The sequence below is a fragment of the Mesocricetus auratus genome, unplaced genomic scaffold, assembly GCF_017639785.1.
Source record: "Mesocricetus auratus isolate SY011 unplaced genomic scaffold, BCM_Maur_2.0 Super-Scaffold_100020, whole genome shotgun sequence".
Classification (NCBI taxonomy): domain Eukaryota; kingdom Metazoa; phylum Chordata; class Mammalia; order Rodentia; family Cricetidae; genus Mesocricetus; species Mesocricetus auratus.
In genome coordinates, this window is record NW_024429201.1 from 25944525 (window position 1) to 26008020 (window position 63496).

Genomic DNA, 63496 nt, shown 5'->3' on the forward strand with positions numbered 1-63496 from the left:
ACCTCTTTAGGACATTTAAGTCACAAGACAGTAAGCCATGTGCTTCTGTGCACCAATGATAAAGGACTACCCTTCTATGCTGCCCATGTCTCTACCCAAAGCATGCTTTAAACCCTTCCTCATTGTGGCCGGATTGGGAGGTGAAGGATTAGGATATGTGATGGTTAGCTTCCTGTTAGTGTCACAAAGTACTGGTAACATTTCCATACCCAGGTATTGTGCTCTCTGTCAACGCAATAAATCAGATCAGGCCGAATTAATAATCTAGGTTTAATGAACAAAGCATTCCCGGGTGGTCCCAGGAGAAGAGGAGAAAGCATGAGGGAGAGCCACTTGGCAGATGGGGGACCACGTCTTAAATAGGCTGTAGGACTGGTCTTGCGCTTCTCAGGGGAAGCAGCCTCCAATGGCGGCCTTTCTCGGGGACGGGGTCTGGAATGGGAGGAGTGGGGCTGGGTGGGGCTTCCCAACAAATACATTACATACTAGGGATACAAGGGGAAAAGGTTTGCTTTGGCACGGTTTTGGAGACTTCAGTTGGCCCTATTAGTTTGAGGCCTGTACTGAATCGGCGCATTATAACAGGACGCAGGGGTGGGGGGAGGGAAGGGAGTCTGTCCACCTCGGTCAGAGGAAGGAGGGATAAGGCCTGCATATCCCACTCAAAGGCACACCTCGTGTTAGCTACTTCCTTAACATGTAAGGAAGTATAACCAAGGCACCTGCGGGGGGAGGGGCGTTCCCAGCAGGTGTCAGGGCAGGCAGGAAAACAAACCTGGAGGAGAAGAGAATGAAAACTCAGCTCAGCCTGACCTAGTCAGACTGGATCAAACTTCCAGAGTCTGATGCCAGGTGTCTTATTGCCAACTTATTTAAACACACTACAATTTGTGAAAAAGTTTCCAGGCAACCATCATTCATTCCCATTCCAGGTTTCCAGGCAACAATCTTTCCAGTTCCAGGTGCACAATAAAGTTTAAGGCATGCCTACATTAAAAACTCCTTTGCGAAGTACACGTGACCATGAAGACAGGCTGCATAGCTAAAGAGTTAGGATCTGGTGTGGTCTGACAGAGAACACAGGGGCCAGCAGGCGGTAAGATAGATTCCACACCTCCCCTAGGCACGGGTTCTAACTGAGAGCCAAAGATAAAGGTCTAAGGAGGGAGAGTCTGGGATAAACTTTAGCACAGGTCCCCAGGTCATGAACAACATCCACTCCGGGCCTTCTAGGTAGAAAGTGGGTATTTCGTCCTTTGAAGAGATACCATGTGTGATTAACACTCTTGGTTTCTCTAGTGGTCTGTGGCCTTGAGGACCTTTGTTCCCCAACAGGCAATGTGTACGGGAGTTTATTTGACTCCATGGTTCCAGAGCAGTAATCTATACCGGCGTTGGCAGGGGGTGGGGTGTGAGGTGGGGGTTGAGTAGGTGGGGGAGTGGGGAGGATGGGGTTGGATGGGGTGGGGTTGGGTGTGGAGGGTGTGGTGTGGTGGGTGGGGTAGGGTGAAGTGGGTGTGGTGGGATAGGGTGGAGTAGGTGGGGGAGTGGGGAGGATGGGGTGTGTAGGGTGGGGTAGGTGGTGTGGGGATGGGATGGGGTGGAGTGTGTGGGATGGGATGGGATGGGGAGAGTGGTGTGGTGGGTGTGGTGTGTAGGGTGGGTGTGGTAGGGTGTGGTGGGTGTAGTGGGGTGGGGTGGGAAGAGGTGGGTAGGGTGGAGTGGGATGGGGTATGGTGGGTGGGGTGGGATGGAGGATGGGATGGGGTGGAACGGGTTGGGATGGGTGGGGTGGGTAGGGTAGCAGGAAGGGTTCTAGAGCAGGAAACTGAGAGATCAGATCATCAGTCATAAACACAAAGCTCAGAGTGAACTGGAAGCAGGAAGAGGTTATAAACTCTCAAATCCCAGAAAAGAATGACTTCCCCCAGCAAGCCCTGCCTCCTAAAGGTTCCACAACACCCCCCTCCACAGTGCCACCACTTAGGACAAGTGTCCACAAGCCTGTAGAGGACATTGCACTTTCAGCTGCCACACCACCCAATGACCTGACCTCCTGTCATTGGCCTCACTCCTAAAATGTCCCAGCTCCCCTCCTCTTTTCCCTCTGCCTTCAGTCCCCTCCCTCCCCCTTACTGCTCCGTCCCTTCCCACCCCCACGGACCTATGTCAAAAACAACAGGATCGTGGGGGCAAAGTTCTTATACATGAGATTAGTGCCCTTGTAAAGGGGACCCTAAGAGATTTCTTTGCTTTTCATGTGGTGACATAATAAGACAATGACATCGGCCACCTAAAACCAGGAAGCAGGTGGCACTTTTTTTTCAGTACTGGGAATTGGCCTAGGGCCTCGCACATGTTTGGCAGGCTGTTGGGTCCTCTGTTTATTTTGAGACAGTCTCCTAAGTTAATTAGGCTGCCCTTCCACACCTTCTGGAGCACAGGCCAGTCTTGAGCTTGTAACCCTTTTGCCTCAGCCTGGGTCACCAGGCCCAGTTCTGATCTTGGATCCAAATGTCAATCTTGAACTGCCCAGCTTGCAAAAGAGATAAATTTCTATTGTTCAGAGGTTTTCTGTTACAGTAGCTGGACTGGCAAGATCACCAAGGGACCCCAGCTCCCAGAGGCTCCCTCAGCAAGTTCTTAGAATCTGAGGAACAGTCTGCTAATTCTCCTGACCCTAAGGTCCTGGAGTCCAGGCAAGGAAAACTGACGACTCAAAGAGGTGGGACCGTTGCTGCATTCAGATACAGAGCCTGGAGTTCACTTTTCTATGAGCAGAACACGTTTAAAACGGTGGGCTTGCTGCAGCTGGAACCCCATCAGGAGCAGTAGGGTACTTTAGCCTGAATGCAGCATCTAACCATTACACCATTGCTTCTGTCTGAAGTATAATGGAGAATTCAAATAAATAATTGGGCGTGAATTTTAGAGTATCGTCTGATTGGAAATGAGAGGCAGAAGTGTATTCCTTTTGGTTTCCCTGTTCTGTTAGAATCAATGTACAGTGTTATTCTCATCCCCAGTCTCCAAAGCACGAGTTTCATGGGCACCATATCCATAAGGGGCTTAAAGCTCTTTCTGAAAGTGTATGCTTCTGCCTCTTTGGGCCAGCTGCCTAGATAATGGAAAGGTCCCATCAGGTAGTTAAGGCCCTGTGTTTCAGTACAGAACCTACCATGTTAGCATCTCCCGTTCTATGAGTTAAATCTCTTATTTAATTATTCATTTATGGTTTTTGGGTCATATACGATGCCAGGATCTTTCCATAGCTCTCTTTTCTGGTCAAAAATCAGTAAGAACAGCCCCACTGCTGTTCTAGGATGTCTTTATTTTTATGGCTTTCCACCGAGAGCATTGCTTCCCTTAGTTGGCCTGTGAGCTGAGGACACAGATTTGGCTATTATATCCACAAATATCCTGATGACAGACAGCAGGAGAGACAGGAGCCAGTTTCAAAGTTCCAGAGTTTACAGTTCCCACTGGGATTTTGGTTTGATGGACCCATCTCACCTTAATAAATTATCGAAGCATCTCTTTCCCTTGAACTTTTCCTTGTGTCTTTGTTCCAAAAAAGTCTAAAGAGTCAGTTCTAAAAATTGGCCATCTCCCAATTTGGCAGGTAGAAGGCTGCAGGGTGTCACTGTGAAAGGAGACCTCTCTATTAGATGTTCCTGTGGGTTCCAAGCCCACTAAGAGCTGTGCCTCCGCCCGGCAAAGGAACTCACCGTTTGAAAAGTTATTTGTAGCCCAGTGCAGCTGTTCACAGCTCAAGTTCAGCGAAGGCCATCACTTCTGAAGACTCAGTTCCAGCATTCCAGTGTGCCCAGGGACATCATGGTGACCCAAGTGTAAGCCTTTGATGAGTAAACAGAGTGACCACTTGCCCCAGGTCTTATAGAAGTCACGCATTGGGCATTTGATCATACACTCTCTTCTCATCTGCTATAGTGAAGGCTCCAAACTCCAGGTTCCTGCACTGGAGTTTCCCTGGAGAAATCAGATTATTATAATCATCTCAGCAAGAAAAAACTCTCCTTTGATGCACACAATACTTTCAAAAACTACTATACTCATTTAGAGATGAAAGGAGGGGGTTTCTGATGGGGAATGTTCTTCTGTGTATATGTTTTTCTTATTGGTTGATGACTAAAGCACTGTTGGCCAACAGGGAAGCAAGATAGGTGGGACTAGGAGTCGAGGAGGATTCTGGAAAATGTAGTAAAGAGAAGTTGCCATATGATCCAGGCAGGAAGTGACACAGCAGGGCAGAATCAGTATATAAACAGGTCAAACAGGAAATAGCTCTCCTCCTCTCCCCTCCTCTCCTCTCCTCTTCTCTTTTCTCTTCTCTGCAGAGACGTGGAACAGATGTGATGTAGACCCCAATGGAGTAAGAATTCTGGACTTTTTCTCTGGTAAGATGAGGCCATGTAGAAATACATGGATTATTAGAAAATGGGTGAATAATTAAGACTGAGCTAGCAAATAAGAAACCTCAGCTAAAAGGTCAACAGCTTTATACTAATATAGCGTCTGTGTGTTATTTGGAGGTTCTGAAGCAGCAACAGGACCCAGGTGGGAATCCCCTAACATGTTTCTATGAACTTTATGACTAGGAAATAGCAGAACTAGGTTTTAAACTGAGGTCCACCTGGACCCAAGGCTCCCCTTATTCTAATATGGTATATGGACTAAAATATGATATGTCTGGATGTGCTGCAATGATGGAATGTGGAGATGATATTCCTAACTGCCTGGCTCCTTCTGCCTATTGTTCTTCAAGAGCTTGTCATTAATTCTCCTAAAATAGCAGTCCCCTTGCCCAGCCCATGTCCTTCCTGTATGACAGCAGGCCTTCTTCATGGCCTTCTTTGTGTCCCCGTGGACATGCAGGCAGGGGACGGGATCGCAACACACACAGGCTACTGCCTGCACTTCTCTTGTCTCTCCTTGCTGTCCTTGGACAGACATGTGATGCAGTCCCTAGCTTCTAAAGGACAGTCAAAGCTTCAGTACAACAATACACTGTCTGTGACTTCTGATAGACCTTAGGTCATCCCCCCTCCCTTCTGCAGAGCTTCTCCATAGCCTTCACTGCCCCTGTTAACCTGAGGACAGCAAGAACTCTACCTCTGTGCCCTATTTCATTTTTCTGTGTGGTAGGGGTGGGTTGAGAAGATGCAGATCTCTTCATCCCTGGGAGGCGCGTCATTGGTCCTGTGTCCCCACCAACATAGATAATAGACTCAGGAGGGTGACAACAGAAAAGTTTGCTCAGAGCCCCACGGCACTCAGCGCCTGACTCTTTAGGTTCTTTGCTGAGTCAGTGTGCCAAGGGCTTCTTTCTCAGCTACGGGGCATGCTTTTCCCTCAGGGTTCCCGCATTTCCATATAATTTGGTACCATGTTTGCCTTGGAACCCTTGGGTCCCTAGGCTCACAGAAATCAGGAAACGTGGGTAAAGGTGGGCACTGGGGAAATCTGGGGAGGAATGGGGTGGGTATGTGCCCTGCTGGTCCAAAAGCATGTCCTTTGTCATTTTCTCCACCCTACCCCTCACTGTTTTTCCTCTCCTCCACCCCTCCTTCACATCAAGCAGGTGGTAGCTGACTGAACTGCTGTCTTCCCAGGAACTGTGTAGATAAGACACAAAGCTAAACCTTTCCCTCCCACCTTCAGAAGCAAAACCCTACATCCTAAGAGGGTTCTTTTGTTATTTCTAAGTGTTCAAAGAAGCAATTTCCCAAACTCCAGAGAGATCCTGTTTGTCTGGCAGGAGGTAAGGGGAAGGTGACAGGGAGATGGATTTGTGGGTTCTAGGAGCCCAGAGCCAGCCCTGCTTCCGAGGAAAGTGATTTCAGCACACAATACCTCAGGGTGCTTGGCAGACAGACTTGGGGGTGGCTGGGCCTGCGGGGTCGGGCCAGGCAAGACTGCCACAGAGATAAATGGAAACCAGCGCCAGGTGGGCATCCTGTGGAGGCCGTGGCTGGACGCTGGCATCAACAACCTCTGTGAGGCCAGGGACAGTGAGGTGACACATTTTTCATTTTCTGTGTTTCTTCTGCCAGCAAGAATAAATAAAAGCTTGGCAGTAGGAATTAAGTTGTTATAGGAAAGTGAAGAGAGTCTTAAACCTGTGTTTGCGGACTAGAATTTGCTGTCTCCCTCCCCTTCCTCTGCATCCCCTGTATTCATCCTGTGAGGAGAGAAGGGCGGAGTTCACACTTTACATCTGGACCTGAGAATAGGCAGCCAACTGTGAACAAAGATGCCTTCATGTGCGTGGGGGCTTTGCTTTGTTTTGCTTTTTGTTTTTTCATTAACCATCCAAAAAAATGTTCTAAGTGGACAGCATTTTGGGAAACACTGCTTGGTTTGTTCAGGGGGATGCAGCATGCACAGCATCTGTGGAGAGTTTACGGCAATCAAGGGAGTCAGAGCCCTTAGAACAGCTTCAGTTAGCATGTGGACCACTCTGTTGCCTGCCGGTGTGTTCTGATGAATGGATGTTCTGCCTTAGTTTTTAAACAACACCTAATTTTGGAAATACCTCTGTTGAGGAGCCTCGTATTTTTTCCAGAATATGTCTGCTGTGTATATTAAACTGACTAAACACTCAGATGGAGGAGCAGAAACCAGGCCCCGGAGAGGCTTTTACAGAGAAGCGAAGAGGGGCAGAAACGGGGCCAGTCCTGAAAATACACTCAGATTCTGATTGAAGCACCAGATCCAGTCCCACAGAGGCTTCTTAGGAACACTCAAACTGTTGAAAATAAAGTGGAAAAAAAAGGCGCGATTACACACTGGCTCCCATGCGTAGTTGTTTAATGAACAAGATGTGGCCTGTTTCTTCTTCTCGGCATATGGCTACTGATGAAGGAAAATTCTATTTTGATTGCAGAGTGGCCTTCAGCAGCTGGACACTCTGAGAGATGACAAACAGGCCACATCATTTTCTTCTTGCTCACCAGTCACTTTCTGGCAGTTCTTGACAGGCCGGTCATAAACACACACAAAATGCTTCGTTACTGGGCTGCTAGTCGTCGACTCCAAGTCGAGAAGACACTTCTTTCAAAATAAATTTTCCTCATGTCTACTTTTTTTCCACATTTTCAACTCTGACATTCAAGTGCACTTCACAGATCGCCTCGTAACAACATTTGAAACCCAAATTCGGAACGCCCGGTGAAGCCATTCCTCAGGAATCTGCAGTGAGGTGCCAGGCTAAGTGCCCTAGTGTTCCTGAAACAAGCATGCTGAAGGTGAGATTGTTAGAAATGGTCAGTACTACTTCCTACATCACCAGAAATTAATTGCTTTGCAGTGGTCCTTGCTTGGGTCTTTTGGATAGACTGTTGTCATTCTTTGGAACCTTCCAGAAAAGGTCTCACTCGTTGGTGTCTATGACATTACTCATTCTCGAGTTTCCAACTGCATCCTGAACACTTGTCATCCAATTCTTTTGTAGGCTCCTCTTCCTCACCCGGATGCTTCTATGGTGCAGTCACTCAGGGTTCCATCCATGCAGCAATTGTTTTCCTCTTGGGTTCTGTGAGGTGTGAGTTAACCCCATGCAGACACCACTCACATCCACAGCTCCCTCCCAGCTCTTGGAGTTCCCTTGTGTGTACACTATCGCCTGGGCCCTTTCTCTCCACCACCACTCTAAGCCGTGGCATTGTCCTTAGCACCTCTTCGTTCTGAAATTGATGTCCGTCACCTCTTATCCCTCCCACTGCCACTGCCTTATCCCCGTCATCATCGCATCTTGTTCAGACTTCCACAGCCATCTCCCCAGTGGCACAGCTTTCCCCACCAAGACCGTGAGGATCTTTCTAGAGCACCGACGGGAATACATCACTCTTTGGCTAAAGCTTTGTCAAGAACGCTCACAGTCTTTAGAAGAAATCTCAAATTTGGGTCAGGCTCACAAGGCCTTCATGATGGGGACCTCACTCCCCTTCCAGAATTATCTCTCGCTTCTGGTGCCCAGACTGGATAGACTGCTTGCAGTTCCTATCACAGGCTGTTCTCTGCCTCACCTCTGCTCCTTTCTGGATTGATTAAGCTTTCTCCCGTCTGTGATGCCCCCTCTCCTGCACAGCCTTCCCTGGCCTCCCTCTGTGTGAGAGGCCCCCATGGGGCGTTCCTTTCTTCCCACATCACGGTACTTCACGGGCTGCATTGCAGTAGCAGCTTTACTTAAAGGCATTCTCTCAAGAACCACAAAATGCCTCAAAGGAGAGTGTCTCCTGTGACTACTTCATTATGGATGCTCAAAAATATTTGAAGGACAGATGAGTGAGCACATCCTACAAGCCTGCTTTTGTTTGTTTCTCTGTTTCCCGATTCTAAACTCTCAACAGGGAGAGACCAATTTGCCCTGCCGGAGTCAATTCCCATCCTTGGTCTGCTGTGCTGGGCAGAGTATAGAATCAGGATGGAGTTTCTTAGAAAGATCGGGGCACACTTACCAGTGTCTTTCACTGAAATGATGGAAGTAAGTTTTACCTTTCAAAAGCTTGATTGTGTAATGCTCACTAATTCATAGAACACCAGGTCCTAAAGAGACAAAACTTCACTTAGCATTCAACGTAAAAGTTAGACAGTCATTTCTCACTTATGATTCACTGACCCATCAGTTCATCCCCCAGTGTTATGGACTTTCTGCTGTGTACACAGCTCCCTGCCCAGTGCCAGGCAGACAGGAGGAGATGATCAAGAACTCTGCCTTCATAATGCTTACTTAAAAAGAACACAAATGCAACTTTTTCAGTTATAAAATGTAACTGGAAGGAAAGAGTAATACAATGAGAGAAAAACTAGAGTGGGATATAATTCAGATGGGGTGTGTGTCCAGGAAGGAATGCAGCCTAGAAAAGAACTACAATAAAGCCAAGGCCTCGCTCTTCTGGGAAGAAAGACCTGGGGGAGAATTAGGGAGGTAGAACTCAGTAGCGTGGGGACCTGCATGGAATTACTATGACAGTCAGTAGGTTTGGGACATTTTCAGAGACGGAATTGATTATTCATCTAATAGGTTGTATATAACAGTGAGTCAAAAGATTTGGCAAGATGAATGAGTTCAGGTTAAGTCCATGAATGTTCAAATCAAATGGCCCGAGTTTCTGTCTTAGGGTTCTACTGCTGTGAAGAGACACCATGACCACAGCAACTCTTACAAAGGAAAACATTTAACTGAAGTGTAGGCTTACCATTTCAGAGGCTTAGTCCATTATCATTATGATGGGGAGCATGGTGTCATGCAGGCAGACATGGTCCTGACAAAGTCGCTGCTACATATTGATAGACAGGCAACAGGAAGTGGTCTGAGTGTCACACTGAGTGAAGCTTCAACAAAGGAGACCTCAAAGCCCCCACAGTGACACACTTCCCCCAGCAAGGTCACACCTTCTAATAGCACCATTCCCTTTGGGGGCCATTTTCCTCCAAACCACCACAATTTTCATTCCAGTTCCATTGTTAAGCTGTGTAACTTTGGATGTGTTACTCAACCTCGGTGTACCTTGGTTTCCACTTCTACAAAATGAGTGATAATTATAGCAGTCACCGCAAAGATTTATTGTGAAGATTAAAGGACTTACTGTCATGAAACATTTTGACCATTATGAGTACATAGGTTTTGTTTTTTAATTGCTTAGGTACAGAGTGGTTGAGAGGGAGTCTTTTGTAGCCCATGCTGGCCTCAAACTTACTATGTAGCTGAGGATGACCTTGGACTCCTATCTTCCTGCCTCCACACTACCGTGCTCACATCACAAGTAGATTCTCTTACAAACTGGAATAGAGGAGAAGCCTTCCAGATCTCTAGGGCTAGTAATGCAGTATGAGAAACTAAGCTTGGATTTCCATCTTATGCAGCAGCCTGCATGGTATTCCCAGCACTAGGAAGGCAGACACAGAAGGATTTCTGGGGCTTGCTGGTCAGCCATTCTAACCAGCTCTGAAAGAGCCACACTAACCAAGAGATTGACATTTATTGAGAAACGAAAGAAAAGCATTTGGGTGGTGAAGATGAGAGCTCAGCTTAGCAACCAGCCTGGGATTGTTACAGACCTCCGGAGTATCTATCTTTGGCTGTGATTCAGATCTCAAAAGAGATGTTTGGGCAGGAAATGTCAATCTTCAAAAGACCTCAACATAGACTTTATGCTTAAATCTGAGGGTACAGGAAAAGCCAGGGAAAAAGTATAAAAAAAATAAGGTAGGAGCTTGGTAGTGGTGGCACACTCCTTTAATCCCAACACTCAGGAGGCAGAGGCAGGGGGATCTCTGAGTTCAAGGTCAGCCTGGTCCACATGGTGAGTTCTAGAATAGTCAGGGATACACAGAGAAACCCTGTGCCTTCTGTGTGAGTGCTGATATATACACATGTTAGACAAGAGGAGATAAGAACATCTGGTATAATATGAACATAAGAAATAATGGAACCAAATGGGACCTTCTGTTTCTGGTTTAATGGAGCTAAATAATGAAATGGTATGCTTCATCTTCTTAAACTGATTTTGTGGCTTCTCCTATCAATCACTGGAGTCACCTCATCCAAAGACTTCAAGGAAGACCTGGAGTGTTTGGAGATTAAAGGGGTTTTGTGGCTGGTAAACCTGAATGGTGGGAGCATCATTAGACTAGACCAACAGAATCAAATGTCTCTAGGGGTGTGATGAGCAGCCACTAAGGGCACCAGACAAGGATGAGGGATGATCACTTTGCAGTTGACTTGGGAAAATGGAATTCCCTGCAGAAGCTGGGAGACTAATGGTATGTCTACTTCAGGGACCCAGGGTACCAAAGGCAAGCCAGGGTCAGAAAGAGGACGACACCAAGACTCTGGTCTGTTTCTGATGTTTCTTTGACGTTCAAAAATTTCATTTTCCCCAGCATATCCTCACTCCTCACAGAATTCTCTCAACACTTTCTGTGGGGATGATTCTCAAATGTGGCTTCTCTGCCTCTTTGTGACAATACACATGTCCCTGTAGAGTTCTTTCCAGACCTGTTCAGGTGCTCCTGGTGATGATTCCCCAAGTTCATTCTCAATCCCCCTCCTCCTGTCGGTTCTTAAACCTGTTCCCACTATCCTTGTCATCAAGGCCACTGCTGACTTACATTTTGCCGAACTGCATAGCCAAGCCTCTGGTCTCATCTTCTGAGCCCCACTGGGTGCATCCAATGAGGCCAGTCACACCCTCTTTCCTGGCAGAGTCTTCACTGGCATCAGACCACAGGTACCCTCAGCTGTCTCTGAGTGACTGGAACACTCCAGGGCTCACTTCTTGGGCTTCTTTTTTGCTGTAATTCAACGCCTTGAAAAATCCCCTGCAGTCTCATGGTTTTGAATGACACCTTTGCCCTGATAGCTCTCCAGTTCGTTCCCTCCAGGACTGTGCTCACTCAGCACCTGCTGTTGGGTGTTAAACAGACACCTCAGACACAACATGTCAAAAAGAATCCCAGTCCCTCTTCCACAGCTGTGATACTCATACTCCTCCTCCCCATCCCTCCCCCCATCTTAGTTAAAGGCAACTTGACTCATCCAGTGTCATGCCAAGAAATCTTGAAGTCGTCTTTCTTCTCTTTCTCTTACAATGCACACCCAAACCTCCATGCTGCTGGCAAAATATAATCAATATGCAATCTCCTCTTGCCACCGCTACTTCTTCTTCATCCACTGACTCTTGGCTCTACGCTATGGCAGTACACTCCCAACATCCATCCCTACACACTCCCATCCTCAGCACCAGCAAACCTTTTTAAAAAGCAACCAGACAGTGGGAGGGAGTTCAGTCAGAAGAGTGTATACCTCGAAAGGACTTAAGAACCCCAGCACACATCGAAGAGCCAGGCATAACAGCATGAATCTGTGATCACAATATTAGAGTAGAAGAGACAAGACGATCCCTGTGGCTTGCCAGCCAGCCAATCCAGCTGAACTGGGAACCTCTAGGTTTACTTAGAGACCCTTTCTCAAGAGCTGAGGTGGATTGAGAAAGACACCTAATGCTGAGCTCCACATGAATGTAAACGTGCACACATGTTAATGTGCCACCCTGCATATGTGTGTGGTGATATATTATCTATGATTTAATAAAGCTTGCCTGGGGTTACAGAAAGCAAAGCCAGCCATAAGCCATAGAGTCAGGCAGTGGTGATACACACCTTTAATCCCAGCAGCCATACTAGCTAGCCATAGAGCCAGGTGGTGGTAGCACACACCTTTAATCCCAGGACTCAAGAGTCAAGCAGATGGATCTCTGTTAGTTCAAGGCCACACTAAGATACATGAAATTGACCCAGTCCTAAAGAGAAGAGAAACAGCTCACACAAAGGTGATCTCAGCACTTGGGATCACACGCCTTTAATCCCAGGATTTAAGAGATATAAAAAGAAGAGGTAGCAGAACTACAGTCTGAGACTTGGTGGAAACAGGATTACAGTCTGAGGTTTGATGGAGAGATTTATTCTCCAGCCACACTGAGGAGAGGGCCGCCCTTTCAGCCTGAGTTAGAGGTAAGAGCTAGTGGCTGGTTGCTTTGTTTATCTGACCATCAGCTTGAACCCCAATATCTGTCACTGGGTCTTTTATTTTTCATGTTACATAGGTGTCACACACACACACACACACACACACACGGGTGTGGGAAGTGAAAGCTATACAAAGTTCTCATACTCAAGCCTAGTCTGCTCTCACTCCTTGCCTCAGTGGCATTATATCCTTTACTCCTTTACGTACTCTGTTCCAAAGACCCTGGACTACTCACTGTTTCTCCAATATGCTACACAAGCTCAATTTTCACTCTCTTGAATGACATTGTTTATCATCAGCTATGAAGAAGGCCAACCCCATACTTTAATCTCAAGTCTCTACAAATGCCTTCTTCAAAATGATGACATCTGTCATGTTTACTGTCATAACTTGTCCCATCCCAGCCTCCCCAATTCTTTATTTTGCTTCGTTTCTTTTCCCTAGCACAGCTCACGTTTGCCATCCTATGCACTATGCTTACTTATTATGCTCATTATTAATTGTCTCCCTCTGCTGGAATATCTTTCCCACAAGGCCAGCAAGACTTTCCGTGTTCACAGCAGTACCCTGACTTAGGACTCTGGAGACACTAAGGAAACACTTGTTAGACGAATGAATGAGTTCTTTAAGTTTTCAGCCACAATAAGCTTCTTTATACACAAGGGCTGAGTCAGTATCCTTGCTGGGATGTGAAATGGACAGATACATAGGTGTTCAAAGAAAAACATTACCAAGAACAAATGACACAGACTTCTGGTTGGTGCTCTGTTATATCTCACAAGATAGAACAAGTGTCTGCTTTCCAGCTCCTCCCTTTCATGTGCCCTTCATTTCCATGCTCTGCTCTCCTCAGGATGGGGAAAGATGCAGGCAATAGTGTCTGCTTAGGGTGTGTCCTTCCTCAATTCCATCTTCTTCCTTCTTACCTCCAAGCAGTCCTCACTATGAATCAATATTTCAAGTGCCCATAATGGAAAAGGGGGGGGCAAAAAATGTGGAGATTCACAAATTAGTCAATATCACCAGCAATTTTGATTTGGTTCATTGACATCTAGAAGAAGCACAGACACCCAGTATGCCTTTGTAGGAAGAGGGATGATAAGGGACACTAGGAAGGCCGAGCAAATGACCAGGATGGGAACTGTCCTTAGGGGTTAACATGAAGGCGCTTGAAAATGGGAAGAGGGATGCCACCAGAACAGATCACTTCCGTAGAGCCATTGTGACACATATGCCTTACTTTTGGTTAAGCCGACTCCCAGGCCAGGATGCTGCTGGTACTTGGAGTAGCTGGGAAGCTGCTCCAGCATTCCTGGAAGTGTGACTGGAAGAGGAAACGACCCAGTGAGTGACCTTTACTACTTAACCTTTCTTTTCCTTTTTTAAGATTCCTGTCACCTCCATAACTCCCTATACTGATGATGACCTTCTGCAACACTAGAACAGCTAGAGTGGAGGCTGGCCTTCTATTTCACTAAGTCATGAGCTCCTATGAATAATCAATCCTCAAAAAACCAGTTATTTGTTTTACACTCATAGATTGATTAACCTTGGACAAGAACACAACTAGCAAAGCACCAGACCAACAGTGGGGATTTAACAAACCGAGTTCCCTCTGCCCAGTGTGTGCTCTTGTCTTGCTGGGAGCCCCTCCATTCTCCTTCGAGGTGACTGTTTTCCATGTTTCTCTCTTCTGAGGCATCTCTGTGTTTCTTCTTTTTTGGCCCCAGATGTCAGATTGGCTTGCATTACTCCAGGCTGAATCATTTGATTTCCTGTCCATGTTCCTAACCTTTCCAGAGCCTCTTGTATCATTTCTCAGTCATTCCTGCTGTTTACAATACCTCTCAACTTAAAGCCATCTGCAAACCTCATTAGCAAAGTGCTGACTCCATCTCCCCCGCGATTACAGGATGTACTGAGTACAAGGCCAGACACCATCGTCCTTCTCCATCTGAGGCACTACCTCTTTGGACTGTTTTCAGTTATTACCACTTTTATACAATTACATTCTGTTTTATTTTTGTTTTTGCTTTTTGGTTTTTTTTCAGAAGCTAAGAGAATATTTTTTCTTCCTTTTTTTAAAAATTTAAGTTAGAAACAAGCTTGCTTCACATGTCAATCCCAGCTCCCTCTCCCTCCCCTCCTCCTCCACTTCCCCTACCAGGCCTCCCAGCTCCCTACCCAATCCACACTCCGATCCCCAAGGAGGGTGAGGCCCTCCGTGGAGGATCTCCAGAGTCTGTCATTTCATCCAGGGCAGGGCCTAGGCCCTCCCCCAAGAGTCCAGGCTGAGAGAGCATCCCTCATTGTGGGATGGGCAGCCAAAGTCCATTTGTGTGCTAGGGATAAATACTACTCCAAGGCCCCATAGATTACCTCACTGACATCCACATTCAGGGGTTCTGGATCAGTCCCATGCTGTCCACCCAGTCATCAGTCTGGGGTCCAAGAGCTCCCCCTTGTTCAGATCAACTGTTTTTGTGGGCTAAACCAACCCAGTTCTTAACCCCTTTGCTTATCAGTTCTCCCTTTCTGTCACTGGATTCCAGGAGTTCAGCTCAGTGTTTAGCTGTGGGTGTCTGCCTCTGCTTCCATCAGTCACTGGATAAAGGTTCTCTTCCCCGGACTCTCTGGTCATGGGGCTGTAGGCTGGCACTCCCCTGATTCATGTGTAAAATCCATGTATGAGTGAGTACATATCATGTTTCTCCTTTTGTGACTGGGTTACCTCACTCAGGATGGTTTCTTCTAGTGCCGTCCATTTGCCTGCAAATTTCAAGAATCCGATTGGTTTTTTTCCCCACTGAATAGTACTCCATTGTGTAAATGTACCACATTTTCTCTATCCACTCTTCAGTTGCTTCCAGGATCTGGCTATTACAAATAATGCTGTTAAGAACACAGTGGAACAGACGTCCTTGTATGAATGTGCATCTTTTGGGTATATGATTAAGAGTGGAATTACTGGGTCTTGTGGTAGACTGATTCCCATTTTCCTGAGGAATCTTCATACTGATTTCCAAAGTGGCTGTATGAGTCGGCACTCCCACCAGCAGTGGAGGAGTGTTCCCCTTTCTCCACATCCTATCCAGCATAAACAGTCATTGGTGTTTTGATTTTAGCCATTCTGCAGGAGTAAGATGATATCTCAGAGTTGCTTTGATCTGTATAACCCAGATGGTTAGGGATGTTGAGCACTTTCTTAAGTGCTTCTCGGCCATTTTAGACTCTTCTACTGTACCTTACTTTTAATTGGATCCTTTGATGTTTTGGAGATTTGCTTCTTGAGTTGTTTGTAAATTTTGGAGATCAAGCCTCTGTCAGATGTGGGATTAGTGAATATCTTTTCCCAATCAGTGGGTTGCTTTTTGGCTTGCTGACTGTGTCCTTTGCCTTACAGAAGCTTCTCAGTTTCAAGAGGTCCCATTTATTAATTGTAGATCTCAGTGTCTGAGCTACTGGAGTTATGTTCAGGAAGTTGTCTCTTGTACCAATTCATTCAAGGGTACCTCCCACTTTCTCTTCTAAGAGGTTCAGTGTGGCTGGATTTATGTTGAGGTCTTTGATCCATTTGGATTTAAGTTTTGTGCATGGTGATAGACATGGATCTATCTGCAGTCTTCTACATGTCAGCCTCCAGTTATGCCAGCACCATTTGTTGAAGATGCTTCCTTTTTTCCATTGTATAATTTTAGCTTCTTTGTTAAAGATCAGGTGCTCATACATGTATGGGTTAATGTCGGAGTGTTCAATTGATTCCATTGGCCTATCTGTATATTTTTGTGCCAGTACCAAGCTGTTTTCAGGACTATAGCTCTGTAATACAGGTTGAAGTCAGGGATGGTGATGTCTCTGGACGTTGCCTTATTGAACAGGGTTGTTTTGGCTATCCTGGGTCTTTATTTCTCCATATAAACCTGAGAATTGTTCTTTCAAGATCTGTGAAGAATTGTGCTGGAATTTTGATGGGAATTGCATTGAATCTGTAGATTGCTTTTGGCAAGATTGCCATTTTTACTATGTTGATCCTTCCTATCCAAGAGCATGGGAGATCTTTCCATCTTCTGGTATCTTCTTTAATTTCTTTTTTTAAAGACTCAAAAGTTCTTGCAATACAGGTCTTTCACTTGTTTGGTTAGCATTACCCCAAGGTATTTTATGTTGTTTGTGGCTATTGTAAAGGGCGATGTTTCTCTGATTTCTTTCTCAGCCCTTTTGTCATCTGATTTTCTTGAGTTGATCTTGTATCCTGACACTTTGCTGAAGGTATTTATCAGCTGTAGGAATTCCCTGGTAGAGTTTTTTTGGGTCACTTATGTAAGCAATCATATCGTCTACAAATAGTGAAAGTTTGACCTCTTCCTTTTCAATTTGTATCCCCTTGATCTCCTTTTGTTGTTATATTTCTCTAGCCAGAACTTCAAGTACAATATTGAAGAGGTATGGAGTGGACAGCCTCGTCTTGTTCCGGATTTTGAGATTCTGTCCATTTAGTTTGATGTTGGCTGTTGGTTTGCTGTACATAGTTTTTATTATGTTTAGGTAAGTTCCTGTTATCCCAGATTTCTCCAAGACATTTATCATGAAAGGGTGTTGGATTTTGTCAAAGGCTTTTTTTTTAGCATCTAGTGAGATGATCATGTGATTTTTGTTTCTCAGCTTTTTTTATATGGTGAATTACATTGATGGATTTTCGTATGTTGAACCATCGCTGCATCCCTGGAATGAAAACTACTTGTTCATGAAGGATAAGTTTTCTGATGGGTTCTTGGATCTACTCCTCCAGGGTGAGTTTGCTTCTTTGTGTTCTAAGGCTTTCATTTGTGCTGTTAATTCTTTAGTGTGACTATTCTCCAGTTTCTCCATGTGGGCACTTAGTGCTATGAACTTTCCTCTTAGCACTGCTTTCAAAGTGTCCCATAAGTTTGGGTATGTTTTGTCTTCATTCTCATTGAATTCTAGGAAGTCTTTAATTTCTTTTTTATTTCGTCTTTGACCAGGAATGGTGCAATTGCTCATTATTCAATGAGTTTGTAGGGTTTCTGCAATTTGTGTTGTTGTTGAATTCTAACTTTAGCATATGGTGGTCTGATAAGTTACACAGAGCTATTCCAATTTTTTTGTACCTGTTGAGGTTTGATATCTTGCCGAGTATGTGGTCGATTTTTGAGAAGGTTCCATGTGGCAGTGAGAAGAAGGTATATTCTTTTGTGTTTGGATGGAATGTTCTATAGATGTCTCTTAAACCCAGTTGGGTCATAACTTCTATTAGTTCCTTTGCTTCCTTGTTAAGTTTCTGTTTGGTGGTCCTGTCTAGTGGTGAGAGTGGAGCGTAGAAGTCTCTCCCTATAAGTATGCAAGGTTTTATGTATGATTTGAGTTTTGGTAATGTTTCTTTTACGAACGTGGATGCCTTTATACTTGGGGCATAGATGTTCAGAATTGATACTTCATCTTGGTCGATTTCTCCTATGATGAGTATGAAATGACCTCCTTCATCTCTTTTGATTGATTTTAGCTTAAAGTCTAATTTCTTAGATATTAGGATTGTTATTCCTGCTTATTTCTTGGGTCCATTTGATTGGAAAATCTTTTCCTAACCCTTAACTCTGACATAATGTCTGTCTTTGAAGTTGAGTTGTGTTTCTTGTATGCAGCAGAAGGATGGATTCTGTCTTCAAATCCATTCTGTTAGCCTGTGTCTTTTTATGGGTGAATTAAGACCATTAATATTGAGAGATATTAATGACCATTGATTGCTTATTTTTGTTTGTTTTGGAGTTGGTGGTGGTGGTGGAATTGTGTGTGGATTTTCACCCTTTTTTCTTTTGGCTGTTGGTAGAATGGGATGATAAATTGCCTATGTTTTTCTGGTTGTAGTTAACTTCCTTGGGTTGGAGTTTTTCTTCCAGAACTTTCTGTAGGACTGGATTAGTGGATACATATTATTTAAATCTGGCTTTGTCATGGAGAATCTTGTTTTCTCCATCTATAGTGATTGAAAGCTTTGCTGGGTATAGCAATCTGGGCTGGCATCCATGGTTTCTTAGTGTTGGTAGAATATCTATCCAGGACCTTCTAGCTTTTAGAGTTTCCATGAAGAAGTCAGATGTAATTCTGATAGGTTTGCCTTTGTATGTTATTTGACTTTTTTCCTTAGTTGCTCTTAATATTCTTTCCTTATTCTGTATGTTTGGGGTCTTGATTATTATGTGGTGAGGAGATTTTTTTTGTGGTCCACTCTATTTGGTGTTCTGTAAGCTTCTTGTACCTTCATTGGCATGTCTTTCTTTAGGTTGGGAAAGTTTTCTTCTATGATTTTGTTGAATATGTTTTCTGCCCCTTTGAGGTGGCTTTCTTCAACTTCTTCTATACCTATTATTCTTAAGTTTGGTCTTTTCATGGTGTCCCATATTTCCTGGATATTTTGTGTTAGGGATTTGTTGGACTTAAGATTTCTTTTGGTTGATGAAGCTATTTCCCCTAGTGCATCTTTAACACCTGAGACTCTCTCTTCCATCACTTGTATTCTGTTGGTTATGCTTGCATCTGTAGTACCTGACCGTTTGCCCAGCTTTTCTATTTCCAACATTCCTTCAGACTGTGTTTTTTATTGTCTCTATTTCAGCTTTCAACCCTTGCAGTGTTTGAATTGTTTCTTGCAATTTTCGCTGTCTTCCCTTTCTTGCATTTGTTGGATTTTTTGGGTTTTTTTTCTTCCATTTCTTGCATTTTTTTGGTTTGTTTGTTCTATTTCTTTAAGGGATTTTCTCATATCTTATTTGAGGGCCTCTATCATTTTCATGAAGTTGTTTTTAAGGTCTTTCTCATCAGGTCTTGTGGGTGTAGAGTCTCTAGACTCTGGTGGTGTCATATTGGTTTTTCTGTTGCTGGGTATGTTTTTTTATTGTCTCCTTCCCATCATTTCTTCCAGTGAGTGCAGAAGGAGTCTCTTCCTCTCCTGGTGGGTGTGTGACCACGGTCCAGTGGGTGCAAGCAGGTCCAATACTCTGGTGGCTTTCCTCTTGCATGGATGGAGGCAGTCCTAGTACCAGGGCCTTGCAACATTTGGGCTGGCTAGACCCTGTCAGGATGGGATCCGCAGTGTGCAGTCCCCAGGTCTCCTGTAGTTCTGCTCAGAGCACTGGAGGGCAGGCTGAAAACAGTCCCATGCTTACCTCACCTGTCTCTGGGCAGGTTTTTTGTTTTTGTTTGTTTTGTTTTGGTTTTTGGTTTTGCAAGACAGGGTTTCTCTGTCTTGTAACAGCTCTGGCTGTTCTGGAACTTGACTGGCCTCGAACTCACAGAAATCCACCTGCCTCTAGCTCCCAAGTGCTAGGATTAAAGGTGTGTGCCACCATCCCATGACTATATGATTATATTCTTATTACACATATATGCTTATGCTCTCTGGACAAATATAAATATGTGAAATCCAGGTCCCTTCTCAGCTGTCCTCAACTCCCATGTCCTTCCTGTTACATGCAGAAAAGCAAGGACAGTCAAATGCCTTAACTTTTTTCTTTGAGATTATAATTTAATTATGTTTCTCCCTTTCTTTTCCTCTTTCCAAACCCTACCATACTCCTTCAAATGCATGGTCTCTTGTTTGTTATTGCATAAATATATGTATATACACATTTTAAAGCATAGCCTGTTCAGTTCATATGTTACTTGTGTGTATGTTCCCAGGGATGAACTTTTGGCACTGAATAACCAATTGGTGTGCTCTTCCCTTGGGAAAATCATCTCTCCTGGTCTCAGCTTTCCTCAGTTGCCTGTAGTTCTCTGAATAGTGTTGAGGCCTTGCTCTGTCCAGTTTAGGCATGTTCATCATTTAAGTTCTCAATTAGTCCTTGATTCCTTTGAAACTTCCCAATTGTCAGTACATGGATGCCCCACATTCCCATGGCTATAAACCTCCACTTCAGGGCTTGTATGATTGGACATAAAAGCTACATGTACGGTATCCTTTGCCTTTGACCATTGGGGAGGATCTGTAATTGTGTCTGTGGGGCAGAAGGAAAAGCTATGTGGATGACAAGTCATTGCTACTTACTACGGTTTTAATGCTTCCTTCAAAGACCACGAGTTAGGATTTTAATCCCTAAACCATAGTATTGAGAGTTGGAAGCTTCAAGGAGGTGATTAGGCAATGGGGGCTCTGCCCCATCAGTGACTAATGCTAGCATTACAGGAATAGGTTGGTGGTTTGTGGGGGTTTCTAGTAACAGTGTGAATTTAGACTCCTTCCTCTCTTTCCTTCCTGCTCTCCTGGCCTCCCACCTTCCAACATGAGATAACACAGCATAAAGCCATGACAGAGTCAGCCCATTAATCTTGGATGCCCTAGTCTCAATAATGGTAAGAATTTTTTTATTTAGAAATTACCTAGGCTATAGCAGCATGAGGTAAACCAGCCTAAGTCAGACGGCGACAACCCTGCACTAAAATGATATTCACCCATCTCATACTGTGAGTCCCTTGAAAGCAATCCCTCACAGCCTCTTACATACACCCAAAAATGTGCCGGAAACCACCCACACTCAGCACCACCACAGCAGCCTTCCCCTTGAAAGATTAAGGAAGCAGGAGAGAAATGGGATTTAAATGGTATGGGTATTTCTGGCTTCTACATGGCACCGACGAGGACATGGGCATCAAGCTTGGCATGAAAGTGAGTTGAACAGCTTCAAAACTACAGAGGCAAATTAAGTTTGCAGGAGACCACACCCAGCCACATACTTCAATGATTGCATCTTCTAAACATTTTTGTAACCAATTCATGATTATATGCATGTGCAATCCTTCTTTTTCTTCTTAACTTCCACACCTACTATATGCCCCCCACACACGTACACTTTTTAAAAAGCCATGTTAACAAGGGTCAAGATGTTATATATGATTCAAAATGCAAATGGTTTATCAGGTTTAAAGGCAGTTTTCCCTCTCTTAGAAGAAGGTTGGATACTGAGTATCAAAACTGGAATAGTATGACAAGTCTTCAGGTAAGTCAATTTGCTTTCTGCATTTAAAACAAACCTAGTCTATTTGGTCCTGATTGAGATATTTCAGAAATACCAATGCATTCTTCTATACCAAAAGATTTAACTTTTCCAAAGTGTTAACTCTTGAGATCTTAGGAACCAATCCTTAATTGTAGTTATAAATGTGAAAGTGTGTCTGTTCTTTCCATTCTCTTATTCAAAAGGACAAATGTGATTGCTTCTCCTCCACTTGGAAATGTGCAACTTTTGGAGCCTCAATAGAATGTGCTAGAAATTAGAAATATCTTTGATGATGCACAGCTGTCATTTCTTAATCACAGATACTGAAAACACTCCAGGAGGCTGACTCCTGTATGGAGAAACGAATCATGGTTTGTCCTCCGAAGCTCCAGTGTGATCACGAAGAGGCTGAGCCACTTAATCTCTTAAGGAATGTACTCATAGAGCAGCAAATCCTGACTTCTCCCCATGACCTCTTCCACTTGTTTCAAACCCAGATGCAGTTCCCAGTTCTTTCTCTAAATCGGGTTTATTTTCATGTGTGTGTCTTGCCTGCACGTTATTTTAGCACGTGCATGCAATGCCTGAGGGGGGAAGCCAGAAGCAGCGTTGGATCCTCTGGGGCTAGTCGCAGAAGGTTGTGAGCATGTGGGTCCTGAGACTAGATCCAGTGTCCTCTAGCCACTGAGCTATCTCTCCAGTCACCCCTCAGCAATTCCCCATCTCCATCCTGCAGGGGCAATTCACTTACGGCCTCCACATGACACGCCAAACTTCACTTTTCCTACTCATAGCTGCTATTTGTGGCAAAGGAATAGCAAAGTTCTGTTTGTGCTGTAGCCTACCATCCATTGGATATTCAGGAACTGAGAGTGCCCCAAATACTACCAGTCAAGCCCGGTCTTCTGGGGGAACAATTAAGAATAGGAATTTCTTGATTTCTTTGTTGAATGGTTCTCAGCCATGACTCCCAGTTAGCTCTCTTTCCTCAAAGGGATTCCATACCCCCACCCCGTGACAGGAAACAGGTGGCCCATGTCTCACCACCTCACCTGCTTCAAGTTCTTTGTGAACACAAATATCAGCAAAGATGTAGCAGTTTCTGTAGTGAGAGAAATGCTTACCTGAACAGTTCTGGAAGAGCTCCACATTTTAGTACATGGTAATTACACTTCAATGAAAACAAACTTGGTAGACTCCAACAGGTGTTCTATCAGGGAATCTGCCATAAAACACCTATAAGTAAACAAGGCTCTCTACATCCCACTAAAAAGGGGTGGAGGAGATGGTTGGTCTGTCAAATACCTGCCTATGAGGACCTGAGTCTGAGCCTAAGGGACCAGCACTGAGAGGGCTGCATGCCGCAACCAAGAATTAACACACACACAGGTGATTTGAAATTTTATTGAGAAAATAGCTATTTTGAGGTTATATCCAGTTTCTCATTTATCAGAATAAGTTCTTAACAACAATGGTTATCATTTCCACTTCTGGGTATTTACACATCAGCTCTAGGTAAAATACATTCACAGTAGGCAAGGCCAGACATTGCTGATTTTTAGTTTACTTTATAGGAGACTATAATATTTGCACATTAGACAGATGTTTAAAAATATTTACTATTCAAAGATCAGCTGGGGGAGATGGAGCCACTGTGCACACATATGTGGTTCTGATGGAGTCACTGTGTACACATATGTGGTTCTGGAGTCACTATTCACACATATGTGGTTCTGATGGAGTCACTGTGCACACATAAGCAGTTCTTGTCTTTTTCACTGTTGGCTTTCCAGAAGCTAAACTTAAGCTACAAACACTTCAGTTCCACTTAAAGACAACTTCTATTTTACAAAATAAATAAATCCTAAGAGACACCCAGCTCATCTTTATGCACTTAACTTAAAGGCTGCATATACCCCTCCTCCAACAGATGAAGATGCCAGCAGCCAGCACGGCCCTCCCCATCTCAAACGGCTCTCTGAGGGCTGATGCAAGCTCTGGCAGGTAGTCATTCCCTGTGATTTCCAAGGAACTGAGATATGTAAACTACATGATTAAAAGGCATTGCTCTAATTTATGAGAGGAAAACTGAAGCATCAGAACTAAGATCCAAGAGCTTCTCATGTGGCTAGATGATTACCATTACACCAGCACTAAGAACCCAAAGGTCAGTTGTGCTTCAACTGCACATCCAAACCCTGGAACACCACGCCTGCATCTACGTACATTGCAGAGGCTGACAAAATGCCACACACCTCATTGGTGAGCTGGTTCATACTCAGAAATGAAATAAAGCTTGTCTTGTTACCCTCACCATCACCAAAAGCAGAAACCTTGCAATGAGCATATAGAACAAAACACTAAATGTTCTCCTAAGTAAATTTCTCAGAACACAAATCCCATAAAACACCTACTTAAAAAGATGTCAGTGAAATAAGTTAGGGAAGCAGCGTGTTAAATGGAGGTGCTCAGTGGAGATGATGAGCCCCCAGGGAGATGAGCATGTACGTATATACAAGCAGCCTGCTCAGGCTGGGACCATATCCTCTACATCTGCCCTCATGTACGTATACACATGCAGCCTGCTCAGGCTGGGACCGTATCCTCTACATCTGCCCTCATGTACGTATACACATGCAGCCTGCTCAGGCTGGGACCGTATCCTCTACATCTGCCCTCATGTACGTATACACATGCAGCCTGCTCAGGCTGGGACTGTATCCTCTACATCTGCCCTCATGCAGCCTGGTTCAGACTACAGTCTAGGCTATAAAATAGCCCTGATGCTGGAAACCAAGCCACACATTTACACATCAAAGGTTCTGAAAAGCCTACAGCAACTCAGCTTTACTTAATCCAGAATTTTCCAAACTTATTAGAACAATATATTCTGCCAAATACCCTTTTAGAAACTACTCTTGCATAAACTAAATGTTTTTACCTTATAATTTCAAATTAATAATAATCAGGGCACAAAAATAACTAGCCTTTTTTTTCCTTTTAAAGAAACTATTTTATTCTGTTTGAGTAAGATTGTATCACAAGATGCCCCTCACTAGTCACAAGCAATCAACTCAAGTTTCCCTTTTATTATATCATTGTTCAAGGATGCTAATTCTTTTAAGTAATCCATGGAATACTTTTCTGGGGAAAACAAAACAAAACATTTTTTAAGACTTTTAATTCCCAAAGTCCCCATTTGCTTCTGTCATGACAGTCCTGACTGGAAGTCAAGTAGCCTAGGCTCTTGGAGGCTACAACACTCAACAGCAACTTCTGCACTAAACTACCTTACAAACACTTAAAAACTAAAACCAAAGCTCTCCCCAGCTCAATTCATTATAAAAGTCAGCATTCTAAAACCCAACGAAGCTTCAATAAAACCTTTCGGGGTGAAACCACTGAGCTATGATTTCACTCAACCATAGATTTCTTTAAAATTTGTTTAAGAAATATGTAAGCACTAAGAAATAAATGTAAACTTTGCACAACTGAACAACAGCAAAAGCAGGGGTGGGGAAATAAACGTAACTCTTTTTTTGCCACCAAGAACATACACAAAGGACAGCCATCACATCCCAAATGATGCTGTGGCTGTGCTCAGGATTTCAACTCTAAAATTAGCACAAGACAAAATCATTTACAAACTCCCTTGACCTCAAAGCAGAAGTGCACAGCTACGTCATACCTTCCATGACAGAAGGTGGTGTCAGTGAGCACGGCACCACACTGTGAACACAGAGAGAAAAATACAAGGAAAAAGGAATGACCACACAAAGAAAAAGGCCTCAAATATTCTGTCCTCAAATAGGAACCCAGCTGCCATAGGGGAAAACACACAAACTAGAAATATAAATCACAAGCACTTTGATATTTTATGGAAAAGAAGTTTTTGGTGTAAGATTGTTAGAAAAATTTTCTTGATAAGGTAGAGGGGAGCTTCAGAGAACAATTTGTTAAAAACCCCAGCTGCCTTTTCTCTTCCTTCCTTCCTTTCTCCCTCCCCTCCCCCTCTCCCTCTCCCTCCCTCCCTCCCTCCCTTCCTTTTTGGTTTTCTGAGACAGGATTTCTGTGTAGCTTTGTAGACCAGGCTGACCTCAAACTCTCAGAGATCTGCCTGCCTCTGCCTCCTGAGTGCTGGGATTAAAAGTGTGCACCACCACCACCCAAGCTGCTTTTTCTTTAAACTCAAGAATGAAATAAAAATTTTATTTAGATGTAATGCAGTTCTCATTTGGAACTAAATGCTAAGTCTGCAGTGTTAAAAATTATGTTATATAGATAGTGATAAACTTATTCTATTAAGTTTGCTTTTTTAAAAATCGTTTTATTTTGAAATAATTACAGACTCTTAAGGCATTGCAAGAATAGAAGTGAGATAACCCATGGCCCTATCATTAAGCTTCCTACACATATTTAAATTTATTTTACTGTTAATTATGTGTATATGGGGACAGAGTACATGCACATTGTGAGTACAGGTGTTCATGGATTCCAGAAAGGGGCACCAGATCCCCTGGAGCTAGAGTTATAGGAGGTTGAAACCACCTGACATAAGTCCTAGGAACTGAACTCAGGTCCTCAGCAAGAGTAGTAAGTTCTCTTAACTACTGAGCCATCTTTTCAGCCCCCACCCATACCATTTATATTCTGTCTTTGAATGGCTACGGTTGTGGCTGTCAAAAAATTATCCCACCCAATCAAGAATATTAACAAGCTTGTTAGGTGCATATGTATGTGTGTATGTATGCATGTATGTATGTTTGAAAGAAGCTCCAAAGAAACACTATCCAATTCAAATCCCACTTTAATCACATGAAGCTACCTGAACAAAGCACTTTTCTTAAAATATTCCATTACCAGTTTCTGCATCTGTTGATGTTAGTTCCCCCATTTTTAGAATTTGAAAATTTTAAATTTAGCTCCCACATAAATGCCTTTGTTCCTTACTGTTACTATACATCAATCAATAGTAAATTGTTAGGGAGTACAAGTAGAAATAAAAATGGTTGCTTTCAAAACAAAAGTTGATCCTCTAATATCCGAAAACAATTCAAGCACACTTAAACTGAAATTTGTTAGTTAATGTGGAACTTTAGTGAGGCTGAAGTTCTGAGAAACTCACATCTTCCTTATCTGCAATGTCTTTAGTGTTATGTCATCACTGTGACAGTGTTCACTCAGGATCTTTACCTTGTGGGAATTAGCAAACCAATTTTTCTAGCTCTGTAGTATTAACAAAATGAAAATGAGCAGAGTCCCTGTTATCATACTATCATCCACCGCCACCTCCAAAAGACAATGGCTCACAGTATTTGGTCAAGGCCATGGACCCCTTTTCCCAAGCTTCAAGCACAAACATGGTGAGAGAGTGGCCATGGAACCTTTGTCCGGCTAGGAAACTATTTCCTTCTAAGAGGCTGTCTGTGTGCCTGGTCCCTAAAGCACTGTGCTCAGTGTTTCCTATCATCTTACTTGCTCAGACAACAAAGCTGAACGGAGTCGCCCAGCATCTAAGTTCTTACTTACCCAACTCTAGTCTGCATCTCAGAAATGTGCTCTTCAAGCACTTGGGCTACAAGACGTAAGGCGAGAGGGTTCCAAGCAGGGTGGCCATAAAGCAAACAAGTCACTCTACAGTCACCCTCTCCACTAAAAAGGGCAAATGCTTGTCATTCTACAATTAACTCTTTTGGTTAAGAGTTCAGTACACAAAATATTACAGTACACTTCTTGGTTCAAGTCTAGCATCTTCTGAGAATGATCTGTTGCATTCTTCTACACTAGTGGATCTCAACCTTCCTAATGTTGTGTCCCCTTAACACAGTTCCTCATGTTGTGGTGACCCCAACCATAAAATTACTTTTGTTGCTACTTCATAACTAATTTTGTTACTATTATGAATCAAAAATATTGATATTCAGGATATCTGGTATCTCTGTGAAAGGGTTGTTTGAGCCACAGGTTGAGAACTGCTGTTCTACACATTTAGTCTAGACACCAGCAGTTTTATTAGAAGAACTTAACTCAGTATTATCTTCTAACTTTACCCACAGAGTTAGATTTCACACTTGATTTTACAATCTAGCAGTGATGATATAGTTCCTTCTCTTAGAAATTGTAATTTTTCAAAAATAACTGTCCTATTTTTGCATGTGTTTTACAATCGTAAACTACTTCAAATACTTTTTGGAAAGTTTATTATTAAATCATAATTGAAAATGACTAGCCCTGATTAAAGTATAAACAGATGTCTGATTAATGTACTCACTATCCGTCTCCAATATAGATCAGTCTTAGAGACAGTGGAGCCTCTTGATCTTGACTTTCAAAACAAAACACTCAGATTTCAGGTTGCTGTAACTGGCCTAAGATAGGCAACATACACACCACACACACTCCCACTCCCACACTCATCACATACACATACCATACACACCCTGCATACACTCTCACAAGCACACCCTCTGTTACACAAGTACTTGAAACTCACTGCGTTCCTGACCTAAATGCACCCAAAGAGAAGAACAAGACTATGAAGACTACCTTGTGTCTCCTTTAAAGCTTTCAAGAAAAAGTATTTACAATGACCTAAGCCTTGTATCTACCAGGACACAGAGCAAATCGGTGATGCAGCCAAAGGCCACTGAGCTTCGCTCTGCTCCCAGAAGCCCCATCTCTAGACAATGCAGCAGCTTGGTTTCTGCAGGACCTGGTAAGCTTCGCTGAGCACCATGGTAATCTTGTAAGACACAAATCCCAGAAGTAGTTTTACGGCAGAAGCACCTCCACCACTAAGAGAAGCATGCCTCCATTATATGTAAAATTACCACACAGCAAATCTTGAGAAATTCATTCAGCAACCAATAAATATAAATCATCTTAGAAATCTACTATTTTTGACTTATCCCTTTGGATCCTGCAACAGTAGTTAAAAATACACAGAAAATAATAGTTTTCATCAGAAAGTGTGTGGCTACATGACACACTTATTATGAAACAAACTGCTCTGAGTTAAGTGTGGAGCACTCAGACCAGACAAGTGGGAGGCGTCTCCAGGACCCTCACGGCAGCTCATCCCAAGGACGCTTAACAGTTAGCTGAGCACATTTCAATAAGGGTTTCTGCTGAACACAGTCAGTTCTGGCACTGATACAGGAATGAGACAAGTAGGCAATGGCGTCCTAAAATAAATAGGTCGAAAGCTGCCACGTTTGCCTTTGCGAGCCTAGAGCAAACATATCTGAAGTAATTATTCACACTGATGTGTTACGGGTGCGTGTCATAAAACTGCATATGTGGCACTGAACCGGCGATGGTGCAGACTTACAAGAGAGTAATTAAGAAGCACATTCCTCATTGCTTTTTAAAGTTAAATTCAGGCTTTTCTATTAAAATAATTTCTACTTTTCCTAGTTTCTGAAATAGGTATCAGACTTCTAAAAAGAAGAATAAGATCTCAGCCAAAAAGCCACATAGTAAGTATTAAGACAGGAACAAGAAAAATAAGTTAATAAGTTAACTTAAATAAATTAAAAATTCATTGAGAACAGAATTGCAGCTTTTAGACAGCAACTCCTGAACCAAAGGCAAAGATCTGCCATGATTAAGGCAGGATTTCTATATACAGTACCATGTGTTTGCCCCACCCACCCACCCACCTAGTTCCCTTAGCATTCGCCTTTATTTCAAATGCACTGCCAAGATGAAATGAAAGCTTCTCTAGTTTAAAAAGAAAGTCACATACGGGTCCTTCGGCCTTACAGTCGTCCTTATACCTATGACAGCATTTTTTTCTTTCGGTCTCCGTGCACTCAGTATAGGCAACTACTGCAAACAATCTTAAGACTTTGGCTGTGACAGGCTGCGACTGTCAGGGTGACAGCCGCTGTAAGGAATTACTCTCTTCTTCAGCTGGAGTCAGCTTGAGGGTTGGAAGCTTCCGAGGAAGAAGCTGAGGGCTTTGGCGGAGATTGTCATCCATCTGTAGAAAGCACAAAGACACACCTGATTAAGGTTGAGGCTCCTCCTTTGTGGATTGTGGCCTCGCCATCTGGAATACAGCCTGGACGAGAACAGAAGTGGATGTTTGCAGGACTGAGAGAGAAACATTTTTCTGACAGTTGCTCTCAAATACCAGCTGACTAAGTTTCCATGAGAAGCAATGTGGCTCATACTTGTCCCATCACAAAATTATAACAATTTCCACACAAAAAAAAGAATTTGGGGTTGAACTTGATCAGAGACTCACTTAAGACACCTTCTACAAGAAAGAGTAAGCACGATAGCTCTAAATGTGCTCTGCTGTCCTCTCCACACACTGAAGAATGGACACAGTCCCATCCTGTATGAGATGGCAAAATGAGGTTCAGACAAGAGAAGTCCCCTTTCCGGGTCCTAAAGCCAATGTCATGAACCATGTTTTCTTATTCTAACACAATTGTTTTTAACCACTCTTTTCCAAACTGAAAGAGAATGTCATGCAACACCCCCCACACCACCCTAGTTTAGAGTAGATAGACCAAAGGACGCTGGGAAACTGCGCAAGGACAAGGTCTTTCAAACACTGATCACTTCTAAGCCAACCTTAGAGAAGCCATTAAATAAGCATATTAAGAAAATGTCCAAGAAGTGCAGAAACACACTAGCAGCCCTGGAATACTTGGATAGATTACTCAGCCCTTAGACAAGCTCCAAAGCCCACCTTCACCCAGAGTACTGCAGAAGGTGCCAGATGTGGATAGTGTCGAGTTCTCTATCAACTTCACCTTTTGTTTTTTTTTTTTTTCGAGACAGGGTTTCTCTATTATTTCGGAAGTTGTCCAGGAACTCACTCTGTAGACCAGGCTGGCCTCGAACTCACAGAGATCCACCTGCCTCTGCCTCCCGAGTGCTGGGATTAAAGGCGTGCGCCACCAATGCCTGGCTCCCAACTTCACTTTTCAAAAAACTTGAAAGCAACTGCCATCAAACCACAAAACCAACAGAAAATAATATCCTATAATTCACCCAATAGACAGGCTGTTCTTAGAGTTCCCCATAAATGCACAATATTTTTAACTCCCCTTGTTTTCTCAAGATGCTTTCTGAACGAGGAAGAAACATTTTAGCAAAGCGTTTGTGTGTGTGTGTGTGTGTGTGTGTGTGTGTAAGGTTTACAGAAGACAGATAATAAAAGGTTAATTTTAAACTTTCAAATAGAAAAAAAGTATGACCAGAGAACAACTTCAGCAAGCAGCAGCATTTACTTTTCTGAAAGCACTGTTTCTCACGCGTTATTCTCTCTTAAGTTCTAGATTTCTGCTATAAATTGTGAACAGTGGTGACTAAGAAGAGCCACTGCCCTGTTATGTTCACCAACTCTCACACACTTCCTACAGAAGGGCGGCTATGAACACCTGCTGCTCTTACAAGACTTCCATAAGCTGACAAGACCCAAGGCGGACACGTATAGAGTGGTGATTGGGCTCCTAATGTTACCTTCTGTCTGCTGGTGTTTCATAGTTCCCCTGCCTTATCTGCCATGGATTCTACATACACAGAAAGTGGAAACTAGCGGGGTGGTAGGGGTGCACACCTTTTATCCCAGCACTCGGGAGGCAGGGGCAGGCAGGTCTTTGTGAGTTTGAGGCCAGCCTGGTCTACACAGCGAGTTGCAGGGACAGACAGGACTGTAATAAGACTGTTACACAGAGAAACCTTATCTTGAAAAACAACAACAAACAAGAAATGAAACTATGTTAAATAGTCTTCCTGTTAAATGAGTGAGTTCCTGTGACCGCATGAGCACTTCGCATACATCTTCATAGGCTGTGTATTGGACTGAGCAAAGAACAGAGCCTGCCCAGACATGACTAACAAGGAAGAGGGGAATGAGCGCTTAGACCCAGCAGAAAGTGATTTCAGGATAGAGCAAGGACAACAAGCAAGGCTTGCTTCTGATTTGCTGCCTTTAAAGGTAATTCTTATGCCACCCAACTTGATAAATGCAAACTCTACAGTAAAAGGCAAAAGGCAGACCCACTACAATTATTCAAATTTCCCTCAGTGCAATCAGGCCACTGCTGGCTTCAAAACACCACATTAAATCAATCTCCACTCAAAGTATATATAAACAGCCTTTTGAAAAGTAAACCCTTTAAAACTAAGATGATAGAGTGAATACACAACCCAAATAACAGCATTCCCACAGAAAGGAAAATTGCTGAAGTAACTCAACCTTTTCAATTAAGTTGGATTCCTTATTTACAAGCTGTGTGAGTTTCCGCAGGTTTGCATCTATCATTTCTTGACCAGCTGGAGAGGTGCCTGAGAAGCCAGGAGAGAAATCAGGAGAAGAAAGGAAACTTTGAAAGGTTTTCAAGCTGTTTAAGACTGAAAAAAAAATGTTTTCAGTTTATCCACCTTCCCAACTAAACCCCCCCACCCAAAGAGAAAACATATTTGGGTTCAAGGGCAAAGTTAGGAGGGACAGCAGTGCTCCGCAGGAAGTCAGAAAGGAAAACACTGACTTGTGTTCTTGGAAGACCCTGAGCCACAGGACATGCAGCCAGCTACAGTGGTTAGTTAGTAAAGGCACGGCACTCTCAGGGTTATGTGCCCCCTCCCTAATCACTAGATAGATCATCGGGTTTTTCGTTTGTTTTTTTGTTTTATCGAGACAGGCTTTCTCTGTATTGTTTTGGAGGCTGTCCTGGAACTTACTCTGTAGACCAGGCTGGCCTCGAACTCACAGAGATCTGCCTGCCTCTGCCTCCCGAGTGCTGGGATTAAAGGTGAGTGCCACCAATACCCAGCAGGTCATCAGTTTTAATGCCACAGGCATCTTACTAAGGTACCGATTCCCTAACGGCTACTCACCAGGCACCCAAGACATTTTAAAGGGATTTCTAGAAGCAGAGCCTTCTAGGATTGATCGTGGGAGATTTTAATTTGGGAAGTATGGAAGAGCTGTGTAGTCAGATTTGCTAGCCACTGCTCCAGAGTGACATGGTTGGATGTTACTTGATTCCCTAACTTCCCGTTTCCTAGACTTCCCTATATGTGAAGAAGATAATCCACCACAAATAACAACAACTTGTCTACCTAAGTCAGCTGTCTCATAACTTCTGTTTCTTAAAAGGACAACTTCAGCCACCTCTACAAATATAAACTTAATGCCCAGTCCCTTAAGCATAAGGCCCCCATCACAGAGAAGTCCATCCTAAGTGCCAAGAGCCCTCTACTTACTATATGTCCAGTTTTGTTGCAATCAGTTTTCAAGTAGTGGAATCATGGGAGTGTACCTCACCAAAGTCAATCTGCTACTGATTTCTGTTCATGGAGGAAAATGCTGGAAGCAGCAGGTGAGAATCATTTAAAGCAACTGCCCATTTACATGAGGATAAACACTACTTTTCAGCAGGGACTCAACACATGTGGTTTAATCTTTTGGAAGAAAAGGACTGACTTCAAGGGGGACAATACTTATAAAGATAAAGGGAACACGTGCAGTCCAGAGGATGGTGGGGGTCAGATGGTGCTTTCTCCGTTAAGTAAGAACATGGCAGCAGATGGAGCTGGCACACCACTAGGTCTTGCAGCTATGAACCGCACTTGTTCTACTTCTTCATTGCCAGGAATTAAAATACCCGTCTGAACAAACATCAGCTAAAGAAAAGCTGACTTACCTGCAGGCCCATGCCTAAAGTAGCTGTTTAGGATGTCATCGCAGAGTCGACACAGGTTGGAAAGCTGTTTCAGATGCTCTTGTAAGTGAACTTTGGGAAAGCGCACTTTATAAAGAGGTGCGAGGAAACCAAACACGTAGGCGTCCAAGGTGGAAGGTCTGGAGACAAAGGACTATCAGTCAAGAGCACTTACGGGAAGACAGACTTGGACCGTATTTTAAAATGCTCTTCAAACTGTCACGTCTAATAGTCAGCATCATGTTTTGAATTGTTTATTACCAATTTTGTTTCTAAAAGTGAGACAGACAGGGTTTTACCATCTATGTAGTTTTACAAATATCCTAGCCATTTATTTTATTCAGAAGAAATCAAGGCTGTAAACTACAAATGTCATGGACGGGAGCAGGGTGGAAATAATATTTGATAGTCTCACAGCCACATACGCAGCACACTAAGCTAATGTAAGATTAATGCCAGTGAGATCTCCTACAAAAGCTGAGTAGGTCCTGAGCTAAGAATTGAACCTGGTCCCCTTCTGAAGTGAAAAACTGATCTTTTGGGGACTAGGAGAACCACCTTTAACTCACAATTCACTGAATATAGCCATACAACATATCAAAATGACTCTTGTTTACACACTACAAATGATAAATTATATGTATATATTAAACAAGTATCAACAGTCCATACGCGTCCAAAAAAGCACCAGCCCTGGGACTGGGGAGCAGCTGGGTGACTTCAAGGAGCTCGAGAAGGGCGTGGTGGTGTGTAAGCAAAACACACACACACACACACACACACACACACACACACACACACACACACACAGCAGGGGCCGGTGGCTTCCTGGTGAGTGCAGCGGCTAACAGGGACATGCCTCTTACCCTGTCAGAGGAGGAAGGCCAGTGGCTATTGGGGCGGAGCTACAATCTTCTGCATCAGAAACACTGGCCCTCACTTCTTTTTTATTTTATTTATTTAAGGGATAAGAGATAGCTTATCCTAGAGCCAAAAAGGAGTAAGTGGTCATGGCCCAGGGATATAGATTTAGGTCACTCCAAATAGTGTTTTCACCCTGGCAGCAGTTTATGAAGCTTTTATAGTAACAGGACAAAGAAAGCCATAAATCAAACATATACTGGTGGAAACTATCAAAAAGGTGACTTACAGCAAAAAGACTTTAGTTGGAATTTACTCACGTGTCACCAAAGAAAAACTGAGATGTTCCCAGTCTGTGTGACAGAAGATTTAGGCACTCCTTGGCATCTCTGTATATCTAGGAAGGAAGGAAGATGCTCGAGGTGGCATTTCTAGGTAAGGCCACCAGTCCCCGAGCCTCTCCCTCCCCGGTGTTTGCTGGGAGGATCCCCCACCTGTGCCTCCACTTCACGGATGTGGTAGAGTGGTGGTTCTCCCCTAGTCAAGAGAATTCTATTCAGTGCTCCTCTGGACATCCTTCCAGGCAGGATCAAACTTAGAGGGAAGGGGATGCGGGAGGCAAACCACGGCTTTGTCACAGTAAAATAATTGTCATTCTCAACCCAGAACGTGTGAAGCTGACAGAGAAAGGTAAAACAATTACATGAATGTTCTCCTGCTAAAATAAACACCACACAATCAAAGTGACAGCTTTTTCATAAATGTCTTTGGACAAAGTAACTTTATTTAAATTTTCCAGATAAAATGACTCAAGGTAAAATGAGATTACTTTAAACATATGAATTTTGTTGACTGCTATATCTCAGCACCCAGAATACAGCCTAGCACATACGAAGTGCTCAATAAATATTCACTGAATGAATGAACTACAATATAACAAATTCTATAGATGGAACAAAGTTTCTTCTTCTATTGGTAGGGTTTATTCAAAAACAGCATTATTGTGCTGTAGTGGAACTCAGTGGTAAGATGTTTCTCTAGCTAAACAAGCAAGCAAACAAACCAGACTATCCACTTCAATGGCTAAGTCTAAGAGAACCCAGTTTTGTCACAATATAAAAGGTAAGACTAATGCGGGATTTTAAGACCCACCCCTCCCGCTTTTCTGTTCTTTCTAACCAGACTACAACACAACATTCTCACTAAATCACTACAATACTGCAGTATTCAGAAACACTCACCACAGCAGGGAGAAGTTTCTCTTCCAGGAGGGCAATGTACGCCAGGGTGTCTGCCCCTTGTTTTGCTGAGAGTTCACAGTCAGCATTGTATTTCTACTCAAAACCAAAGCAAAACCTCTCAGATGTCAGAGAACATCCCAAGGACAAGGAAGCTAAGCAAATTACAACTCTGATTGTCCCCCACAAATGTCAAACCTGACATTAAGGGGGGAAATGCTAACCCAATGAATACTGCTAATGAAAGCCACACCATTCACAAGTGAACAAGTGTTGCTTATCATGTGTCAGCTGGCTTCTATGGTTTAGATGCTCATTAATGACCTTTGTTCAGAGTATGGCATGTGATACAGTCATCAAGTAAAAACAATATTTTTAACAAGAAAGGAAAAAAGCATACAATTCTTCAAAATGTTCTTCTCCATTAAAAAATAAAAGGAGACTCTTCAATTTAGAATATACTTAAATTTTAATGGCACATGTTTTCTTTCAATTGTACTGACAAGCCAATTATAACTTTCATGCTACATGAATCTTTATGTTTAAACATCATGGATTTACTACATATTTACACTTTCACTTAATTTAGGTAACATGATTTCATAAAGCATATCAGATAAGAGTTTTTTAAAAAGCAAAATGCAAAGCTGGACAATACAATCACTCAGTAGCACAGCGATTGCATACCAATCACCAGGCCCCAGATTCAATTTCCAGTACAAAAATAAAATGGTTGCAGTTTGGTAGGAACCCAGGTGTCATACTTAGCATGCCATGAATAGCAACAATGGGACTAAAGTGGTAATGGTATCAACAAGAATAATCTTGAATAATTAAACTGAATCTTCTTACATCTTCACAAAACTATATACTGCATATACTTCACTATGACTTCCAAATCACAGTAAAATGCAGGTTTTATGGCAGTGGTAAGCAAGTCTTTGTTTCTCTGTTGTCAAAATCTAGGCATTCCCAGTTGCCCAATGAATTAAAAAAAAAAAACACCTTAAAATGGATTAAAAATAAAAGCCAGGCCAGTGGCTGTGCACGCCTTTAATCCCAGCACTCAGGAGACAGAGGCGGCGTCACACCTATAATCCTAGCATTTGATGCCAGTCTGTGCCGCTCAGTGGCAGCCAGGGTACTCTGAGTATAACCCGGTCTAAAATAATAATAGACTAACTTGCAGAAAATTATCTACTTCTTCAAAAGGAGCAACCCACCTGTTTTCTTAAAAAGTTTAGTATTTTTGCAGGCTGAGAAACAACGCTGTCTTCAGTTGTCAAAACTGGTACATCACCTATAATCAAAAACAGTTTACATTCAAGCAAACATCATAGTTTATTCTGAAGATTGCAATATCTTTAAACTATTTCAATTGTACACGGGAGAGCATGTGTAAGAACGCTTGCTTTTTTTTTTTTGTAGTTTTGCAAAGGGCAGTTCTGGAAAGCATTTTCGTTTTTTGGCTTACACATTGTTAGTTATTATTACTTAAGAGTGATCAAATCGCAGCCAACACACAGCCAAGGTCATTCTGAGAAGTCGAAAGGGCCTTAGTACTCTGGGGCTATACGCCCACGGCTTTAAGCACAAAGAGGGGTGTGAGTGGGAAGCGGGCAGACAGGGGCTGTGAACGCGTGCACGGTACCTCTCGAACCCCTCCAGGTGTGGTCTATGACGTTGATTTTCAAGGGCGCGCCAGAGAACTTGGCGTAAGCCTGCAACAGAGTTTGCGACAAGACATTTCAGACCGGGTAGTCACGCAGGCCCGCGGGGCGACTCTGACAGCCGCAACCGCCGAGGCCCGGGGCTGTCGCGCCCTCCCCCGCCTGCAGTCGGGGGCGCGCGGGCTCCCCGGCCCGGGGACGTCAGTGTGCGGGAGCGCGGGGATGCGGGCCGGGCGTGCTTCCTCCCACGGCAGGGAGCCCGCAGCAAGCCAGCCCAGCCCCCCCGCGCCCCGGCCCGCCACGCGGCCTCACCATCACCACCAGGGACTCGCTGTGGACCGAAGGGAGCCCCCAGCCGCCTCCCCAGCAGCTGAGCTCCAAGGGCGCCGCCATCTTGCCGGGGCCGACCTCCGTCACCCGGAAGCAGTCCTGCCGCCCACTCTCCAGCACGTGGAGTGGCGAGGGCGGGAGGAGGAGCAGGAGCTTGACTGCTCCTGGCTCTGTGCAGGGCCAGGAGGGGACTAACCAGACTGGGAGCTGAAAGGACCGTGCTTTAAGGGAAACAAACCCGCCACACGTCCTCCAGGTGTTTGTGGCCTGCAGAGCTACTGCTGATGTCATTATGGGACACCTAAATCTATCAAGCCACAGTTCGCACAAGTGTGGTTTTAAGTGACGTGTCCGTCTTTATGATGGGCCGTTGCCTGTCATTCCAGTCCCAATTTCGGTTGCTATTCCTATGTTAAGGTGATTCGACCTCACTAAACATTAACCCTGTTCCAAAGTTTAACAGAGGACTCCTACTTGCTCACAGTGCTAGTCCTTTAATCTAGACTAGCTTTCTTCTCCAATTGCTCTCCCCAAACTAAGTTTAGTGGGGCTGGAAAACTGGCTCTGTAAATGTACTTGTGGCTCTTGAAGACTCAGCACCTGCATGGTACTCGCAGTCCATGTAACTCCAGGTCCAGGAGATCCGAGGCCCTCTTCTGGCCTGGATGAGCACTCGGCCTTCGTGTGGTGCACAACTATGCATGGGGGGAAAACATGCATAAACATACATAAAAGTAAACTTACTTTACATTTTAAGTTAAACTTACCTCTTACAAAATTAGGAGCTCCTTCCGGCTTCCTGCAGCTCCTTGTATGCACTTCAATTTTGCTTCTGTTCTAGTCACAGGCTTTTTTGCCTCCCACTGTGCAGAAGGTCTTCGAGGAAGGACAGGTCTGGCTGCATAGGTGTGAGACCAATGCAGACAGGGAGGTTATTTATTTACAAAGGCTCATTTCACTAACTGCTCTGCTGTTGCTGTCTTGAAATTTTTATCTTGGCATAAGGGGCTTTTCATTTTTATCTTAGAATAAACATTGTAAATCATCCAGTTTTGTCTATGGGCCTAATGGGCATGGGCTAAATATTTCATAATCATTAAACCTGCTAATTCTCAGAAAAAAAATTAAAGAGATAATGTCATATTTACTGGTGCTGTATGGTTTTTATAGGCACTGTAGGCATTTCAGGCTGGATGGGGATGAGGATGGGCCAGGTATTCTGGCTCTTGGGAGTCACAGAATACTGAGTGTTACAGAGCTCAGGTGGAAAGGTATCCTGGAGCTCAGGAGCCAAGGACCACCACAGGTTGCAATAAGCTTGGCAGCTTACAGCCTTGCCTCAGAGAAAGACTTCTCCGGTGTATCAGCTCTGCTCTGGCAGGACAGGGTCTTCCAGCTGGGGATGTTCGCCTAGTGTAGCAGTTTTGCTAGGTAGGAGGTTTCTCGGGGGAAGTTGCTACAGTTCAGCTCTGCTCCTGGAGAGCTGAGAGCAGGGAGCCGGGTAACAACTCTGCTCTGCCAAAGAAGGTTTCCCGGGCAAGTGTTACAGCGCTGCTCGCTCTGCTCTGCTCTGCTCTGCTCTGCTCAGGGTCGCCTCTGCTCTGTCGCCGCCACAAAAGAAGATCTTCACCCAAAGCTCATCCAAAGGGGTTTATTGGAAGGCAGCTGGACCAGCCAAGCTGAACATACACAGGGTTTATATAGGGATTCTTGGGGTTGGGGAAGTTTTTCCAGAGTAGGGATTGGCCCGATTTCAGTGCTGAGCTCAGATTGGCTAGAGCTCTTTTTTACACAGGATTAGGGTCAGATTTGGCTCTGGTTTCAGGGCCAAAGTATGTTTCTTTCTCTGGTCCTTTTTAGCCTTTTGGCTCCAATTTTAGGGCCAGGGTACATTTCTTTCACTGACTCTGATTCCAGGGACAAAGTGTGTTCCTTTGGCACTGGTTTTAGGGTCAGGGTACATTTCTTTGGTTCTGGTTGCAGGGTCAAAGTGTGTTTATTTGGCTCTGCTCAGGGTGTGTTTATTTGACTGGTCCCTTTTCCCTACACTTTTTCTGGTCCTTTTTAGCCTTTTGGGTCCAATTTTAGGGCCAGGGTGCATTTCTTTCACTGACTCTGATTCCAGGGACAAAGTGTGTTCTTTTGGCACTGGTTTCAGGGTCAGGGTGCATTTCTTTAGTTCCGGTTGCAGGGCCAAAGTGTGTTTCTTTGACTGGTCCCTTTTCCCTACAGGCACCATAATTGTCTTTCTGGATTAACCTCTTGATATACTTCTGGGCTTTCTCTTTTCCTCTGTGTAAGGAGATGGTTGGGTCTGCTTCAACCGAAACACTGCAAATTTCCCTAACAATAATATTCAGTAATAATTGCTAGGCACTATATACATAGTGAGGAAGCAACACTAGAAAGTCGAAGTCCTGGCCTATTCCTATATTTTTTAAAGATAATGTTTCAAAAATAAGAGATATCCCAGAAATGAAAGAAAAGACATTCCATCCTAAGAAGTCATTACTCACACTTTTCAAGTGAGAAATGCTCAGCAAATGTACATTTGAAACTAAATAACACATTTACTGAGCAGATAGTACATCTGATACACTAGAAATCTTTGGAAGAATACAGAGATATATGAGACATAGAGTTTCTACTTAGGAGTTCATAGTCTACAAATCGGACATCACACACAGATTGGGTATTAAAAGAAATTGTTGGGCTGGAGACATGGCTCAGCTATTAAAGGCTAAGCTCACAACTATAAAAAGTCACTGTCACAGGTAATTTGGAGATATATGTAAAATACTAAAAACACAAAAGAGGAACAGTGCATCACCGCAGGATCATTTTGGAGGGTGTCTGGTTCGTCTTCAATACAAAGATGGTAATTTAACTTTCTGATTTGATGTTATGGAAGCTTCATGTTTTGAGAGAAATAAATTTCCAAGTAATAAAGCTCAGAGTCTGTGTACTGCAACAAGGTATTTAAAGTAGTCCCCAGTGAGAATGTGGATTCTCTGAGTCTTGTTGGCAGTTGGAATGGTAGGTGGTCAGAATTCTTTGTGGACACATAGTGTGCCCTTCTCTCCCACTACTCCTGCTACTTATGAGGATTAAATTTGCATTCGTGAGAACTCAAATCTCTTCACTTGTTGTTAGGATGAGGCAGATCACAGCATCTTTTTCTATCCGATAATTCTTTCTTACAGGTTTATTTGTGCCTAGTTAATAGCTCTCTTGTGTTGCTGTGATTCCTCTTGAAAGTCTATATCTGCTAGGTCGAATTGTTGAATTTTAAAACACTGGTGTACCTGATTGCACAACCAGGCTGGATACTGTTCCAGACAATGATAAAGAAAGCCAAAGCCATAAGAAATCATGCCTGGTGTGGGTAGTTGGCTCCTGTGACTTCCTTGGCTGTTAAAGAGGTTGTTCCGTATTCATCAGAATCTTAATTTTGGGTTCTTCCCAGGCAAAACATTCTCTGTATCTGCAGAGCATTCATGTATGGGCATGATGGCCTGAACCACAACTTTATAATGATTCTTCCAGACCATGTTTTTCCTGAACATTTTTGTTTTTCAGAAGATGCACATTAAGTGTCTTCATTTGAACTTAGAGGACCCGACCTTGGCATCTAGTCCTGTTGATCATGTGTTTCTTAGTTTTACTTGGGGCTGTGATACAAGTTCTGTTAGAATCCCTATGCACCCTGTTTCCGTGACTAAGAGTCTATGAAATAGAGTTCCCGGCAAAGGAGCAATGTTTGTGATAAATGATCATGCAGTATGTGATCCCTTACGGGAGAGTTAACTGAACATCCTTGAACATCCCTTAGTTTGTGTTCAGATATAGAAATCCTTAAGGAGAAAAATCCCATTGAAAATAGGTCAAGAGAACTACATTTTTTCTTAGCTTCTAGAATTGCTATGCATTTGTGAGCCAGTTATTAACTTTGGTTCCTCAGCTCTTCAATTATAAAGTGAAGGCTCTTTTAGCTCTGAGATACAATCATTAAATGTGTAACGAACATTTAGTAATAACTGACATTTATTAGAGCAATTTCTACAAAGTAGAATTGTTTACCGTATGTGACGTAACTCACTTGATCTCATAATAGCTCCATGAAGCAGTTCCTGTTGTCTCCCTTGGTTTTGTGGAGAGATATTAAAATACAAAGATGTTAGTTAACTTTTGCAAACTTTCACTAGGTGGGAGAACAAGGATTTGAACCCAAGAAATCAGCTTCAAAGCTGAAACTCCTCCTCTATCAAAGTTACAGTGCCTCCTATAATCTCCTAAGAAATCCATTTAAAAGTCTTCTTTTCATTTGTTTGTTTGAAGGTACTTTATTAAGATTTTTAAAAATCTCCCTCTGTGACACAAAACACACATTATTACTTCTTTAAATAGTGTTTAACATTAAGCCATTGAGCAAATTAGTTGAACAACTTCTGTGTACCTAGCACAGTGCAAGGCATCAAGGAATAAAAACTGGAAACCATGCTTTCAGATGAATAGTTGGTGAAATAAGAACTCTATGTTTGATATAACCAAATAATAACAAAATGCACCATTTTGTCAAGAGCACAAATCTAATCTTGTTTTTCACAAAGGCTTTAAATACCTTTCCATGCTTGGCAAAGGCATAATGAAGGAAACAGGATGTTGTTGACCTTGAATTGTGGATCCATTGGATTTAGTTTAACACGAAGGAAGGAACGATATTAAGCTAAGCTAGATAAGTGAAGATGTGACACAGAAATGAGGGTGTCTGTGGCAAGAAATTATAAACTGGATATTTATTGAAAGGAATGATGCTTAATTAACGGGTGCCATAATTGGAAGTTGTGGGTAAGTATAATTCTGAAGGATGTGAAGGAAGAATAAAACAACTGAAGAGAACAAATAGATTCCCCAGTCAAGAGCAAGTTTTATGAATCAGGTATATTGCATCAAATGAAGTAAAAATGGGTTGAAACACAGTTTAGCATGAAGATAGATGATGCCAAAGACAGGATAATCATGAGGTGCCTTCAAACAGGCAGTATTTAAATATTCAACATTTCTTAGTGATAACTGTCAGGCCCCATTGCTATTGACTCCATTCCATCCTGACTTAAGGACAGAGAGTTCAAACCCATTCTTGCTCCTCAAAGTCAAACAATAGGATGTTTGACCTAAAATGAAGTTACAGGATTTCTTAACCCTCAAGACCAAATTACAAACTGTTTGACTTAGTGAACTTGATATCTATATTTTGCATTAAAACAAAATGAATGCAATAAAAATTATTTTTACTTATCTAATGTGGTGTTTCACATATCCTGAAAGAATAAAATGATAATTGTATTTTAAATTTCAATTATATTTTTTAAGTGATGAGGGTAATAGACCCTAAATAAAAGTAAGATTTCTACATCTCACTGAAAGTAGTGACACAAATACTAGTAACTGAGATAAGATAAATATGCACCACTGTAACACTGAGGGTAGTCACTAAGAAAACAACAGAGAAAGTGAGGTCTTAAGTGCCAGATGATTCAAAATGGAGTTTTAAAGAGTCCAAGAACCTTTGAGGAGATACACGCAAGAGTGTGTATGAGAGACAGGGGAGGAGGGAGTAGAAGAGAGTCAGGACACAAACAGAAGACATAAAATAGACTTAACCCCTAAAATATCAGTGATCTCTAAATGTAAGTGATCTAAACACAACAGTTAGGAGTTGTTTGGCAGAATGGATAAAAATTGTAAGTCAAATGTATGCTGTCTTATTAGAAATTTACTTCGAACATAGTGATAAAGGTAAGTGTGCTTTAAACATACATGAAAAGGTGGGAAAGTTACATGATATAAACATTGATCAGGGGTAAAGTCAGAAGCAATTGATGGGGAAGTCCTGTGTATATGTCAATAAAGCACTGTTGGCCAATAAGGAAGCAAGATAGGTGGAACTAGGAGTCCAGGAGGACTCTGGGAAGGAGAAACACAGGGAGTCACGATGTAGCTGCCACAGGGGTAAGAAGTTCAGACCCTTTCTCCGGTAAGAGAAATACTTAGATTAACAATTATGGAGTAAATACTTAAGTCAGAGATAGCCAGTAAGAAACAAGCAAATGGCCAACAGCTTCATAATTAATACAGTGTCTTGTGTATTATTTGGGGACTACAATGTGGCAGAGCTCAGGCGACTGGTAGGGAAAAACCAAAATGGCTGGCAAGGAAAAGGCTTCACTCAACAGCAATTATGTTAATTAATGTAGATTAGGTAGATATCAGATAAAGTTAATATTGGAAAGAAAGGCCTTACAGGATGATAAATGAGCCAATCTGCTAAAAGTTTATAGTAGTTTTAAATATGAGCATTAGTTTAGTTATTTTTCTCATTGCTGCGATCAAATGCCTAAGGAGAACTAGTTTAATGACTATAAATGTCTATGATATATGTCTTATATATACTAGAAATTAATACTAGAAAGATACAAATAAAAATTCCAAATATGGAAATTAATACAAGCCCAAATAATCACATGGTGAAATAGGAAGTCATAAAGGAAGAGAAAATCCTTCACCTGAACAATCATAAATTGATGAGGGAATGAAAAGATAAATCACAGACTGGGAAGAAAATGTGCAAAATGCATATCATATCTGTTTAAAAAAACTTGTGCAAGCCAGGCAGTGGTGGCATGCCTCTTTAATTCCAGCATCCAGCAGGCAGAGGCAGGTGGATCTCTGTGAATTCAAAGCCTGCCTGGTCTACAGAGCAAGTTCCAGGATAGTCATGGAAACATAGAGAAAACCTATCTCAATAAATGAAATAAAACAAAAATACTTGTGTCCCAACCCTAAACACAAAGAAATCCTAAAAAAAAAAATAGAAGCATGCATCAATCTACTTTCTGTTATTATATATTTTAAAAACCTGAGATATTCAACTTAAAAAGGGGAACGTTTACTTTGGCTCAGAGTTTGGGGAGTGCCAATCTGTGATCCATCGAATCCACTGCTTTGGGCCCACAGCAAAGCTGCTTGTGATGCTAGAGAATGTGTGATGATGTCTCATGGTTGCTGGAAAGAAAAAGTGATTGAGAAAAGCCAGAATGCCAAATTCTTCTTCAAGGGCACACTTCTGTAGGACTGACATGAAGACTCCCATCAAGGTCCACTCTCTCCTAAAGGCATTTGAGATAGTGCCAAGCTGGGGAGCAAGAGTTTTAGACATGGGCCTTTGGGTGCATTTAGCCCAATCATAGCAATGAGAAAGCAAACAACCCAGCCTAAAAATGGGGAAACATTATAGACAGAAATGTTACATTACAGAAATGTCATATGAAAGGAAGTGAACATGTGGAAACTGGGTAAACTTCATTGAAAGAACGAGATGTCACCACACACCTCTTGGAGCAGGGTGCCTAAAATCCAAACTTGACAACACTAAGTAGTTCACAAGTCCCAAGAGCATGAACGAACTGTCAGTCATTGTTGCTGGGAATGCAAAACAACTTTGAAAGACAGCATTAAATAAATGTTATCTTGCTGTATGTTATGTGTTAACACGTTCTCCCTCAAAAAGGTACACTAAAGGCTAGGGATGCAGCTCTCTCTTAAATGCTTGCCTAACACACACAGGGTTCTGTGTTCTGTGCCCAGCACCACAGAAACCATGCACCACCATGCATGTAATTACAGAAGCAAGAGGATCATATTTTTAAGGTCTTTTGTACTACATAGTGAGTTGAAAGACAACCTGAATACACAAGACCTTGCCTCAAGAAACAAAAACAGAGCAAAACAAAAAAGGTATGCTGAACCCTAACTTCTAATACCTGTGAGTATTATTATTTGGAAATAGGGTCTTTGAGGATAAGGTCAAGTTGAAGGGAGAACATGCTGGATTAGGATGGGTCTGAAATCCAATGATCGATGATAGGAAAGATAGGAACACACTGAGGCAGACACAGACTTTTATGCTGTGTTGTTAGACTTTTGCTGACCTCATACAAACCCAGGCGTATCTGGGAAAAGGGAGTCTCAGCTGAGGAACTGCCTCCATCAGATTGTCTTTTGGGCATATCTCTAGGACATGGTCTTGTTTACTGATTTGATGTGGGAGGGCCCAGTACACTGTGAGCAGGGCTATTTCTGGGCAAGTGTCCTGTGTTGTATGAGAAGGTAGCTGAGCAAACCAGAGGAAGCAATCCCATAAGCAGCGCTCATTCCCAGTCTCTACTTGAGTTCCCGCCTCCAGGTTCCTGCTTTGAGTTCCTACAATGGCTTCCCCTGATGATGGGCTGCAACCTTATAAGCCGAATAAACCCTTTTTTTCTCGCATGTTGCTTTTGTTCAGTGTTCTCATCACGGCAACAGAAAGCAAATCAGAACACAAAGAAGAAAGTTAAAAAAGGCCATGTGAACGTGGAGGCAAAACTGAGAGTGCTGCACCTACAAGCCAAGGTGTACTGAAGACTGCTGGGAATCCTGGGAAGCTAGGAAGGACGCGTTCCTGCAGCCTTGAGCAGGCGCACAGACCTGCTGACAGCTTGTTTTCAGACTTCTAGCCTCCAGCATTACGAAAGTGAATCTCTATTATTTTAAGCCACCCAGTTCATGGTAATTTATTACATCAGTCCTAGGAAACTAATGCACCACACAATGTAGCCGTTGTGCTCCTTAGGTATTTCCTTGACGGATTTGCAGACTTATGTCTTTCCATCAGCAAGACCGTGGCATTTAAATGTCTCCCCAGAGTGCTGTCCTGAATGTTCTGCTGACCACACGGCTCTCCAGAATCAATAACGGTGATTAAAGACAGGCCTCTGGGAGGGAGGCTGCTCTCAGGGGCACAGTCTCAGCACTGGTGTACTTCCTGTGCCACTGGAATCCAATCACCCGTGGAACTCACTGGAATCCTCATTGCAACCCACAAATCCTCCAGCATTCTCTATTTCGACTGAAGACACATTTCAAATGTTTTCTTTAAGGAAAAAAAGAAATGTGCAAAAGAAGTAATTTGTACTATGTGAATCACCTCCTATTTCCTCCATTGAATTAGTCCAGTGTATTAGGAGGAGACAATAAGTTCACAAGGCTTGAGTTTTTATGGTGAGAACTGCAAAGTTATAGTTATGATTTCACTTTGATCTTAGTTATTTCCAGAACTTAACTTTCAGGGAGCTGACTTTTTCTTTCAGGTTGTTTACCATCAATAATGATGAACAAATCTTGCCTTGTGAGATTTGATGTCTTGTAATCTGCATAAAGAAAGGCTCTTTATTAGGGGCATCTTTTCCCTTATAAACAAATTATTTTAAAAAGCAAGATTCCCCTGGCAACTAAAGATAGTCCATATGTCTATCATATCAGTTATATAAAATGAAACATCTTTGGTCAGAAATCTGACTTTAGGGGAACCTCTCATGAAATGTTATTACTTGAATTATGCCTTACACATAAGCTAGCACTCTGAAAGAAATGGGTGTGCTTTTTAGGTAACAGAAACATCTCAGGAAGAAGAGAGAACATAACACAGTGAGTGTGTAAGCTGTGTCATGGTTTGTTCCTGTGTGATGCTTCACAGTTCTGGATACCTTGTTGTACATATTCATCTGGGTCCCAAAGAAATGACTTCAAAAAGCAAAGAGGTGTATAAAGGTGCATCAGAGAGGGTAGCATACTGTGACCTTCTTCACAAAACACCTCTGAATGTAAACACTTGTGAATATTGCTAATGTTATTATTCCCTTTGTTCAAATCACATGGTTGCCTGCCTGTGAAATTTTACTCTGATTTTCTATACAAATGCAGAGCCAGGTCTTATATGGCCCACAGCATCCAAAAGCACATAACAAATGTTTGTAATTGATGGGCACAAAGCACATTCGTGGCTTGTTCAATCTCCAGAACCTCAAAGCACACTTGGCTTTTCACCATAAGACCCAGCCCTTTCTACAGTGGCTTCCTGTAATGTCTCCTTTCTCATTTCCCCGTCTCCTTCCTTCTACTCAATGCCTGTACTGACATGAGATACTGAATTCCCATTTCATTGAATGCCCGACCTGAAGCACCTGCCTTCTGCCATTATCGCCCAACCCCGTCTTTGATTCTGACATAGGTGTGGGTAAGAATGTTATGTGACTAAACTGAGATCTTCCATTTTGTTATTGGCATGGGTAATAAGGTCATCACCCACCTAAGACTAACACTAAAACTCAAAAGAAATCAGAGGGGTGACTGAATCCAGAGACGTGCCATCTCTAGTGTGGAATGGTATGGAACTCAGTGTGAGTACCCCAGGGTGATGCTTCCTTCCATGCACACCTGTGTGCGCAGTGGAGGTGCAGGGCAGGTTGCGGGGAAGTAACTGTAGATGCTTCCTGAGTATGAAGATGTTGCTTCAGAGTCTTCATTTTGCAGAAGAGATTCTCTAGACGTTTTATACGTAGGGCATGGCCTGTTCCTATAACAACACACTTCTACATTTATTCTTCTTCAGAGTAATTCCTGTCTGTGGGCATGACCAATTATTTTTATCAAAAGCAAGAGAAACAGTTGATTCTTAAACTATTTGTCTGATCTATGACTATCCTTCCTCACTTTGGACTTCATGAGGCAGGTAATGTTTGTTGTTTATTTGTTTGAGACACGGTTTCTCTGTGTACCCCTGACTGTCCTGGAACTCACTTTGTAGACCAGGCTGGCCTTGAACTCTGAGATCTACCTGCTTCTTCCTCCAAAGTGCTGGAACTAAAGGCGTGTACCACCACTGATCAGCCAATGTCTTTTTTTTTTAATTAAGCCTTTTAAAACATTTTTCTTCACTTGTTGGTTATGCCATGTAAATGCAGTGCCCACAGACAACAGAAGAGAGTACTGGAATTACAGGTGGTTGTGAGCTGCCAGATAGGAGTGCTGGGAATGGAACTCACATCCTCTAGAAGAGCATGAAGTAATTGTAACTGCTGAGCCATCTCTTCAGCCCCAGCCAAATAGTGTCTTGAAGAGGATACAGATGCAATTCTGTTGAATGAGTTTTTTTGTGATTCAAAAATGGTACCTCCAGACACTATCCACATAGATTTCCTTTACACACACCCTGCATTTGCTGCTGTGTTTTAGAAATACCTTGGAGGCTGAGAAATGGAACTAGCAATAGCATTTCTTGAATTCCTCATCACAACTGAAGGGATAGAATCATGCTCACCTGTCCTTGTTAATCCAGTAAATACTTGGTGGGTTTACCAAATTTTGGCATCAATTACACAATTAGAGCAAAATTAATAAGATGCAGCTCTTGTTACCTACGGATGCACAATGGTGGGGGCAAGCATGCTATTCTATGCGGTGAGTTCTGGATGGGAACGATTTCTGGGTGTTGTGAGATTACATATGAAGGATTCTTCTTCAATTCACACAGGGACTGGAGATGGAACAAGATCAGAGAAGTATCCAAGGAGGAGATGGGCTAGGAGAAAGGTTCAGGCAGGTGTAAGTAAGCAACTCAAGAAAAGACAAAGGGTAGACACTGATCTCTGTGTTCTGAGACCTAGTGTAACTCAATGATGGTAATTTCGACAGCTGATACACTGCCTACAATACAGACTACAACATACATAGAGGCCTTTGTAGGCATGTGACAGAATTTGGGTTTCAAAGCAAAAAAGAGGAGATATCTTGTTTCAAAATAATTTTGTGGAAAAAATTACATGAGGGTTTTTATTCAGCCACCAAAGCATGGACTTTTTACACTAAACCCTGTCTACTTCACAGATATGGTCAAGTAATGTAAGTTAATGATATTATAAAAGGTAAACATGAAAAATACTTTCAAGCATTATTTTAGGAAAAAATGCTGTTTTGAACATTGCGTCTGTTGATAGTTTTTACCATCATAATTATATTGTACTGCCAGTTCTATTTGTTTTTGTTCACTCTCGTCAGTAATAAGGTTGCAAACTGACTTTGTGTAGTACTGGATTTATACCCGATGGGCACTATATAATAAGTATTCTGTCTTTCAGCATCTAGAAGTGCCTCTGGTGACTTCCTGTGGAGATGGAACTCTAAGGACAGACCATCTCAAGGGCATCTCTATCAAGACATTTCTGTTGGGTCAGAAAATTAGAGAAGTCTCTTCCCGTCCTGGCACTGGTCACTGACATCCTCTCAATGGGTGTCAAAAGAGGTCTTGGTACTGTGAACCCTCTGCTGCCCCTGAGCCATCAGCATCTCCCAAAGAGGGAACAGGGGACCAAGGGCCATCCCCTCTGCTTTGTGTAGAGTCACTCTTCCTAAAAAGGCTGGGGAACCCCTTCTGAGGACCCCATGCTGCGTCTTAATGTAAATGATGTTCAGGCTTCTCACTAGATCATTCAAACAGAAAGGGTACAGAGAGAGTCAAGTATAATCACTCAGTGCTAAGCAGAGAGCTCGGAAGCACTTGAAACTCAAGAACAAACTGAGCAGTGAATGTCACTGGGGAGTCCTGAAAGCCCGTGAAGAGGGGAGAGAAGTGGATTGGCAGTTGAGGGACTCCAAAGGAGGTCAGGGGTGGGTGCCAGGGGACAAAGTGAAGCAGTGGGAAACTAGTCATTTAAAGACGGGTGATCTGAGAAACTCCATTTGACCTTCCTCTTCTTTAATCCCTAAGAAGAGAGGAGATAACTAGTAAGAGCAGGATTATCTCCACAACAGTTGTTACTGCGGCCTGTCACGGGTGGTCTGGTAGCAAGCTAAGCACCATGGTTGGCTCCTAGGATGGGAGAGATGAAGGTGACCACCACCAGGAGAGGGGTGTGCAGCAGTCTCCATGATTTTCCATAATGCCTATTATTCCACGCACACTCATATATGCCTAAACATTATAAACATATTCCATACACGCTCATATATGCCTGGGTATAAGCATATTATTCCACACACACTCATATGTGCCTAAGTGTAAGAATTTCGCTGTTCTTCAAAGGGGAATCAAAGGCTAGAGTCATGTTTATGGAGAGGGAAAGGGAATAAGAATGAGACCTGATGGGCTGAGGCTAAGGGGAAATAAGTAGGAAGAGAGAAAAGCAGAGAAGAAATGATGGTTTTGGAACAGGGCTAGAGGTTGCCATGCAGTGTGCTGGGCTGGGGGTCCTATCCATCAGTTTTATGTTCAGATAACTCTAACCATCTCCCATTGACTTCAAAGCTCAGTCAATTGCCCCTAGCATGGGTTTCACATACCCACCCACAAAAGAGCTCCATCCAACTTAAAGCAGCTCCCCCAACAAACAGGAAAGAGAAGAAGTCAGCACATACAGCACCCCCCCCGCCCCTGCAAAAACTGCAGGAAAGGCAATGAGCATTGCATCTGAGTGAGTGAGCCTGAGCAGCCCTCAGCTCCTTCCCTTTGGGGATAAAACAGATGCTTTAGCCAAGTTCAGAATGAAGCTGCATCTCCCTCCAGACCCCTCTTCTGCCATCACTGTATAATGTACTGTAATTTACAAACAAGATGTCTGCATAGTTCATCTTCCTCTTTCGCATCTGGCATTTGTCATCAGAAACAGGTGGGTGGGAGACCCTGAAGAGGCTCTTCGTACAGCATAGATTTAGAACATTACAGGTCACTTTCTTTAAACATTAAAAGCAAAGATGAGTACAGGGAGCTCTGTGGCAGCAGGTGTGGGGGAAGGTCCTGGTGTTGTCTAAATGAATTAGGGGCAGACAGGGGAAAATAAAGGACTCTTTATGTGGGAACACCAGACCTTGAGCAGAGACCCACTTCCCCTTCTGCCTGGGAGTAGGCAGCTGTAAGACAATGTTTAGTAAAAACATGTTTACTAAAAACGATACAATAAGTTCCTGGGAAAGGCCTTCCCACGGAAACCGCCCTGACCTCGACCTTGTCCAAAGACTAACCGCACCTTCAAACCCACACACATCGACCTCTGGTGTCAGAGAGAACCAGACAGGGGAGAGGAGAGAGCAGAAGCTTCTCTGGTGGGAGCTTTTCTTAGGAGGTTTTCTTGAACCTTTTTGGAGCCTGTTTAAAGTTTTCTTTATATCTTTGAACGAGTCTCTGTGTTGTCAATCCCCGACACCCTCCACACGTTCTCGGACACAGGCCACGCAGCAGACGTGACATCTTTATTAACTTTTACAACTAGAAGGGTTCTTAAAATCCAGTTGGCTTCCTCAGTTTCTACATGTGGCAGGTAGCTTTCACAGGGATCCTGAGTCTTGATGGCTAAGTTAAAACTGGAAGCTGCGTTCTCTATGACATCATCCAGGATTGGTTTAACATTTAATTTTTCCCCCCAGATGGAGAAAATGGAACATTTGAGATTATTAATTTAATAGAAATATTGTTATAATTTCTGTGTTTGTTCCCCCACATACATGCATTGGAAGCTTGACTCACAAGGCCACAGGGTTGGTAGGAGTTTGGGGCCTGGGATGGAACTCTCATAAACGGAATGATGTAATTTCTCAAGGGTGGCTTTTCACCCTTGAGAATTGGCGGTGACATACACACAGCACACAGGCCCTCACAGGATGCTAGAACTTGTCGTTGGACTTGACAGCCTCCAACCCAGAGCTGAATGACCTCTCCATGTTCATTCTGAAGATTCAGATCTTTGCAGGATGTTAGGTTGTACCCTTGCTGTTTCTCAACCACTATAGTCATTCCTCTGCCATGGCTACCAAAATTCCAGAAAAGTGTAGAAATGAATCATTAGATGAAAGGTTAGACAAGTGGTTATCCTTTAAGTCTAAGCTGCACCTTTTAGTATTCTGTAGCCATGGCAAATAAAGAATAAACAATTAACTAGAATTGTAGAGAGCAAGGCAAGGTGGTACACGCCTTTAATCCCAGCTGTCAGGAGGCAGAGGCAGGCAGATCTCTGTGTGAGTTCCAGGTCAGCCAGAAATACAGTGAGACTCTGTCTCAAAACAAAACAAAAACAAAAGGCCACACTATATAGGCAGAGGACCTGGTGCAGACCTGTGCAGGGGCTGAGCTTGCTGCTCCCGTCTCTGAGTTCATAAGAACTTTGCTCCGTAACTTAGAGGGCCCTATTCTCCTGGTGGCCTCCAACCCCTCTGGCTCCTACACACTTGCCTCCTCTTCTTCCATGGGGTTTGCTGAGCTCTGAGGGGAGAGATTTGATGGAGACTTAGCATTTAGAGCTGTGTGCTCCAAGGACTCTGTGTGATGTCTGGCTGTGGCTCCTCATATTTGCTCCCATCGGCTTCAGGGGGAAGCTTCTCTGATGATGACGGAATAAGGCACCTATCTCTGCATATAGCAGAACATCATTAGGAGTCATTTCACCATTACTTTTTTTTTTACCAGTAGTGTTGATTTTACCATAGGTCTCTGGGACTTCTGAGTGTGTGGATGAATGGGTTTGATTCTTGAGTCTTCCCGTGGGATCTTTTCCTTCTGTTGGCTTGTCTCACTTTGATGTGATGGTCTTTGTTTCATCCTATTATATTTTATTTTGTTATGTTTTGTTGTAATCTCTTAGAAATCTTTGTAATGGCAGACAGAAAGGGAGTGGATCAGGAGAGGAGGGGAGGTGGGGAGAAACTGGAAGAAGAAAAGGAAGGGGAAATTGTAATCAGGGCATATTGTGTGAAAATGAATATTTTCAATAAAAGGGGAAATGAAGAAGAAACTATAATGAGAGCTCAGAAAATGGCAGTTACTGCATTAAAGTTCATGCAGTCTAGGAAACATGAGAGAGATACGCATGGTACCCCAGAGAAGAGAAATGAGGCAAGATCTTCTGAACAGATTAGGAACACAGCGAGGGGTGGGGGGGGAGTGGGAGCTGGGAAGAAGAGGGGGGGAGAAGAGGAAGAGAGATTAGGTCATGAGGGAACAGGAAGGTTGAGTGGGGGTTAGAATAGGGGGAAGAGGGAATCATAGGTTAGAAGACAGATCAGGCACCAGAGTGACCTCTAGTGATTTAAAGGGATGGCAACAATTGGCAAGCTAAGCAATAGTGGAGAGACCACCTCGAATGCCCATTCCTGATAATGAACTTGATGTCTATAACCATCCGGGAGCCTTCGTCCTATGACTGATGGAAGCAGAGGCAAACATCTACAGTTAAGCACTGAACTGAACCCAAAGAACCCAGTGACAGAGAGAGAGGAGCGATGAGCAAATTGTCAAAGAATGAACTGGCAAAACCAGCAGAGACAGCTGATCTGAACAGGGGAGAGCTCTTTGACCCCAGACCGACAGCTGGGAGGCCAGCATGGGACCGATGTAGACCCCCTGAACGAACGTGAGAGTCAATGAGGAGGCCTGGGCAACCTATGGGGCCCTGAGCAGTGGATCAGTGTCTATCCCTGGCATACAAACAGACTTTGTGTGTCCATAGCACAAAGAGGGATGCTCTCTCAGCCTGGACTCTTAGGGGAGTGCCTGGACCCTACCCTGAGTGAAATGCAGACTCTAGATATCCCCTATGTGGAAGGAAGTGGCGATAGGGCGGGAGGCTGGGGGGGGGGGAAGATGGTGGGGGGGTGCAGGAGGAGGGGAGGGAGAGGGAACTGGGACTGACATGTGAAACACGCTATTTAAAATTAAAAGAATAAAAAAAGAAAAAAAAGTTCATGCAGAAAAGCTGGGATGAATAGGTTTGGGGACAGGATCGGGTTTTTGTGTCTCTTACTACAGTGCTTTGGTGAAACCAAACAGAATAGAAAAGAAGGTCAAAGTCCCCAGGCTTCCATACTGGCAAAGAATAAGAACATCTAGAATTCTTAAAATTTAGAAGCTTATAGCTCCATGTGTCAAAAAAAAAATAAGCGTAGCTAAAGGTTAATTTAATCAGTACATGGGCAGCAATAGCAATTAACTATCCTTTAGAGCTTTAACTTACTGGATTTGACAATTGTGTAGGTAAATTACAAGCCACAAATCTCTTTAAACTTTGTAAAAAATAACGGGGACACAAAGGAATGAGAACTTAGCATGGGTGCTGGAGAACTGGGGTCAGGCCTGTTTCTGCCACATGTGGGCCTGGGCAGCTCAGCTGACTCTGTGAGTCTTGGTGCCCTGTTTCATGTAAAGGGAAAGACCAATACGTTCTATGTGTGTCCTTGTATGTCTTCAGGAAAAATGATGCATGTTAGACATGTGTGCAAACTGGGACACTGTACATACAATTTCATTCATGGCATTGTTTTTAAAGTGAAGCATGTATTTTAAAAGTTTTTTTCCCTGAAAATTAACAGGTTCTGTAGAAACAAAGAACTGAGGAAAAATTCTGCTTGACAGCCTTCAACCTTGTCAACTGATGCAACTGTTGGGGACCATTGTGCTCAAAGATCCAAATTGTGAATGAAACTGCAGCCCTGGGAATCGGTGAACAGCCCAACATTAGGTGTTGAACTGAAGAAGAGCGCTGGTTTTCTGTCCCCAGCACACACAGCACACGCTGTTTGGATGTATTACTGTTTGGAGCCTTATTGCTGTTTCTTTTGTTCTGGTGATGTGGGTAGTATGTTTTTCCTGTATGTGTGTGTGTGTGTGTGTGTGTGAGAGAGAGAGAGAGAGAGAGAGAGAGAGAGAGAGAGAGAGAGAGAGAGAGAGAGAGAGAGTGAGAGAGAGAGAGGAATATAGATATCAGAGAAAATCCTTGAGGTACAGTTGCAACCTTCTACCTTGTTTAAGACAGGGTCGCTTGCTGTTTGCTCTTGTGCCTGCCACAGTAACCAGCGTGCAAGCTCCATGACTCTCGTACCTCACTTCTCTCCTTCCTGGAGAAGCACCAGGGTTACGGGTGAGCGCCACTGCTTCTCGTTTTGCTCTGGTCCTCACACACGAATGGCCAGCACTTTACCCCCTGACTCATCTCTCTAGTCGTGGTATGTTGGACTTTGTCTGAGACAATTACTTATACTCTCCTAAAATAGTAATGACTTTGTGGAATTTTGAAAGTATAAAGAACAGAAATTCTTCCAAGAAACACAAATGAAGACTCTGAATCTTATATTGGGGTAAGATCTGAGGAAAATCTGAGTCTGTACCCTGGCACAAGAGAAGAACATTATAGAGTTTATTAGGACGTCACGTCAATCAGTGTGGACCAAAACAATCGAATTAGTGTAATTTTTGGAAGAGACTGATTTTAGTCTCTGTATTTATAGTTATACGATATTTCTGAAAGTCAATTAGTTTGTTTAATAGACCACATTAACATTGGAATGCAGCCAGTGAACTTCTTTCAATTCGTTTCAATCATTGGTTTACATCGTGATATAAAAGTGGTTCTCACTTAAAATATAAAACTGATCACTTCCATAAAATTTAAGACAAAAAAAGTTTAATATGTCAAAGTGAGAAGCTAAAGAAAATGTCTTCATCTCCAGAAGGATTACTAGATAAAACACGATTCTCAGTTAAATTTTAATCTCTTATGAATAATGAATAATGTTTCATATACTTAAAACCTTCAAAGTTATATGGGCTTCCTATATTTTTATTCACTGAATATGGCAATCAGAATGTAAAGGATTAGTTTTGTTTCCAAACACTGTTGCTGAATAAAACCCAAAGTAAATAATGGTCAGTTTGGAAAATAAGTCAATATCATTTCAAACCTCACAGAAATGGGCCTTCTCAACATTGGCACTACTGACATTGGACTGGATAGTTATTTGTTAAAGATCTGTCATCTGTCGGGTGGTTTGCAGTCACCTGGCCTGTCCCCAGCTAGATGCTAGGAGCAACCCTTTGTTATGACAACAACAACAACAAAATATGTCTCAGGATGTGCACAGCTTGGCTTGCAAGTAGGGGAATCTGAGTTCAATCCCTAGAAAAATAATTTTTAAAAAACCAGAACCTGGTGAAGCACACTGGGAGTTCTAGCACTGGGGAGGTAGACAGCTGGGTCCCTGGAACCTGGTGGCTTGCTAGTCTACATGGCTGAGCTCCAGCCCAATGAAAAATTCTGTCCCCAAAAATAGGGTGACTAGCACCAGATGAATGGCAGCCAAAACTGATGGCTGGCCTCAACAACACATCCATACCTACATACATGTATATATGCATGCACTTGTGCACACACACACACACACACACACACACACACACACACACACACACACACCCCTAGACATTTCTAAATATGCCATGGGGAAGTGACGGGTGGTAGAAACTCTCCTGGTTAAGGACTGCTGTTCCAAGGGAAGCAGCACGTTTATAAGTTCAGCGTGTGGTATTTAGTAGAAACCTGACCTGGCCTGGTCTTGAGAAAAGAAAGGGAAAGGCATTTTTAAGCAGCATTCATTTTACAGTATTTTGGGAGAGACATCAACAGACGGTTGCTAGGAAACGGATGAGCCAGCTGGTGCATGTGGGAGGGTTTTGCAGTCTGAGGCTCCAGTAGAAGCTTCTGCTTGATCCAGTGTCTGGGGAGAAGCAGGCAATGGAGAGTACTCGTGGCTCACTTGGCGTCCCAGCAACGTCTCATCCAGGCTCTGAAAGAACAATTAGTACAGATTTCTGGAGAAGGTGTGTTGCATTTGGATAGTAATGACTGAAATTCCATCTTAGAACACCTAGCTTCAAGGCTCTGCATGCATGCGTGCGTGTGCATGTGCGTGTGCGTGTGCGTGTGTGTGTGTGTGTGTGTGTGTGTGTGTGTGTGTGTAAAAGCACATGACCAAGAAATGCTGTCAGAACCCACGTAACGAAGCTGTTTACTACTTGATGTTTTTAACAAGCTAATTTGACAAGGAATTTTGCAAAGGTGTTGTTCCTAATTTTTCTAATAAAGTATGTGAATTTAGTTTGCTATTTAACCAAAAAAAGTAGGATAGTTACACATATTAAGAAAAAAATCTCGAAAAAATGAACCTTTCAAGCCAGTGTGTCTCTAAGTTGTTCCATGGTCCTGTGTGGAGAGCCACTAATCATCCTGTCCACCCAGGAATTTCCAGCATAATCCTGCTCTCCACCGAAATTCTTCAAGGTTGCCAGGTTGGAGTCAAAATTCAAATCAGCTTCCAAAAGGAAGAAACTCAAAAGGACAAGTGTTCAAATGGGTTCCATTGAGAATATGTGAACATCTTAATCTACCTTTATTAAGTTGTGATTTATAATTTTCAGTTTTGTGAAGATAATTCAACAAAATTCTTTCAATCAAGTTGTTCTGGGTAAATTTAGAGGGCAACTCCCTCAAAAGTATTCTTTTGCCTCCTCTTCCTCCTCCTTCTCCTCACCCTCCTCCTCTTCCTCATATCCTGCTCCTCCTTCTTCTGTATGTCAGGTCAACTCCACAAAGGGCAAAAGCAAGGGAGGATCTATTGTCCTTATGGTCAAACCTAAAATTCTTTTTTTTTTCAAGTCAGTGTTTCTCTGTATTGCTTTGGAGGCTGTCCTGGAACTCGCTCTGAAGACCAGGCTGGCCTCGAACTCACAGAGATCCTCCTGCCTCTGCCTCCAGAGTGTGGGGATTAAAGGCGTGCGCCACCAATGCCGGTGAAGTCTAAAATTCTTAATGCAGTATGATTGGATGCAGTAGAAGCACACTCCTCCTAGAAACACAGCAAGAAATATATAGTAAGTTGCTCAAATGTGGGACCCCACAATAGACTGTCTATAAAGTCAAAACTGGTTATTCTGCCACATAACAGGATGGAAGTTCTCAGATGCACAGTGGTCCCGGCTTTACAGGGAACTTCATTCGAGTAGAATACAGCGGCCTCAGTACTTCCAGACTTGTTACTCCCTGACCCTGAAGGCATTCTCCTTATCCCCCAGTGAAAGTGCACGCACCTTTAGTCCATCTTTGTCTCAACTTGCAGGAAATGAGGTAGAGAGGTGGCGGAATACAAAATAGCTGTTTGCTGTTTGCTGTTAAAGAAAGGTTACGGAATAGTATTCCCAGGAGATACTCTAAGTCGGAGAAGTGTGTGGGAAATTCGTTAAGGGGTATTCCTTGGATCACCGCCAGTGGAGGAGAAAGGAAGGAAACAATAAAGAGGTGGATAGGTTAGGTTGGTGGACAGCACAGTCAAGTCTTTTGTCAGCTAGCATAGATTGCAGGAAGCTCAGGGGATCTCACAGAGACAGCTTTAGATGCTGGCACTTTGGGTTCCTTCACCACGTATTGGTTCTGAGTGGCCCCAGGAAAGGGGCACGGCTTTAGATGACACAGCCCTTTTCAACTGAGACAGTTTTCAAGGAGAGCCATTATCTGTCAACATTCCAAAAGGAAAGATGGCAGCAAATCACAGCATCCTTGAGTTGATATGCCACTCGATTTATTACGAATGTCTAGAATGGCCACTGTAACTGCAAGGGAATGTTGGATGTGTGCTCTCCAGCTAGGAAGTTTGGTCTTGGTTACCATTAAAAGGAACAGTGGGAGGATGGAAAGGAAAAGCATTGCTTGAGTTCAACCAATGGACTACAGTAAAAACGCTTGATTGTGCTAGGCTAGCTCTGACTCACAGAGTCAGAAAGAGCTAAAAATCGGGCAAGAACAAAAGAGAGGTTGCTCACACCCAGTAATGTCCTTTAAGCCAGTGACTGTCTCAAACTCAGCTGGATTTCATGATGGGCCAGGGCTGAGTTGCCAGAGCTCTGCAGAAATAGATTCCCAGGGGTTCACTTGAAGGCTGCTCTCCCAAACCCCAAGTCACATAAAGGACAGGTATTTAGATAGTTTTCTGAGACATCGTGCTTACTAGGGCATATGGCTTCGTGTAAAGGATGTCGTCCACAAACAGGCAGGTCAGGTTTGGTGGTATGGGAAGCTGAGAAAGCAAGTCTGGGCTCCACAGTGAGTACGTGGCCAGCCCAGCTATGTAGCAAGACCCTGTCTCGAAACAAAGTTTTAAGTGAAGGGGAAGTAGATGAACTGAAATGTGATTCTGCTTCGACAAAAAAAGAATTTATTATACTGACCCAAGATAGCAAAGGTACAAAGGTACCACTTTCTGTTAATGTGGATTTCCAGCGTAACGACGGTAAGTGGAAAAGGAGACTGAGAAATGTTCAAGCGCCTAGCACCTCTCTTCCTAAACAAAGTAGCCAGGTCAGTTCCAGCACTGATTTGCACAGGTGTTAAAAAAAAGCCACCCTTTCTAGGATGAACATAAAGAGACCAGCAGCTTACAGAAGGCTTGACGTTCAAACTCTGACTGGTGGTAATACTATGTTAGATAGTGTGGAACTGACTGACCAAGCCACCCTGGTCTCTGTTCAGTGTTGTGACTTCGAAGTGGCCCCCACAAAAGGTTCATGTGTTGAAGGCACAATCTCAAGCTAGGGACGCTTTTGAGAACTGACTGGACTTCTTAAGTGAATCCATCTGTTCATGAGTTCATTACTGAATGGACCACTGGTATGCTATGCGGGGCCTACTTGGAGGATGTAAGCCACTGTAGGCATGTCTTGTCACCAGGTCCTGCCCATCTCTGACTCTTGACTACCATGAAGAAAGCAATCTCCTTTGCCTCCTGCCACCATGATTCTCTGCGCACAGGCTTGTAGCGATGGGGCCAGTCACTTACAGACAGAGCTCTGAGTCTATGAGCCCAAACAAGTCTTTCCTCCTTGTGAGTTGTCCATGCCAGGTGTTTTTGTCTCAGAGAAGGCTGCTTTAGTAATTCCTGTAGGTCAAATAAGAGAAAGAAGTCAGTAAGAAATAGGAAAAACAGTGAAGCTATAGAAATCCAAACAGCAGAATCCAGGGACCACAGAACCATGGCTTCTGAAGGGCCAACTGAAATGTTTTGGTCTCAGCCAGGGCACCAGTGCCATGCCTGCCTGCCTGCCTGCCTGCCTGCCTGCCTGCCTGCCTGCCTGCCATGCCTGCCTGCCTGCCTGCTGCCTGCCTGCCTGCCTGCCTGCCTGCTGCCTGCCTGCCTGCTGCCTGCCTGCCTGCCTGCTGCCTGCCTGCCTGCCTGCTGCCTGCCTGCCTGCTGCCTGCCTGCCTGCCATGCCTGCCTGCCATGCCTGCCTGCCTGCCATGCCTGCCTGCCATGCCTGCCTGCCTGCCATGCCTGCCTGCCTGCCATGCCTGCCTGCCTGCCATGCCTGCCTGCCTGCCTGCCATGCCTGCCTGCCATGCCTGCCTGCCTGCCTGCCTGCCTGCCTGCTGCCAAAGCCTCCAACGAACTCTATCTTCTATGTTATTGTGGTTGTGGTGTCTTTTTTAATTTATTTTTATTTCATTTGCATTGTATTTTGCATGCGTATATGTCTCTGTAAGGGTGTCACATCGTGGAGTTACAGACGGGTGTGAGATGCCAAATGGTAGTTGGGAATTTAATCTGGGTGCTCAGGAAGAACAGCCAGTGCTCTTAACTGTTATGCTCTGGTTGTGGTGTCTTATCGCTGTAGGAGAAAAGCATGTAAGTGAGCCTCTGTTCTCTTCACCAAGTGTGGTAGGCATAAGACCAGGCTTGCAGCTCAGACCCCTCATTCTCCTCCATGCCTGCTAAGTGGGCGTGTTTACTGGGGTCCCTCATAATCTGCACTCTTCTGCCAGAGATCATCTCTCTTCTCCTCATCCTCTCACAGAACACAGGGATTTCTCAGGGCACACAGGCATAACCCCACAGGTGCTCAAAATGGGGCAAGTTTTGCCTTCCCTGTGTTTAATTCCTTAAATCTCAGAAAAGCCTTGAGCGCTCTGTGTTTCTGTATTTGAAGAAGAAAATGGTATCCACATGAAGGACCTCCTTTGAGCCATGACTGAACCCACTTCTGGGACTTGACATAGGGATAGCTGGTAGTGCCAGCCTGTCCCAAGTACATCCACATCAACCAGCATGGCATGGAATAAGAGAGCAAGCACCAATTCCCACAGGTCTGGAGCCAAATTCCTGCTCCATTTATTAGCTGTATGGCCATGGAATAGTCCTTTATCCTTACCAAGCCTTCACCTCCTCATTTGTAAAACAGGGATGTAACAACAGTATCTGCTCCACAGTAAAATTAGCTCTTGGCACGGGCCCTAGAATGTAGAATGCACTGGCACATGACAGATGTTACGGTAGCTGTCCCATAAATAAGCCTCCTAGGAGGAGACTAGGCTCATGTAAGGAGGAAGAAGTCAACTTGATCCAGCAGTAAAACCTCAGGAGAGATTCCAGACACAGTTCAGAGCCCAGCTTTCCACTAACTCAGTCCCATAAGCAATGAACATATTGGTAAATTATAAAAAGACATGTTTCATTAAGAACTACTGATGACTGTAGGGCACAAAATAGAGATACTCCAATACCACCACAGCCTTCTACAGTAGATATGTTGTGCCTGACTGGGAGGGGAACTAGCATGGCTTTGGAATCTCACAGGAGCCAAGGTGTCAGAGGTGATCCCCAGAAGACATGGTTGTGACCTCTAGCTTATATGACTCTGGTACCTAGGCACATTATGACTTCTAACAAACAGACTGAGAATTTCCATGATAGACACTCATATATGGGGGCATCATCTCCAGAAAACTTGAGTTGTTCTGTGAGTATAGGAGGACCCTTAGAACCATAGTCCCAGGTTCACAGATTTTAGGTGGTTCAAGGATCTCTGAGTTCCAATAGGCTTGTTCCTCGAGCCTAAGGATGCAGGACTGCCCCGTTGTTGGAGAAAGAGAGAAAAGGAATGTCTAGTGCTATGCAATGGTCCTAGCCTCTAGCCATCACTGATGGAGTGCATGTCTGTTATCAAGGATAATGAGTGACTCTGTGAGCTTCCTTTTTGGCCTGCACCCTCAGTGAGGAAGTGTGATATTGGATCTGGAACCTGAAGAATTGAATTAATCCTAATCTGGTAACAACTTCTCTAAGCCTCGCCCTCCCCATGCTTAGAAAGGAATGTGGAGGCTGTAGTAGCAATTCTTCTGTGGTGAGTGTATTTCATCACCTCCAGTTTCAGATAGGCTGGGTCTCTTTAACATCCCTTCTCCCACTGAAATGTAGTAATTCTCCAAACTTGAAGTTTACCATTCCGGTAAGAAATCTTTTAATGGGAACGTTACATCCCCTACAATAAGTAGCATTCAATCCTCAACCTAGAACATTATCCAAATTTAGATATGAGATATTGTAAGGAAGAGGTGTTACCCTGTTGTACTTTTCATTTGGGCATTAAAATAAAGACCCAGTCAGGGGAAGAGGAAACTTCTGGTTTCTTTGGTACAGAACTGGTGAGAGCCAGAGCTAAGGGAGGTTTGTCATCTCAGACAGGGACTTCTAAGGGATTCGGGAATCAGGATCACACCTGCTGAGATCTGTACGGTACGGTTGGTCACAGGAAACCCTATTTAAAGGCTCATGGATAGAAGGGGGATAGGGAGCCACATTCTCAGGTGCTGAAGGCTGCTTGACCTGTTGCAGTGGAGGCGATGTAGACAGTCCTCTGTGAGACGTCAGAGAAGAGGGGAGTTCATGCTGTACCTTCTGGAATATGCCCACTATCACTCAATAAAGGGCCTGTTGACAGTGCATTTCTATGAAATACAGCATTCTCATCATTAGCAATTATTGCTGCCTGTCAACTCTCATGGAAAAGGTCCCAAGGGGAGGTCAGCTGCCACAGGAAGACTGGCAGGATGGCTTCCAGCAGACAGTGTTTTGTCCCGATGTGAAAGTGCTAGAGACTAAGGTCAGAGCCTCTGTCTTGGAGATGTAGGAAGACTTTCCCGTCAGTGTCTGAGGGACGCAGGAGAACAGTAATCCAGCAGCCAATCTGTCATTGCAAGGTGGGCATCAGCACCAAGCAGACCAGTTCATGCTCAGACAAATGACAAGGACGTCAATTTCAAGAAAGCTGCTTGGCAAACAACAAGGGGGATGTTTCATGAGGTGTGCCTGTAATTGCCTAGTACACCCAACCTCACGATGCAATCCTTGCTGCCCTTTAACCCAAAAGACCTTTGTTTAGGGCCAGGATAGAGCCTTCCTGGACAGTCCTCACACACTCATCACTGAAGCTGACCTCACAGACTCTTCCTAAACCACTCATTTCCAAATTTTAAACTGACCAACTCCCTCTCTGATTCATATAGTTTTTCCTTGCAAGTGTTGATTTTTTATCTTTATATATTAAGTAGAAGTGTCATGCTGTAAAAGGTGGGGTTTCACACTGTTTTAATTCATAATGTGTGATCCACTGCCAAAGGACTGTTTCCTC

The 63496-nt window shown here is 43.4% G+C and overlaps 1 protein-coding gene and 1 long non-coding RNA gene across 5 annotated transcripts; one reads left to right on the forward strand and one right to left on the reverse strand.

The window, feature by feature from the left end:
• Window positions 1-993: 993 nt before the first annotated feature.
• On the forward strand, window positions 994-6807 carry LOC121133105. Its single transcript, XR_005869836.1, has 3 exons — window positions 994-1096; window positions 4359-4418; window positions 6587-6807. It is a non-coding gene; the product is annotated as an uncharacterized LOC121133105 (long non-coding RNA).
• A 22417-nt stretch (window positions 6808-29224) lies between these two features.
• On the reverse strand, window positions 29225-37463 carry Mtx3 (metaxin 3). 4 transcript variants are annotated; one of them, XM_013125284.3, is made up of 9 exons: window positions 37333-37463; window positions 37002-37071; window positions 36574-36650; window positions 35354-35446; window positions 34607-34789; window positions 34433-34509; window positions 33234-33391; window positions 31784-31872; window positions 29225-29548 (listed from the first exon to the last, which is right to left on the reverse strand). In XM_013125284.3, the coding sequence occupies exons 1-9, from the start codon at window positions 37411-37413 to the stop codon at window positions 29438-29440; spliced, it is 939 nt and encodes a 312-aa protein (XP_012980738.1). In that variant the 5' UTR covers window positions 37414-37463; the 3' UTR covers window positions 29225-29437. The 4 variants fall into 4 exon arrangements, 2 of the variants coding, with proteins under 2 accessions (XP_012980738.1, XP_012980751.1); XR_005869879.1 differs by having other exon boundaries at window positions 29488-29548; window positions 31784-32896; XR_001197482.3 differs by lacking the exon at window positions 29225-29548 and adding an exon at window positions 32794-32896.
• Between the last annotated feature and the right edge of the window lie 26033 nt (window positions 37464-63496).

What these genes read in the sequence shown, in the direction of transcription:
- Mtx3 (XM_013125284.3), bottom strand. Translation starts at nt 37,413, where the DNA reads ATGGCGGCGCCCTTGGAGCTCAGCTGCTGGGGAGGCGGCTGGGGGCTC. An exon ending in TAAACTTTTTAAGAAAACAG is followed by an intron (nt 35,447 to 36,573) that starts GTGGGTTGCTCC and finishes GGTTTTGAGTAG; the next exon opens with AAATACAATGCTGACTGTGA. An exon ending in AATCCAACTTAATTGAAAAG is followed by an intron (nt 29,549 to 31,783) that starts GTTGAGTTACTT and finishes TGCTTTCTACAG; the next exon opens with ATGGATGACAATCTCCGCCA.